At 41.3% G+C, this 72,089-nt stretch overlaps 1 pseudogene; it reads left to right on the top strand.

Annotated features, from left to right (window-relative positions):
- Positions 1-49,981: 49,981 nt before the first annotated feature.
- On the top strand, positions 49,982-60,917 carry LOC134390157 (serine/threonine-protein kinase STK11-like; annotated as a pseudogene).
- Positions 60,918-72,089: the final 11,172 nt, after the last annotated feature.

Below are 72,089 nucleotides of genomic sequence, written 5' to 3'. Positions count from 1 at the left end.
ACCTGAGAAAGAATGCCACTGATGGGCAGATGTACCCTTGATGTCTTGCTGGGTGCCGCATGCAGATTGGCAGAAAACCCATGAGAGAGTGCCCCTGACATGGTGGCAGGTGGATCTTGTGGGACCACTGCCAAAGTCAGAAAACTACAGATATATCTTCACAACCATTGATATGGCTACTGGTCTTCTGCTTGTATGGTCTAGTAAGGCCCCAGACCAGGTAAGCACTATTAAGATGTTGAATACCCTTACGGCCGTGTATGGTCCACCCCTGGTTATAGAGAGTGATAATGGAACCCACTTTACTGGGCATGCAGTACAGAAGCGGGCTTCCTAGTTGTCCATTCAGTGGAAGTTACATGTGCCGTATCATCACCAGGCAGTGGGAATGATTGAACAATACAATGGTCTGAAAAAGGGACTAAGGCTATCTGCCTGACCCCCATCCCTGAAGGGGTGGACATGGTGGTTATGGCCGACAGTCAGGATCTTAAATCAGAGACCGCACAAGGGTGGGCCTTCTCCAGGGGAGGCTCTGTTGCATACAGTGGCTGCACCTGTTCCTGCAACCATTCTTTCCAGGAAGGTAAGCTAGCATGTATTCTGCCAAAGGGACTTGAACTCCGTCTATTGTTACCAATAACCTTTTTGTCTTTTTGCCCATAATATTGTGGCTGCAGACAACACAGTTGACTGGGTACATATGTACTTTCATGTGCCAATTTCAGCTTGCTGAATATGCACTGAGGTTCCTCCCAGTGTGGCTGCAGGATTCCTGTGGAAAATCACCCCAGTGACAACTACTAACCAGACATGTGCGTGGGTGGGGTTTTCGTGGCTAATAGTTGAAAGGATAGAGCTATGGGGACAAGCCTCAAGGTGTATTAAATGTACAATAAGTACAGAGATTATATGGATACAAGGGTCAGCCATCCTCGCTAAGGGAACATCATGGAAGATTCTGAATGCATAGATTGTATAGCAAGGGACCCTGAAGGGGTGGAGTATGAGGGAAATGGAGTAGCTTAGTTAGGCCCCTTCACCTCAGGTAGAGCTGGGTATGATTCAGCACATCCATTGTAAATAAGTTGCATGGGAGTAGAGTTAGTGTGCATGCACTCCCGTGTACCTTTTGGCTTGTTGCCATTTTTGTGTACTCTTCAGTATGGAAGGCAGTGGCTCTGAACCACTGGCTGGCAGAGCTCACATCTAAAAATAAAGCATATCCACTTTGCTGCTGGCTGCTCCATTTTTCTTTCGACTCTCTGGCTCAGGACCTGCACAGGATGGGGTTCTGCAGAAGCACTACCAAGAGAGAAATTTAACACATTAAATGCTTACTTCAGAAACGGAAAGATGGCAAGTAAACAACCTAACACTTCACCTTAAAGAACTAGAAAAACAAGAACAATCCAAACCCAAAGTTAGTAGATGGAAAGAAATAATTAAGATCAGAACAGAACTAAATGAAATAGACACCCCAAAATGATACAAAAGATCAATAAAACAAAAAGTTGGCATTTTGAATAGATAAATAAAATTGACAAACCATTAGCAAGGCTAACCAGTAAAAGAAGAGAGAAGATCCAAATAACAAAAATTAGAAATGAAAAAGGTGATATTACAACCAATGCCTCAGAAATACAGGGAATCATTAGAGACTATTATAAACAACTATACACCAGCAAATTTGAAAATCTGGAGGAAATGGATAAATTTCTGGATACACACAAACTACCAAGACTGAGCCAAGAAGACATAGAAAATCTGAACAGACCAATAACAATCAAAGAGATTGAAGCTGTTATCAGCAATCTCCCAACAAGGTAAAGCCCAGGACCAGATGGCTTCACTGCAGAATTCTACCAAATTTTAAAGAAGATTTAATACCAATTCTTTATAAACTATTCAAAAAAATGGAAACAGAGGCATTCTCCCAAACTCATTCTATGAGGCAAACATCACTCATACCAAAACCAGAGAAAGATACATGAAAAAAGGAAACTGCAGGCCAATATCTTTGATGAATATAGATGCAAAAATCCTCAATAAAATACTAGCAAACAGAATACAGCAACACTTACATAAAATTATACACCACGTTCAAGTGGGATTCTTCCCAGGGATGCAAGGTTGGTTCAACATATGCAAATCAATAAATGTGATACACCACATAAACAAAATCAAAGACCAAAACCATATGGTCATCTCTATAGACGCTGAAAAAGCATTTGACAAAATTCAACATTCTTTCATGATAAAGACTCTCTATAAATTGGGTATAGAAGGAAAGTACCTCAACACAAAGACATATATAACAAACCCACTGCCAGTGTCATCCTGAATGGGGAAAAGTTGAAAGCTTTTCCCTTAAGAACAGGAAAAAGAAAAGGATGCTTACTCTCACCACTCCTATTCAACATAGTGTTGGAAGTACTAGCCAGAGCAGTCAGGAAAGAGAAGAAAATAAATGGCATCTATATTGGAAAAGATGAAGTCAAACTGTCCCTGTTTGCAGATGATATGATCCTATATATAGAACAGGCTATAGCCTCTAAAAGAAAGCTCTTAGAGTTGAAAAATGATTTCAGCAAAGTTACAGGATACAAAGTCAACACGCAGAAATACTCCAACAATGAACTAGCAGAAATAGATATCCAGAAAGCTAGCCCATTTACAATAGTCACCAAAAGAATAAAATACTTAGGAATCAATTTAAAAAAAGATGTGAAAAATTTCTATGATGAGAACTACAAACCACTCTTGAGAGAAATTAAAGAGGACATAAGAAGATGGAAAGATATCCCATGCTCTTGGATTGGAAGAATTAACATTGCGAAAATGTCCATACTACCCAAAGTGATCTACAGATTCAATGCAATCCCCATCAAAATTCCAATGACATTTTTCTCAGAAATGGAAAGACTATCCAGACATTTATATGGAAGAACAAAAGACCATGCACAGCCAAAGCAACTCTGAGCAAAAATAAATAAATCTGGAGACATAACACTACCTGACTTTATATTACAAAGCTATAATAACAAAAACAGCATGGTACTGGCATTAAAAACAGACACACGGATCAATGGAACAGAATAGAGAACCCAGAAATCAACCCATACACCTACAGCCATCTGATCTTTGACAAAGGCACCAAGTCTACACACTGGGGAAGAGACTGCCTCTTCAGTAAGTGGTGCTGGGAAAACTGAATATTCATATGTAGGAGAATTAAACTAGATCCATACCTCTCACCATATACCAAAATCAACTCAACATGGATTAAAGAATTAAATATACATCCTGAAACAATAAAACTCCTTAAAGAAGACATAGGGGAAACACTCCAGGAAGTAGGAATAGGTTCAGACTTCGTGAATATGGCCGCCAAAGCACAGACAACTTAGGAAAAATAAGCAAATGGAATTATATCAAACCACAGCGAAAGAAACAATCAACAGAGTGAAAAGACAACCAACAGAATGGGATAAAGTATTTGCAAAATATACATCTGACAAAGGATTAATATCCAGAATATACAAGGAACTCAAACAACTTTATAGCAAAAACAACAAGTAACCCAATTAAATAATGGGCAAAGGAGTTGAATAGGCATTTCTTAAAGGAAGATATATGAATGGCCAACAGACACATGAAAAAGTGCTCAACATCACTCAGCATTCGGGAAATGCAAATAAAAACCACTCTGAGATATCATCTCACTCCAGTCAGGATAGCTAATATCCAAAAGACTGAGAATGATAAATGCTGGCGAGGTTGTGGAGAAAAAGAACTCTCCTACACTGTTGGTGGGACTGTAAAATGGTGCAGCCTTAATGGAAAATTGTATGGAGGTTCCTCAAGCAATTAGAGATAGATCTACCATATGAGCCAGCTATTCCACTGCTGGGAATATACCCAGAGGAATGGAAATCATCATGCCTAAGGGATACCTGTACTCCATTGTTCACTGAACTACTATTTACGATAGCTAAGAGTTGGAACCTGTCCAAATGTCTATCATGAGATGAGTGGATAAGGAAACTGTGGTATATCTACACAGTGGAATTCTACTCTGCTATAAAAAAGAATGAAATACTACCATTCGCAGCAACGTGAATGGACTTAGGGAAAATTATATTAAGTGAAATGAGTCAGGCACAGAAAGAGAAATACCACATGTTCTCACTTATTGGTGGGAGCTAAAAATAAATAAATAAATAAACACACAAATAAGGTTGTGGGGGAGGAGAAACAACAATCACAATTCCTTGAACCTGTTAAGACAAGTGAACAGATACGATGTAGGGGAGAGAGTAGGGTAGAGAGGGAGGGGGAAAGGGAAATGGGAAAATGGTCATGAAAATCAACTACAATGAATATTGAGAAGGTAAAATTCAAAAAATAAATAAATAAGTAAATATTAACAGATGTTGTTTGGTTGCCAAACACTCAATGTGAAACATTGCATATTATTAATTTGCAAAGTGTGAGGATTTAGTTTTTCTTTAATTATTATGTGTTTACTTTTAAAAATTCATATCAGTCTTTGTAGATTAACTAAGGTACATTTTTATTACTTCGCCGTTGTTTAAATGTCTTCCGTTTTCATTATATAAGGAAAGTTGATATTCCTCTACCTTTCTTTGTATGTATGTCTTTAGCGATATGTTTACCTGTTTGAGCACTTATATAAGATTAATATTATTGTGCTACATCAGTTTTTGGAAGGTTTTACGTATAAAAATTTTTAACAGAATTTTCATTCTAAAATATTTAACTTATGCAACATGATTCCTGAGTCAGAAATTTATGGCTCAACTTTATTTTATTTCTTAAAAATCAACAGATATTGCTGTTTTATTTATTAAAAAAGATAATCCTTTCATTGATGCTAAATCTATAATTCTTTATAGAGTCTATTCTCCCCAACAAAATTGACTTTTTAATAATGTATTACTGAACATAAAATTTATTTATTTACTTATAAAATTTAGACACACTGGAATATATTCCCTATGTCCGAGTTGTGTTGATTTGAGTTTCCAGTTATTTGTATGATTAAGTATTATATTCAGTCTCTGCCTAATCCAAAATCAATGCCCCATTTTTATTCTGAGTCTTGTTTATATGCATGTTTCTTCTTTTCAACAAATTTGTCCAACATAGATTCCAGGTTATAAATATCTTTTAAAATCCAGTCTTTTTGTTTTGTTCTCTGTCTCTCTCTCTTCTTCACATATAATCAATTCAGCATAGTTATAACTTGCTTTTTTGTTGTTTCTTTATGTATTTGGTTGCTATTTATTAAATATTTGAGTTAAAGGCTTTCCTATTACTTCAAATACTCCTCTTTTTCTAACAGATATATTTTTACTACGTAAGTGTCTCATTAGAGAAATCATTGGCTAGACTATGGATAATTTAAAATATGGTAACATTGTGATTTTTCAAATATAAATGCTTAAGAGCTTTCAATAGCACAAGCTGTTCACAAAATTTACTTTGTAATTAATGACTTTTTAATAATGTATTACTTAACATAAAATTTACCACCTCAAGTTTTATGGATATGGTTAAGAAGTGTTAAATACACTCATCATGTTGTGTAACCATTACCACCATCCATCTCCATAACTCTTTTCATCTTTTAAAACTGAAACTCTGCATCCACTAAACAATAAATAGCCCTGTGGGGGAAAATAGGATAATTTAGTCAGGCTCCCTAGGCTCTGGTCTGGTTGGGGGTGGAGCAGCACATTTCTTGTAAACAGGTTGTGTGTGGGTGGAGTTAGTGCACATGTGCACCAATATGTCTTTTTAGTTTTGTTGCTATTGTTTGTTCTTGAGTTTGTGGAGCAGCGCTGGCTGGCAGAGCTCAAGTCTAAAAATAGAGCATGTTTACTCTGCTGGCAGCTGCTCAGTTTTTCTTTGGACTTTGCCAGTAGCAGTTGAGTTTCTGAGTTTCTCCTTTGGACTGTTTAACTCTCAGACGTGTGTGTGCTGAATAAAGACTATTCCTACTCCAAGGCTCCAAGAATCTTTTTGCCAGTTACCTAGCTCATAGACCTGCATGTGAAGGGTTTGTGAATGGGCTCAAGGGGTCTGTGAGCTCCAGACCCAGCCCTAGTTCTACAAGCCCCAACCCTCGTAATCACCATAGAGACACTCTCTCTTTATAATTTTGCTATTGTAACTACCTTATATAAGTGGAATTCTACAGTATTTGTCTTTTTGTGACTGGTTTATTTCACTTAGTGTAATGTCCTGAAAGTTTATTCATGGAGCAAGTATCAGAATTTTCTTCCCTTTTAAGGCTGTGTACTATTCTATCACACACACACACACACACACACACACACACACACACACACACACACACACACACACACACCCCTCACATGTTGCATGTCTACTTTACCTATAATGGTCACTAAGGTTTCTTTCACATTTTAGCTCTGGTGAATAATGATCCTATGAACATGGGTTTATAAATATAGTAATTAGTTGGCTTTTAAGGCAATTCTTAATATAACTTTTTATTTTATGGATGAAAGGTGGAAATCAGAGTATGTAGTACCCTGTTCATTTTTCCATATATCACACTTTACTGTTCACACATTTGCTATTTATAATTAAATTTAAATTTTTAAGAGTTTTTTTTGTGTGTGTACATGCAGAGATCTCTACTTATTTAAGAAAAGGTGACAAGTATCACTTTTATAAAAAAATTCATAAACTTTTTAGGTTATGAATATTATGCAGCTGAAAGCACAGGAACAGATTTTGTGTAGAAGGACTAACATGTCTTTATGAAAGACTTCATCAATTATAGAGAATTCCAAACCTCCAATCTTCAAATCAACTGTTTGCTGCACTCTCCACAAGGCCAAAAGCATATATGATTGCAAATACTTCTCACAAAGTGAAGACACACATTCTCTTCTCTAATCAGGAACCCCTCTCCAAATACTAAAGCATATGTCAGACAAATGCAAGTAGATATACACAAAATCACCTATTTTCTCAACATATCTCATCCATCTGGATAGTAGGAGGTGGTCCCACCTGTACTTGGATGAGAAAAAGACACCATAGAACTGCCAGATGGGTTTGAAAGCTATTGGCCTGTCTATGACTCTGTGCTTAGACAAGAATCAATATCCTAGTCAAGTGCTGTTTCAGATGCAGCCACAAACAAGGCAGGTACTTGGGTTCATTCATGTTGAGTCTTCATTGGCAAATCAACTTTTGCTCACAGGGACATGAAAATTTTTCTCTTAGTAAATATATGTTTAAAGTTATAAGTATGTGTTAAAGTAAGCAGTAGAAATTTTTAAAAAGGTAGGAATTAATGTTTAAGAAGTGCAGTCAATACACTAAAGGTTTCTGTGGGGTAGGAGAACCTGGGCATGGGGAGAAATCATGTAAGTAACCTGGAAAAGAAAAGGATATTGTAATGAGGAGAGGGTCCCTGATCATTGATCTGAGAGGGGGCACATCCAGGTGAAGCCTAACTCTGGTGTGTACACTCAAAATGAGCATCTTTAAAAATTTGGTTTGTGAGACAGGCAGAGCTAAGTTTAAATTCAAACCTAATCTTTTTCTGGTCATATACATTTGTCATATCACTAAACTTTTCTGAATTTTAGGTTACACCATTTGGTAAATTGGTAAATAAACCATGAATGGCACAGTTATTGTTCTGATAAAATAAGTGAATATATATAACTACAAGTTCAGGGGCATATTTACACAACCTTTATTTGGTTTCTATTTCTGTACTTCAGGTTCAAAGGGATGAGTTAATCCTCCTCGTATTATCATATGGCCATCAAAACAGTTAATCATGACTTCAAACATATAAATCATGAAGTCTTGTGATGCTGCTGAATAATGCTGGACAAATATTTCCACCTGCTACTTCACTAAAATATTGGATGGATCAACTAGTTTTCTCCCCAAAGCCCTTCCCTCTGTATTTATAAGTTTGAGGGTTTATGAGAATTTGAGGACAATGGGGTCTCTGTGTAGGTGTGTTCTGTTGATGTCTGTATACTTAGAGGGAATTGTGTCACTATGGGCTCTGAGAGAGTCTGTGCTCTGTGTGGGCATGTATGTGATCAGAATACCCATAATCACTTGCAAACTGTGTCTATGTGAGTGTGAGTGTGTGTTGTCAGTGTGTTACATGTTCAAAGGATATTTATGATTGCTGAAAATGTGTGTGAAACAATTTTGTATTTAATGTAAGCAACATTGTTGTTTGCCTGTTACTAGTTCAATATTCAACACTCCTTAAGATACATTGAGTCCAGAAAGACACAAGCCCTGCCAAGGCACATAGAGCTTCCCCTCAGCTGATTCTCACTACCACATAAATTTGGATGGGCAGCCAAGATCACCTGATACTTGAGGGATTCCTCTAGCAAGAAAGATGGAGAAGGAAACACAGACGTTAAAGCTAGAGACCGTAGGAACAGAGAAGTAATGCAGAGGTCATAGGGAAACCTCAAATAAATATCTAGTCATACCGTCAAAATAATTAGATAAGACAAAGCATTTATTAAGACAAAGCATTTATGTATATACACATATACAGGTACATTATACACATATATATGTATGTGTACATATGCGAATATGAATATGTGTATGAATATGTGTTAACTGCCAAAGATAAACAAATATGGATACTAAAGTGGTAAAAACAGATTTAAATCAGTAATATTCCATCCCAATAGAAGAGAGGATTGGAATAAACTGAACTCAACTGTAATTTATGCAGAGGTGATGAGTTGTTTCAAAGGGAGAATACGGGAGCAGGCAGCGGGTGAGCAAAAACTCAGTAGAGGCAGGGAAGTGACAACTTACAAAGGTTTGGTCAGTGTCAGTGAGAGGAGGCACTGTGTCTGCCGGCTGGTAATTATGGAGGAAAGATTCTCTCCACCCACGGAGACCAGTAGACAGGGTCTCTGTCCTTTCCAATGAAAACATTTCAAAGGAATGGCTTTCAGGTTTTTGAAACAGACACTCCTGAGATGTAGGGAACACATCTCAAAGCAACTGAGGAAGGATTTACGACCTTAACCCCTTTTTATTAAATGCTCTAAGAAAGGAAGGTCAGAAGCCTATTATCAGGTGGTGCCAAAACCAAACTGAATTATTTTGGCAGTCTTGAGCTTTCTAGGAAGGCACTTTAACGGGGGGCTGGGGTCATCCTAGAAATCTATTTTTTATCTGTTAGAATCTCTGGGAATGTTGATTTAAGTATTTCAGTGGTGAAAGGGTGGACACAATCATTTGTGCTGAGTTTGTAGATTTCATAGCATAAGACAGAGGCTTAATTGAGAATAAGACACAAGGGGTCTGGCTGGAGCTTGGTCAAAAAGATAATCTTTGCCAATATGTATATATCTATATCTATCTGTTTATCTATCTACCTATCTATATCTTTCTATGTATCTATCTATAGCATGTGACTCTGTATATCTATATACAGATATATCTATATCTATGTAGTCGAGGCTGAGTTATGGGAATTCTGCACAACTTAAGCCCCAATGTGTGTTGGAAACTTTTTGTGATTTTGTTGAACTAGATGACCTAAGGAGAATTCTGGCCACTAATAGGACCATTGAATTTACTCTGTGAAATCTTCCCAGCTTTTGGACATCTTCTCTGCTCTAGTAACTTTATTTCCTGATGACCCACTGCATTTATATATGCAGCTATGATTGCTCCCCTAAGCCACAGTCTCTTATATCCTCCTGAGCACTTGATATTTCTACTCTGGCATCAAATGTCCCTATCTAAAGTCTTCTCCCAAACAAATTCATTTCACTTTCCAATCCAAATGTGCCACTCTGCCATTCCTCCCTGTTCCAGTAAAGGATGCCACACCTCACAAAGATGCTGACAGAGGATGCTTGCCCTCTTCTCTACACCCACAGGCATCAGAGAGCCTCACAGTCTCTTCTTGCAGAGCAGGTCCTGGACCTAATCCCATCTGTGCCTTTCCACCTGCACTGCTCACCCTGGTTCAGCCATCACCCATTTTTAGCCTCAAGTCATTCTTGCAGTCTCACTTGGTCTCTCTGATTAACTCTTTCCCTACATCATAGCTTCTAACCTTTTAAGCTGTAATTAAACTCTACTATGATGACAGCTTTCTCTATCATCTGACCCTGGTGGCCTTTACCCTCTTCTCTCTGATCATCATTCATTGTGTATTGATCACTCTGGCCTCTGGTTGATCACCACACTCAAGCTCACTTCAGGTTTATGTTATGTCCTCTGTCTAAGTCTGTTTTGTGTTGCTATATCAGAATACCTGAGACTGGGTAATTTATAAAGAACAGAGGTTTATTTGGCTTATGATTCTGGGACAGCTGCACTTGGTGTGGGCCTCAGGCTGCTTCTACTCATGGCAGAAAGTGGTGGGCAGCTGGCATTGGGTACAAGCAGATCCCATGGCAAGAAGAAGCAAGAGAGAGAGAGGTGCCAGGGTCCTATAAACAACCAGCTCTCGTGGGAACTAATAGAGCGAGATCTCACTCAGGCTCCCCTCCCCCAGGGAGAGCACTAATCCATTCATGAGGGATCCGCCCCTGTGACCCACACAGCTCCCAACACGGCCACATTGGGGATCAGATTTCCACATGAGTTTTGGTGGGGACAACACATCCAAACTGTATCATCCCCTTATCCTGCAAAGATTTTCCCAGGTGTCTTTACTGCACAGATGTCTCCTCCTCAGAGACGCCTTCCCTGACTACTCCTACTGGGATTGTTCCCATCACCTATGCATCACTCTCTGCTTACACTTTTTAAAAAAATTATCACCTCCTGACATGCTGCCTCTTTTACTTAATTTTATTATTTAGTATCTGCTTTTCCTTTCTAAAATGTGAGCAGCATGAAGACAGAGACTTTCTTTCTAGTCTTCATTGCTTTGTCTTCAACCACAATTTTATTCTTGATAGTAGCCACTCACCTTCTTGTGATGCTGTCTCTGCCACATATTTTATGTGATTTCCAGTTACTCAGTGTCACCTGCAACTTCCCATTCATCATATTACCAATCACTTTACGCTCATTGTATAATGAAGGAACATCATTGGTAACTAAAGATACTAATTGTAGAAATCCTGTCTAAATTTTGTGGGAGAGAAACCCCCAGCTTCCTTGGAGTTCCCTCAACTTTCTTCTGAGGGGCATTAGATGGGCTATTAGAGAAAAAATGAGTGGCAGCTATGCAGAGCTTTTCCCAAATTGTCTAAGGGGGAATTTATGATAAGAAAACTCTCACTGCAGCATTTTTACACTGAAAGTAAAGTCTAAATAATTCATTAAATTTGTTTTTAAAGTACTACTTACAAAATTGCATATTAAATAATACAAATTGCTCTTTAAGCATATCGTTTTACTTCATTGCAAGAGATGTATCTTATTTTTCAAAAATACATCTTCTAGGAAAAATATGACTATTGAGCACTAAAATTCTTTATTGATAAACTTTATATATTTTCAAAATTATAACAAGATTTATATGGAAAATCAAATATAAATTGTTCTCATAATGTTAACATAAAAATAATATTTACAAACATTGTCTTGAGCATAGTTGATGAGATTTTAATTGGAATAAAAGATTAGTCTAAGTGTAGCATTTTTTCATTGTAATGAGTGTGAATTCAAACTTTCTATCAAAGAAAAATATTCCATATTATATGGTGTATCCAGGAAATCAAATATTCTGTAGACTGTTAACAATCTTTCATAAAAGAGCTCATTGCTGTGTTTGGAATGTGAAGGTGAAGGAACACCAGCCCAGGGAGGGGCTTTCCTGGATTCACAGGCCTCAGTGACCCTCAGTTGGAGTCAAGGTGGGTGAATGCAGCCTTGCAGAATGGAAGGTTAAAGTGGAGTGAGAGGACTACACGATAACACCCACCCCTCCTACGTGGTAGACACTATCAGGACTTGGCTCCTGGCAGTTTTGGGAAAGTTTCTTGTGGTGGTGATTCCCACGACTTCTTCTGGGGACTACACCATTTTTATTATCTTCACTATTGCCTCTTTTTGTTTGGAGAGTTTGGATCTATCTTCTTGCAGTTCTTGAACCAAGCAAGTCAATTCTTCCACCAGTATTGAGTCAATGCTCTTCACCTTTCTGCAAGCATTTGTAAGGCTGGGTATATTTAAAGAATCTTTCTCTTGCCTGGAATTCTATAAAGATGACTCAATCCCTGAATACTTCTTTTCAGCAATGTTAAGCTTATCAATGTGTTGGCATATCTCCTCAACCCATGCAGCTAGGGTTTCTGCAACTTGCCTCTTATTAAGTCTTACAAGTCAACTTTCAACAGACTGAACAAGTCAATCAAAATAAGAGACCCACTAATAAGGTGATAACAGACATACCAGTGTCTCTCCGTGGAATTTATGGAATGTGAGTTGTGAACTCAAGTCACTTGGCAGCAACTTTACCACATCACCCAGCTTCCCAAGGATCAGCTCAAAGCCAAACTCTGCAGAGGATTGCAGCTCCTCCATGGCACTGCAGCTACCACAGGGTTCTGCTGAGTAACTGTGGATCCAGAATGTAGAGTATGCATAAAACAAATGTACTTCACAGGGCCTGGTTTTCCAAAGCCTTGCAGTTTCAAATGTTGACCTTGCAAAGAACAGGAAATTTTCCCCAGGCTATATAGTCTCTGTTGTAAGATAAAGAATTGTAACACAGCAAGGTTGCTGGCTCAAAGACAGACAGGTTACTGATTGATATGTAAAGATACTGGGAAATTGCTGTAAGAAGAGAATGTTTGCTAAAATCAAGCTTTTGTTAGTGGATCGACTTAATTGCGTGTTACCAGCTTCTATGGTTAAACTTGTTAAACTGTACTTAGCAAAACCCCCACCTATGTTCTCTTCCTGTAACTTCCTGGTCTGGAGAATAAAGGCAGGAAGAGAACCCCAATTTGTGGTTAGTTTCCCACATGGAAGGAATGTCTTGCTCTTGAGGGTTTGGGGAGATTAACCCCTTTTTGTGGCTTCTCACTGCTCAGAAGAGATGGGCTTTGAATAATCTTTGGTGGCTCTGTCACCCAGGGGAAAAAGGGTGACAAATACGTGGGAGGCAAAGCAACACCAGAAGTCACAACAAAGCCTAGGAAACACCGCAATATTTCACCTGGAACCCAAAAAGCACCTGGCATTCTGCATTGATCATTTATATGCTTGGTAGTGAGGAGAGACTTGGAAAATTAAATTTGCTTGTCTCCATTTCTAGTGATCATTCTTATTTATCCCTTTCCTACTGCTTTTATGTCAGTGTAAAATAATTATATAGTGAAATGAGCCAACTCAGGTGTATGACTTGAAAAATTTTAAGCTTCTACTCTCTATAGTACTTAGCACCTTTATGAATATATAAATTGTGTCCACTAAAACAGAAAATATCCCCTGTAACTTTTCAATCAGTACACCCTTTTCCCCACCGTATGCAGCCTCTGCTTTGATTTCTATAGCATACAACATTTTCACCACTTTCTGAATGTGATAGCTATGGAATAAACCACAATGTGTGCTTTGATGTCTGCCTCTTTTGCTCAAAATAGTGTTTTTGGTGTGCATTTTTGTTGTTGTTATTGATCTGCAGTTCACTCTGCTTATGACTGAACAATCTGACATTGTTTTAGAATATCACAATATATTTGATGGACTTTTGGGTTGTTTCAAGTAGATTCTATAAAAAAGATATTGCTGATATTTATACACATTGTTTTTATAAGCATGTGTTTTCACTTTTTTCTGGTACTAGAAATGCTGGATTGGTATGTGTTAAATGCCTTTTTGAAGCAAGTTTATTGGTCTATAATTTACATATCTTGACATTCACCCTCTTAAATATACAACTTATTGATATTTTGTCAATGCACACAGGCATGCAAACATCATAATCCAATTTTTAGAGATGTCAATGACTCAAAAAAGATTTCTCTCACCACTTTGCTGCATTTTTAATACTGTGGTAACATTTAATATGAGATCTACTCTCTTATCAAACTTAAACTATACAAAAGTATACAGAAGTGTATAATATGGTATTGTTACTATAGGCACAATGCTGTATGGCAAATCTCTGGAACTTAATCATCTTTCAGAGCTGGAAATTTGTACCCACTGATAGACATCCCCTATTTTCCCCACCTCCCAGCCCCTGGCAATTATAATTCTACCCTCTTTTTCTATGTTTTTGACATAGAAAGTTCCTCATACAAGTGGAATTATGCAGTATTTGTCTTTCTATGACTGTCTCATCTCACCTACCATAATGTCCTCAGGTTCATTCATGTTGTTAAATATTGCAGATTAAAAAAAATTAAGCTGAATAATATTCCATCATATTAATTTTTCATTTTCTTTATTGATCCAACCACTGATGCATATTTAGGTTGTTTCCTCAACTTTGCTATTGTGAATAATGCTGTTATAAATATGAGAGTACAAATGTCCCTTCAAGAGCTCTAATTCATTTCTTTGGATGAGTACCCAGAAGTGAGACTGCTGGATTATACAGTATTTTTACTTTTAATTTTTATTAAGGGACCCCTATACTACTTTCTATACTAGTTTACCATTTTACTTTCCCACCAGCAACGAGCAATGATTTCAGTTTATCACATCCCTGCCAACATTTTCTTTTTATATGTTTTAAATTTATTTTTATCATAGCCATACTAACAGGTGTGACATGATTATCTCCTTGTGGTTTTGATTTGCCTTTCCCTGATGATTAGTGATGTTGAGCATCTTTTCATACCTGGCCATTTGTATGTCTTCTTTGGAAAAATGTCTATTCTACTCATTTGACCGTTTTTTACCTGTGTTATTATTTTGTTTACTTTATTTTGTTTCATTTTGCTATTGAGTTGAGGGCATTTCTTACATATTTTGAATATTAACCCCTTATCAGATATGTGATTTGCAAATATTATCTCCCATTCTGTATGTTGCATTTTCCCTCTGTTCATTGTTTTCTTTACAGTGCTGAAGCATTTTAGTTTTGATGTGATTTCTCTTGCCTACTTTTCCTTCTGTTGCTTGCACTTTTGGTGTCGCACCTAAGAAATTATTGCCAACACCATGTCATTAAGTTTTCCACAATGTTTTTTCCTAAAAGTTTTACATTTTGAAGTCTTATATTAACATTTAGGATGCATTTTTAGGGTGTGTGTGTGTGTGTGTGTGTGTGTGTGTGTGTGTGTGTGTGTGTGTGTGTGTGTATAAGAGCCTAATTCTATTCTTTTATATGTGGCTATCTAATTTTCTGAACACCAATTGTTGAAGAGATTATTCTCTCTATTGTGTGTTCTTGGCACCCTTGTCTAAGATCAGTTGGCCATCTATGCTTGGGTACAGTTCTGGTCTCTCTATTCTATTCTATTGGTTTATGTGTATGTATTTATGCCAGGACCATACTCTTTTAGTTACTATAGATTTGTGATAGATTTTGAAATAGGATGCCTCCATCTTTGTTCTTTTTTTTAATGATTGTCTTGGCTCTTCAGGGTCCCTTGTAGTTTCATGTAAATTTTAGAGTTGTTTTTTCTATTTGTGTAAAAAAAATCTCATTGGGATTTTGATAGGGATTTTATTGAATCTGTAAATTGCTTTGTGTAGTGTAGACATTTTAAAAATAGTACGGTTTTCAATTCATGAGCATGCTGTCATTCCACTTATGTGTGTCTTCTTTAACCTCTTTCATAAATTTTTTTTAGTTTTCAGTGAACAAGGCTTTCATCTCCCTAGTTAACTTTTATTCTAAGCACTTTTTTCTTCTTAATGATATTGTAAATGAGATTATTTTTTAAATTTCCTTTTCAGACAGTTCATTGTTGGGTTATATAAACACAACTGATATATATGTTGATTTTGTATCCTGAAATATTACTAAATTTGTTGATTAGCGTTTTTTTTTTTTTTTTTTTTGTGTGTGTGTGTGTGTGTGTGTGTGTGTGTGTGTGTGTGTGCGCGCGCGCATACGTGTGTGTAGGCTTTAGGGTTTCTACAAAAAAGATCATGTCATCTGCAAAGATAAATTCAATTCTGCCTTCCAATTTGTATGCCTTTTATTTTTTTCTCTTCACTCATTGCTCTGGGTAGGACTTCCAGTACTCTGTGGAACAGCAGAGAGTGGGCACGCTAACACCATTCTTAATCTTAGAGGAAAAGATTTTAGTTTTTGACTGTTAAGTATGATGTTTACTTTGGGCTTTTTATATATACCATTCATTATATTGAGGAAATTTCCCCCTATTTCTAGTTTAGAGAGCTATTATCACGAACAAGAAGGTGAATTTTGTCAAACCTTTACCTGTTGAGATGATCATATCTTTTTTATCTTACATTCTGTTAATGTAATGTATTCCATTAAGTAACTTTCACATATTGAACAACCTTGCCTTGATCATGGTGTGTAATTCTTCTAATGTGCTGTTGAATTTGTCTGCTAATGTTTTGTAGAAAATTTTTGCATTTATGTTCATGAGGGATATTGACCAGTAGTTGTGGTCTTTTTTTCCCCCCTTTTTTTGAAGAGTTCTGACATTTTCAGGTTTTTGGAAAATATTGAGAAGTATTGGTGTTAATTTTTCTTTAAAGGTTTTGTAGAATTCACCAGTAAAACTATCTGGACCTCAGTTTGTTTTTTTTTTAAAGGTTTTTATAACTGATTAAATTTACTTAGTAGTTACATGGGTGTCTAGATTTTCTGCTCTTTCATAATCAGTCTTCATAGGCTGTATACTTCTAGGATATTATTTCTTCTAGATTATTCAATTTATTGCCTTACAATTGTTCATAGTAGTCTGCTATGTTTTTTTTCCGTGACATCAGTTGTAATGCTTTCTTTTTAATTTCTGATTGTATTTGTGTGTCTATTTGTGCTCTTTGTCTAGCTAAAGACTTGTTAATTTTGTGCTTATTTTTCAAAAACTAAATCTTACTTTTATTAAATTTTCTACTATTTTTCCATTGTTTAATACATTTATTTCTGATTTTTTTGTTATTTCTTCTCTTCTGCTAAATTTGGATTTAGTTTGTTTTTCTTTTTCTAGTTCCTTGAGGTGTAAAGTTAGGTTGTATTGTTTTGCTTGAGATCTATTATTTTTAGGTGACAAAATGTACATTTGTTGTAAATGAGAAAATAAATAAGAACAAAGTACATTTTTTATTATTTATTTTTATTTTTTTATTTTATTTTTTTTGTCGTTTTTTCGTGACCGGCACTCAGCCAGTGAGTGCACCGGTCAGTCCTATATAGGATCCGAACCCGCGGCGGGAGGGTCACCGCTCTCCCAGCGCAGCACCCTAACCAAGTGCGCCACGGGCTCGGCCCCAAAGTACATTTTTTAAAGCTGAAATGTATCACAGACTCCACATAACTGAGAAAATGTAATATTTTGATTAACTGCCTGAACTGCCCGTAAAATAATTTTACCCTGTATTTTTGTTTTGAAAACCCCATCAAAACTCTTCCATACGTCAGCTATAAGTGATGTATTTTCTGTTCATCAGTTTTTTTATAGGTTTGTGCCTATAAACACAGACATCTGTGAAATTTTATTTCACAACAGTGCTATACAAAAATGTTTCTGTCTTCATGGTCTCTCCATAGTTCATCTTACAACACAGCCCTGGCTTCATTAAATTGAAAAAGAGAGAATGTTCTTACAAGACAAATCTATAATCACTTTGGTAACCTAATCTCAGAAATGAAATCCCATCACTATGCAGTAGAAAGATCCCCTAAGCTGCATAAACAGTAAAGAGGAGAGAAATACACACAGTGTGAATACCGGGAGGTGGGATCCTTGGGAGCATATAAGAACTACCTGTCACAGCACCATAGGACACATTTATATGGTGCTGTAAACTCTGGCCTTGTACCATTCTGTCATGCTGATATTTGGGCAAACACAGTGAGTCACAGGAGCATTACTGGAGCATCTCAGACACCATTCAGACATCTAACAGTGTAAACTTTTAAAAAACAGACATGTATACACTATAGAATTAATCTTGTTTTCCCATTGTAGCTAGCCCTTAATGATTAACTAAGATAGTATTGCAAGTAGAATCACTTGACACACCAGGAAATAAAATATCTTGACACCATAATGTAAAAAAGCAGCTGACCACCACACTTGAAGACCCCACATACTGCCTCCCCTAATACATCTAACTATATAAACCCAGTCCTCAGGGAGGACTGGAAGGCAGTTGGAACTTTATTCTTGTCTCTTGGTCAATATCTATCAAAATAAAAAAGGCTTTCCTTTAAGTTCTATCTGGCAGGTGTGATTGGCAATCCTACTGTGGTGGGCACTCTGAGCCACATTGGTCAGGGATTCCCCCAACTAAGCGAGCCTCTCAAAGGTTGGCTGATGGTAAAGGAGAATCCCACAGGATTAGTTCTTTACCAACAGTACCTTAGATATGCACATAAGTAAATGCAAACCATCTAGTTATACCCCATTAAACTCAAAGTAAATGTGCTCCCAACTAACCTGCCCTTCTTATGCATCCCAAAAGTGCCGATGGTCGCTCCAACCTTACCTCACACACGTGGCTTTAAGTGACTGCAGTTAAAATATTTTACTCTTGTAAATTTTACAAAAGCACAACCATGTGAATCCATCAAAAGAGATCAAAAAATGCTTTAGTTTCACTATAAATCTGCCTGTAAACAGAAGTCATCATTACTGACTAGGTCAATCCACAAAAATGCCACAAAGGATGTAAAATTTAGAAATTACCTTGTATACCAGTTTCCACTGCTGCATTTAAGCTCCTGAAACATAACTGGAACTTTAACTGAAGCAGCCAATCTATTTCACAAAGCTAAAGAAGAGATAGGAAAAATGTTTCTAAGATGCTTTTGCTCTTTTGATACAATGTCATATTACATATAGTGTCTTGTTATGTTAATAATATCTATACGAGACAGTTTAACTATCACAAAATAAATTCAATAGTAATAAAAATAGTATTATCTGTAGGGAAAATATAGAAAAATGGTCAGGGCCCCTCAGATGTTCAGAATCTTGCTGAGCATTTGATGTAAATATGTAAGTGTGCCCACCTGTTCCTTGGCTATTGTCTGATGTAGATACCTGTGCGCACCTAGGTGTTCCTGCATTGTCTGACTCTCACCCAGGTGTCCTGGGTTATTGGACTTAAGTATAAAGGATGGATGGCTCTGATTCATAGGGCCTCCCTGGGATGCCACAGGGAGGACACTACTGCTGCTGGAGGCTGTTGCTGCCAGGGCCCCCTGACCCTCTGGGAGGCCATTGCCGCTGCTGCTGGAGGCTGCTGCAAGCTGCTGCTGAGGAAGCTGAGGGCTGACCTTGTATCACCTGCCAATGGCTCCTAGGATCTTTCCCAATTACCTAGCTCATGGACCTGCATGTGAGGGGTCTGTGACCCAGCCTGTACAATGTGGGCCCTAGCCTTAACCTGACAATAGAACTGGCTACATTAGTAGGATTCTGACAATTGCCCTAGGAAGACATTATCTTAAAAACATACGTCTTAATTCTGTCAGACTTAGAGTGAAGGAATTATTTTTGTTCTAGCTCAATTCTTGCCTTGAATGAAAAGTTTGAGGAAACTCATTTGTCTTCTTTGAGCCTCAGCTTCAACATCAAAACAAGTTGAGCTTTAAACTGACTGAACTGTCCTTGGTTTATTCAAATTTCTCATGTTCTATCATAGTGTGGTGGTGGCTTTAAAACACCACTGCAATTTCTTTGACACTCTTCCATCTAGATGTGGATCTGATTCCTCTATGTTTGAATATGTTGCCCTTTGTGACTGACTTTTAAAGAATAGAAAGTAGCAGAAGAGACACAGTGAGACTTCTGAGTATAGGTCATAACAAGTAATAGAGCTTTCCTATTTCTCCCTCCCTGAGTTGACAGGTAACAAGTCTGAATTCACTGAAGCCACATGCTGGAGACCACACAAGAGATGCCTAAAGAACCCTAGAGGTTTCAGCACCAGCTGTTTGAGTATTCCCAAGCCAGGCATGAGAGCTGGTGACAGGATGATTCCAACCACAGCCTTCAAGCCACCAAAAATGGAAAAGAGAAAAGCTGTCCCCAAGCGAGAAGTGCCCAACTTGCATGCTCATGAACAAAATAAATGCTGTTGTTATTTTGCTAAGCAGCTACAATCGAGGCTGTTTGTTATGCATCAATAGGTAATCAGAACTGATGGTAAAGCTAGCAGCCTCTGAATGCCTCTAGTAAGTACTTCAGCAGCTGAGGCACATGATGTTTAAAGTAAAATTAAACTCATTTCAGAGAGGGAAATACACGGTCTAAATTTCAAAGTTGCTTTGCATGTTGTTATCATTTAACTATTAACTTCAGTGATCCAGATCCCAGAGTAGAGATGGCCTGGGCCCTGTCTTAGGGTGGAAGCTCAGGAAACAGCAAGCCTGAAAGAGAAGTTTTCTGTACCACCTGATGTGCCAGAGCAGAGATGTGGAGTCTGGGTCAGAGAACACCCATGATTTCCACATCTCACAGAAGGCAAGGATGAAAACCCCAACGGCCCTGTGGATCCCAAGTAGGGGCACACATTTCTGTTTCTGATATCTTTTCTTGGCTTCTGTAGAACAACCCTATCCTGCTGTCTTCACCTCTTATCGTGCTCATTCTCTTCAGAGGCTCATCTTTCTCTTTTCAGCCTTTACAGTCAGAGTTGCTCAAAGCTCAATCTGCGACCCTCTTCTGCTTTTCTGTTTTGAGCTCTAGGACCATAGCTCTAGATCAAACTAAGATCCACCAGTTCAAAATGCAATTTACAGTTATTTCCTCCCTTAGTTCCTCCTCAGGTGCTGCCCGCCTCTGTGCCTGCTGTTGCCTCTACCCAGCTGCTCACATCTGAATCCTAAGTAACCATTGGCACCTCCCTCTTCTCCCCCTTATCTACACCCATATAAGCCCATAAGTTTGTCATGTTAATTTTGGCTCCAAAATATTTTCAAATGTGTTTCACTGCTCAAGGCCCCGGAGCACCTGGCCCCTCCTTACCCTCTAACCTCAGCTATGCCAGCTACTCTTTGCTCTTTGCCCTAAGGCTACACAGGTCTTATTTAAGTTTCTCCACCACCAACATCAGCTGCAGGGCCTTCACATGTGCTAAAAGTTCATTTCTGCAGTCCTGTTAATTCCCACCCACCTTTTTCACAGAGGTTTTGTAACCTCCTTGGTCACGATAGAGTCCACCCTCTTGGCATCTGTCAGAGTGTCTGGGTTTGTATTTTGTTGTGTGACTTTGGTTGACATTGGTCTACTCTAATACACTGAAAGTGTACAAGGGTGGGCTCCTCTAACATTTCCAGCAGGGCCTGAAACCAGGGTACTTGCAGATCCTAAGAGTGATGTTTTCTTAAATTCCGCACCCCAGGCACCTCAATTACTTTCCTCTTGTCCCTACAGAAGAGTACATACATCCCCAGTTAGGGATGTAGACAGAGGGTCACCACACCTTAATAACTCTTTGAAGTTCTATTTTGTCTTTTAAGTATTTTGTAAATTTTGTATTAAACTTTATATCAATGTTTACTTAAATGTAAAAGCAGTATCTTCTTTCCCAAATCTTAAGAGTCACTCCAGGAAGACAAACCAGGTGTGTTACCAGACTCAGGTCTGGCTGCCCGCCCCTTTGAAAAGGAAAGAAAAAAACCTCAAAAGTCAAATGGTTGATCTTAGAAAAACAGATGTATTCAGCCGAAGGAGATGGTAGGCTACCCCATCTCAAAGATTTACATTTACTGAGGGGTTTTTAAAGGAAGGATTGAGGGAATGGAATGTGGGAGGTGAAAAGCAGGAGAGCAGGAGATGTGAGGTACGAGGGGTCTTTGTCTGTGAGCCTGGTACAAGGTCTTGCCAAGGCTTCATCTGGCTTCTGTTCTCATCTTTGCTGTTATCTCAGAACCCTGCAAGATTTTGATTTGTGCCAGTGTACTTGGCTAGTGCCCAAGGTCAGCTTCCAGTCATCTGACCTTGATCATTTCTCAAAACTCTACAAATCTCAAAGAAAGAACTGTTAGCTTTGCAAAGTACTAATTAGCTTCTCGGCGTTGTTTTCCTACTTAGCAAGTGAGATAAGAAAGTCAGGGGATGGGAAGCAAGAGTGCAGAGAAAAAAACTGTCCTTTTAAAAATCTTCCCCCCTCTGCAGCCCAGGCAGCTTTAGGTCCCAACATGGCTTCAGTCCTGCTCACTCCAACAGGTGCATCTGGTGCCTCCTGTAAACTCCATACTCAAGTCGAGACAAAATCCTGCTGTTAACATTCAAAAGAAGAACATCAACAGGTCAGGGAAAAATAATGCTTTTACTTAAAAATAGAAGTTGGAACTTAGGTAGTAGTTAGAGACTGCACCATCGGAGGGTCAAGGGGACTTATAATTATTAAAAGTCTATTTAAATTACATACATTGTCAGATTGTTTCATAGGTTAAACAAAGATATCATTTATCATTAATAAAAGAGGAATTTGCATCAGTGTACAAGTAAAAGGTATATACATAGTATCCTGTAGGTTAGGTAAGTTTCCAAGTATTGTGTATTGTTGAGTTTATAGATGTTTATAAAAGAAAAACTTGCTTCTCACAATTCTTTTGTAGATTTAAAAATTCATCAACAGTACAATACGGAGTCAGCAGTCCAAAATGAAGTCAGTGACGTCTAGCCTGAAATATTGCTGAGCTCACATTTTCCAATTTTGAACAAGATATTTCTCCCAGGATAGAAAACCTGTGATTGTATTAGGTTTCTTCAGTGTGGTTCCATCTGGCCCCTCAATGCAATGGTGACAGATTACATCTGCCCTTGGTCCACCATGGCCCTTGAATGGGGCATCTTGAGAGCTAATTTTTGGGCTCATAGTCATGCTTATTGTCCCAGGAGCCACAAGTCTCTTCCAAATATTCAGAACAAGTCACAGTAATCTGGGGCAACAGCAGATAGGTAGGTGGAGCTAGCACTCTTTCTAATCACTGATACGAACATTAAAGTTTACACAGGATTATTGAGAACAATAATACAATAATGATGCCAACTTGTAATAAAAATCTGACCTCAAAACTTATTCCTTCTGGTAACCAAATAAATACATCAAAAGATGGCTTATTTACCAATGACATTTGTTATAGTCAATTTGCTTGAACTTTAATTTTATTGGACTCAGATTTAACTACTCCAATGGCATTTATCCAAGTACAACTTGAGGTGTTAGCCATTGGAGAAACATTTCCTTGTTCTGCCAACACATGATCTATAGAAATTCTGTTATCTAATATGACTTTTGGTAAAGAGGTTAGAGATTGTTGCTAAGTGGCAATCACTTTGGCAGGTGAATCAATTAGGATACCTACAGCTTTAGAGAGATTAGTGACTATTGTCATATTTCTTATTCATAAAAGAATTTATTTTGTATTTTGTAATTGAACCATATTGATTGTACATATTTATGAGGTACAGAGTTATATTTCAATATGTATATACAATGTTTAATAGTCAAATCAAGGTCGTTTTGCATACATTGCTCTAGGTTGATGAGGATTTGGACATAAATGCAGACAGAATTTCTGCCTTGACCTAGTAAGATGTTGGCATAGGAGAAAACAAGTGGGCAGATCTCTGAAAGATGAAGTGTTTACTCAAACAGCTCTGATTAGAAAGTTGAGCCTTGGATTTTAAAAAGATTTTTAAAAGACTGTTTATCCTGAAAAATAAATATTCCTGTGGCATTTTATAAAATGGCCACAAAACCGTTTGACACTTCATCTACCAAGAGGTTAGAAGTCTATTTTCCCTTTCCTTGAATTTGAGTGGACTTGTGACTCCTCCAACCAATGAAGTATGGCTATGTGCTTCTAAGAAAAGGTTACTAAAAAGGGACATGAATTTTTTTCTCTTGGGCACTAAGATACACTTTTGGAATCCCTGAGCCACAATGTAAGAGGTCTGATTATTTAGAGACTGCCATGTTGTGAGGAAGACCAGGCTGCTCATAGAAGCCACTGGTAGTTGCTCTACTCAACAGCCGCAGCTGAGCCTCTAAATCATCTCAGCCCTGGTGACAGGTATGTGACTAAAAACACTTTCAGACAATTCCAGTTCCTAGCAGTTGAGTCACCCTGTGCCATTCCAGCCTTCCCACCTGAGGCACCAGACACTGGGAAGCAAATCAAACAAAAAAAGTTCCGCCATGTCCTGTCTAAATTCCTGACCCACTGAATCTGTGAACAAAGAAAATGGTGGTCTTATGCCACTCAGTTTGGGGCATGATTGACCATGCCCAATATAAAGATATTGAGGCCAGTATAACTGGAACAATAGATGGGAACTTATAGAAAAGAAGCAGACTGGATACAGAAAAATATAGAATTGTTCACTTGGTTGTCTAAGCCTAGTTTGAAAGGAATCATTATCCCCTAACAAGGGAATAATACATCATAACACACTCTTGATTTTTAGGAATATCTATCTTATCAACAGAGGCTTTGATAGACAATGTTTCAGTTTTTAGAAAAAATCAGGGCAGTCCAAAAGAATTTGAGTATGATATGAGTATCTTGCCAACTTTTAAATTGGGAGTAACATTCCTATGATGTCATTTAGATTTGTCAATGAAAACATTTTTGCCTCTTTCTCTTGGGGCATGATACATACATTTCCAGGAACATTGTGGGATGATGGATAGGGTCCAATGGGTCAGGGAGAGAGAAGATATTCCAGACACAGCAAAAGGACCACGGTGAGCCAGAGTAATGAAGATGGGGTCCTGGAGAGGACAGAGGGGGTCACCTAAACCTTAGTCTTCATCCCTCTCCATCCATGCACCTCTCCTAAATACTGATGTGCCCACATTTTTAGGCCTTTAGTTAAGCTGTTTTTATTCTTTGAAATGTCCTTTAGCCACTCTGTTGATAAACTCCAACTCATTCTTCAAAAACCAACTTGATGCTTTTTTTCTGTAGCTTTCTCTGATGCTGTCTCACTCCAAGTGGAATTAATCACCTTCTTCCACATTTTTGCAACACTTTCCACATCCTGCTTGAGTGCCTGTTTTCCAAATACTAGGTCAGCGAAATAATAAATAAATAAAAATGCTGCCCTTGAGGAGTCCGTGAAATTAAGGGAATGACATTTAAAAACACAGCCACATTGGAATATCATAAGAGCTGTTCTCAGGTACAGCAGGAAATTATAGGGAGACAAATCTCCTTGAGGAGGGAATCAGGAAGTTTTATAGACTTGGTAAGCTGTGAGGTAGACCTTGAAACCAAATTAAGATCAAAAGGCTGCAAAGGGGAAGTCTATGAAATTTCAAAAGAAAAGGTCTCAAAAGGGAACCACTAAATTAAAGTGAACTTCTGGTCGGGTCTTTTCCCTTCCTACTGTGGGAAATTCCTTGCTCAAATTATTCCTTGTTCCCTTTCTATAATACCTGCAGCCACTCAGCCTTCCAAATTTCATTTAATTACTTATGTCAAAAAGCACCTAACATTTGAACAAACAATTTTTAAAAACATGAGCTATACATAAAAATGTATTCACATTCAGTGGCAATCAAAAAATCCAAATCAAAACAAAATACTATTTTTTACCTATAAAATTGTCAAATATTCTTAAAAATTATAATATCTAGTATCAAAGAAAAACCCAGAACTCTATTGTTTTGAGAGTGGATTTGATATGATGTATTAAAATCCTTGCCAGTAACTGTATCCTTTGAATTAAAACTTTCATTTATAGGAATTCACTTGAAGAATAAAGTATTTGCTCTAATGATCATCACAACATTATTTCAAATAATGAAAAATAGTGACTACCTAAATGCCCAAGGACAGAAGAGTCAAATAAATGTGGCACTGCAATAACTGTAACAGTTTTCATTTACAGATTGCTTACAATGTGCCTGGCATTATCCTATTTATTACTGCAGTGACCTATAAAGTCGTTGTGAAAGGGAATGTTGAGTGACACTTCCTCATGTGCCCACAATTGGTAAACGGAACCCTCAGCTGAAATTAGGGAGAAGCTGTGTTTCCCACAAGGAAAAGAGAGTGGTCAATAACGGGCTGGGCTAATTTAAGGTCTTATTAAAAAGCTAACGTATGAGATTGCCTATCCCAATCATCACTGTCCCTCCTCACCACTAGAGATGGGAGACAAAAAGTCTTGGACTTCTTGACCAAGTGGAAAGTGCTGTATATTGGGATGTTACTCTTCCTACCCAAACAGTAGGCTCCTAGATAATCAGTTACAGAGGTTAGGGGTGCCAAAGAAAAGAAAAGCTTGGGGCAAGAACTTTTAAAAATTATAATGCCTGAAGAATATCTACTCAGGCAGTCAACTTAGAGATCTGCACTGTACCAATCTGGACAGAGGAAGAAGAAATGAAGCAAGAATGGGCAGCAATGCTGTTACCTTGCTGTATGGCATGGATGCAAGTGCTCTAGGTCAAGAAGTTCCTTGGAAATTGCTGACCTTAAACCCTCTTGCTAGTTTCCCACCCAAGAGAGATGAGCAAGTGCACCCCAGATGGAGGTACAAGAAGGGAGGGTTGGCCTGTAAGAGAATGAAAGAACTTAATACCAATTTCTTCCCCAGGCCTGGAGACCATGCAGTAAGGAAGCCCACCCTCCAAAGCATTCACAAGTGTGGGGCGTGCACACACAGGCAGTGTTGGTCAGACAACAGTAAACACCATCAAGGAGAACTCAACAACAGCCAGTTCAGAGATACTTACCCCTTCCTTCAGCTTCTTGCTCCTCCCTTTCAGATTTGGTGAGACAGAGAAAAGGGAGATTTGAGCCAGGTGCTATTTCAGCCAAGAAGCTTTATTCCATTAATAGATCTGCAACATAACCAGAGCCATCTTAGACAAGCCCAAGTACAAAATGGCACTGTCCACATCCTCCCCTCCCCTCCTGTTTTCTTTTACAAGAAGTCTCATGGTTTCGGAGAAAATGAAACTTTCAGCATTTCCACATGCGCAGAACTCTCCATCCCCTTGACCTAACTCAATCCCCACCCTGAAATTACATCACCCAGCTCTTGGAGCCGACATACCAATATAAGCTCCACCACCCCCACACCTGGTGCTGTCCCCCATTTTCAGGGCAGCCCTGGGCTGTCCTCCATTTTGAGCACAGCCCGGCAGATTTCTTTCTTTAATAAAGCTTGAATGGTACCCAGCATCTCGGGAAGGGTTTTGGCTGACATTGTGGACGATCCCCTCTCGCTTGGGGTGATTGGCCCTCGGCTGCCCTTTCTAGACCTGCCAAAACTGGGTGCCTCCGGGACTCTCTACTTTTGCCATTTCAGACCAACGCATCCAACAACAGCCTCAATTCAGGGTGAGTCAGTGGGTCTGTCCTGTCTCATCTCGGGTTCTCCTGACTCGCTCTTGCTCTCACTCTCATTCTTGAAGCCCAGATACCTGGCTGAGGGAACTCTTCTCATGCCCCCCAGCTGTTGGAGGATGCTCCTCTAGCAGGTCATGGCTTTTCTCTCAAAAAGAAGGTGGGCACCAAAGGGGACACACTTTGCTGGCACTCTTCTTCTACCAAGACTGATTGCCCTTTTTCACCCTCTACACGGGATCCTCACGATCCAAATCTGCATGCTCTATGTCCTTGGGCCGTCTCCTGGCCAATTTCTCGGCCTCCAGGGAGACATTAAAACTCAAACGCCTCGTTACAATGGATCCGAGTGGCCACCAGATGGGACCCAATTTAGACACTCACTGAAATGGTAGCCACCCTTTTAGCATAAGAAAGCTCTAAACTAACTTTTAGACAACAAACAGTCAAGAGCTTCTCAGCCATAAGGCCAAGTCAATTCTCTCCCTTATCTGCCTACAACTTATTCACCTTACTTTCATTGAAAACTCCTAGTTCTCCTTAAACCTCACTGTCCTTTAAATCCAGCCACTCTCATCCCCAAACACTCAAGACCCTTAGAACACAATTGCATGGAGGCTTTAGACCTCTTTCTCAATCCCTTTCCACTCATCTCCCCACATCCTATTACGTGGTTCGTAGATGGAAGCCCCACCTCCATGCCCGCGCCCCGGGCAGGTTATGCCACAGTAAATCTAACACAAGCTATTGAGGCTGCACAACTCCCAAATGAGGTTGGGGTTATACACTGCAGAGGACACCAAACCTCCAATGACCCCACAGCCCCGGGAAACAAACCAGCGGATCTAACTGCAAAACAGGCTGCTCAGTCACCAGGCTCCCACTCTTCCTCTCCTGCTCAGGTCCTTCTCATGGCCCCTATGCTTATCCCAATATGCACCCCAAGAAATACAACACCTCCAACAGTTGGGGGCACAGAGGAAGGACAACTGGTATACTCTCTCCGGTCGCTATGTCCTCACTACTACACAAGCTGAACAAATCCTTTTAGATCTCCATAATTCAGTGCATATAGGCCCTACTACGCCTTCTTAAGCTCTTATATTACTCTCTCCACAAAAGGACACGCTATCTTCTAACCTTAGTAGATACCTTTCCAGGTTGGATTGAGGCTTTTCCCTGCACTTCAGAGGATGCTACAGCAGTAATGCATGCTCTCACCTCAGAAATCATTGTTCGTTTTGGCCTCCCCACCAGTCACTCACTCACCTACAGGCTGCCCCCACGAGCCCACAGGCCTCAGCCCCTCAAACTTATGTACGGTAGGCCCTTCACTCTCACACCTCTCCCTTCCAGCTCATCTCCTTCAGGTCAGTATCTCCCTACTCTTTCGCTCATTAGGGATCTTAGGGAACAGGCCACCCTTCTATTACCTCATCCTCCCCCCCCCGCACCCTCTCAGACATAAAACCGAGCCCGGGACAGCAAGTGTATACTAAAACCTGAATCGCAAAGCCTCTCTCACCATGCTGGGAAGGGCCTTATACAGTACTTCTCGCCACCCCCATGGCAGTAAAGGTACTAGGAAAGGCCCCTTGGTATCACTTATCCTTGGTAAAACTAGCACCCGACACTTTACTCAGAAAATCTGTTAACACCAAGCCAGAGGGGTCCCTCTGCTCAACCCCCAACCCAACATCTCCTCACACTTCATCCATGTTGGGACCCACAAAACTGAAAATCTCCAGGGCCTTTGCTCTTCCCCAATCCCAGAAAAAGGGTGATCTTTGCCCTGGCGATTATGTTCTCACTCTCTCAGGCCCGCTCCACGTCTTTCGCACAAGAGCTACTAAAAAACTGGTCCCGACCTGCTATCGCAGGTTCGCCATCGTGGAACATAAGTATATGCCACCCCGTGCCCCTAACCTTTACTTGCTAGAGGATTGGTAGCAGTTGCCCCAGGGCAGTGTAACATTATAGGAAGATTTCTCCTGGCCTCCTTTACCTCCTATCAGTAGGATGCTTCTTAGCAGTTTCACTGTGGCAATGTGCCCTTGAAATTCTTTTGGCTCCCTAACCCTTTGCATCCTTCCCATGTTTTTCCTCCTATCTCAATGCTCCCCCTTACCTGGAACATGGTGGTTCCAGGTCTACAGAGATGATGCAGTCCTCAGAGAATCAAACTGGTCCCCGAGTGACTCATCTGTCTCCCACTTTGCGAGAAACTTTTCGTGGTCACCCCCTCCCTGTTGATGCAGCCCACAACGTTTCCACAAACGTCTCTTCACTTTCCTCTAATCTCACCTCAGTGGGGACTGTCAGCGTTATGCGGGGCCTGCCCACACTCTGCCTCACTAGCACCAAATGCTGCCACTCACTTACGCCCTCCTCATCCGTGCCCTAAAACTGGAATATATTTCCTTTGTAAAACTACGTTATCCTGTTGCCTGCCCCCCTAACGTGATTTCTTGCATATTCTTTTGGCTCATCCCTGACATCACCCTCCAGACAGATGGAGAGATGGAGACAGGACAGGGACTAACTTTGGTCCCCCCTATCAGACAGTTCCCCCCACTCCCGTAGGGCACTAATTGTACCTTTTAACTGGGGCAGGGATCCTTCCTGAATCTGGGACTGACATAGTGGGCCCTGCTACTGCCTCTCAAGTCTATCAAAAACTCCCGAAGAACTAAGCATAGATAGCATCTCCTCCCTCCAGTGACAGGTCACGTCAGGTCACGACAGTCAACAGTCACTTTACAGAACCATTGGTCCCTTTACTTCCTTACAGCCGAGAAGGAAGGCACCCGCCTCTTCTTGGGGGAGGGATGCTGTTATTATGTAAATGAGTCCAGGGTGATCCAAAACAACTTAAACCATTTCACTGAACTCTTGGATACCCTGGCTCATGCCCCTACTAGGACCCCTAACTGTGCCTTATCCTACTTTTTGTGCTTGTCTCTTTTGGTGTTTCTCTAATTTCTCACAGGAACATATACAGGCTTTCACCAACCAAAAGGTCACCGAATTGTTCCTGCCAGGAGGATATCAGCTCCTCTGAATCAGCGACCCTTCCCTGGAGGAATACAGCCTCCCTGCACGAAACCAGTACCCCGCCACCTAATTGTTTTGCCCACCAACATAAATCTTTTATTTTTTCCATATCTTCACCCACCTCCAGCAGGAAGTAGCTTCAGAAGAATGAGACCTCTGCCCTTTCTCCCTTTTTCCTATACTTAAAAGACAGGAATAATAGATCTGCAACATAACCAGTGCCATTTTAGACAAGCCCAAGTACAAAATGGCACCGTCCACCTCCTCCCCTCCCCTCCCCCATTCTCTTTTACAAGAAGACTCATGTTTTCAGAGAAAATGAAACTTTCGGTGTTTCCGCATGTGCAGAACTCTCCATCCCCATGATCTAACTCAATTCCTGCCCCAGAATTACATCACCCAGCTCTTGGCGCCAACATACCTATATAAGCTCTACCACCCCCACACCTGGTGCTGTCCCCATTTTCAGGGCAGCCTGGGGCTGTCCTCCATTTTAACTACAGCCCGGCAGATTTCTTTCTTTAATAAAGCTTGAACAGTACCTGTCATCTTGGTTCACTTTCTTTCATCCACCAGTGTGGAGGAGAGACTGAATCAGATCAGCTCCCCCCGCTAAAGAATAAAAAGGTTTTATAAGTTTTGAATTGGAGGAAGGGCATTGGGTGGTCATTTATATGTAAGAATCTGTTTTGCACAAAGTCTGGTTTTTCTTGGAAAGCAAGGGGGTAGAGGGTGGAAAGTTGATTAACATGGCTGCACTGTTGTTAAGCTGGTCATGAAGCCTTATATTCCTTCGTGTGTGAGTGTGTGTGTGTGTGTGTGTGTGTGTGTGTGTGTGTGTGTCTATGAAAAAGGGATTGGGGAGTTAAGGGGTGCAGGCCAGCATTACTGGAGGTAGTCCAATCTGTTCTCCCTGGTTGCTTCATGGGTGCAAGCTTGGTAGATTCAAGATGGCAGTGGTGTTCATCATTGTCACCCCAGGAGGGTCATTGCAGTGGTCACCTTGAAGATTTGTGTGCGGTGCAGGAATTCCTAAAAGTGTCTTAAGGTTAATCTGTAACTTAATTTTTACAATTATGGTAAACAAGCCTTGGGGAGGGGTTTTGCAACTCAGTAAATACCTGTTTCCTCTCTTATCTCAGTTTATTTTATCAGGCCAGGAGGTAATTATTTGCCCTGGGGGTCTAATGATTGAGGAGTGGGAAAGTAACAAAGTGTCCTCTGTGGGGGAAAATGGAGTCCATTTGGCTCACAGGCCTAGCCTTACTCTGTTTCAATGCCCCTGAGAGCTTTTATCCTCCTTAAGGAGAAAGGGGCCGGTGATCTGTTTCTTCTGAAACTACTTCCTGCTGGCCATAGGCATAGTCCCTGCCTACATTTTGGAGGTATAAAAATCTCTCACTGACTGATCTAGTGATTTACATGGACTCAGTTCCTCTTAAGAGGGATGGGTTGGAATCCCTGTGTTATCACCATCTTGATGTGGAACTGTGGTAGCCTGGAAGATACAAGCTTTACTAACAGATTAAAAGACAGGGCTAGAATCTGATAACAGGTGTGCCAGTGTTTCCTTCTGAAAAATAGTTTCCTCTCTCCAAGTTTCCCAATTTTATCAAAGATATTTATGACAAGACTAATTTGTTTGCAAAATAAGATTAGTTTTTGGCCAGATTATTTGCATAAAGTGCAGCAAGAATAATGGCTTATAATATAAGCTCTTTTCGAGTTGGCTTTGCTGGGACTTTTATAAGGAACCTCAGATTAGACCTTCAAAAGCCTCTTGGGTCTTAGGAAGCCAAGACAAGGATTTGACTTACTCTCTGAATACTTGTGTGAGGGGGGTGAATTCCTCCCTGCCAGTCTTTCCAAGGGGCTTTTTATTGGCTCCATAAAAGAGTCAACCTCAATTCCTTAAGCCAATCTGGTCATATCTGAAAACATGATCTTCCAGTCAAAGCCTTGGTAAAATAACCAGTGTCCTGTTACAAGAAGAACCGATTCTTATTGAAGTTATGCAAATAACTATATTGCCATAAAATAACAACACTCATGAATAGTTTTAAAATCCTGGAGGGATCAAGTAGAGAGAAAAGTAAATGCTTTAATTGTTGCTCATAAGCATATACTTTTAGCAAGCTGTTATACCTTAAAAGATCTTCTTAAATCTGAAAAACAAAATATTAAAAGAACAAGTAATGTTTCAAAATAAAAACCCATTATCAGTTAATTCAGTTTTATGTAATTAACTTTTGCTCTTTTGACCTTGGTCAGTAATTTCATAAACCCATCAGTTTCTTAATTAGAATTTTGGAAATTCAGTCCAATGGTATGAAATTAAAGTTCTCAGGAACCTATACATGTTAGTTTTTCTCTGAATTTTTTCTTTGAAGACATAACATCTTTTACAATTAAGCCAGGATTATGACTGATAGCATTTAGATCAAGACACAGATTTTTAAGAACCTTACATCCCAGTATAACACAAAGAAGGTCAATCATTATTTCTTGTTTGACAATGCTTCCCATATACTCTAATTTATCTAATAAGCTAGTTGGTTTTGACACATCTCTTATGTATTTCCTTTGAGAAGCTCCAGGGCTCTTGAAACCTTTCAAAGTTAGTTGAAGTCAAAAGCTTGAATTTTCAGAATTTTGTTTTGAAAAGCTTGTCAAATAACAAAGGCTTAAAACCCTTAGTTAAATAAGATCACAAATCACTATAAAATAAAACCAAAGTGACAAAAGATTTCAAAGGCAGAGAGTGTAAAACTTGTGCACTGTGCACAAATCCCACACGTCGGGATGACTCACCTCACAAACACCATGAGACAGAGACTGCTGTAATCAAGCAAGAGGAGTTTATTCCAGCATGCTGGGGTCACTCACTCTCCTGGACAGGTGCGACCCTGAGCTCTTAACACAAGCACTTTTTATACAGTTTCTTAGATGGATTTTGGCAACAGGATGAGTTGTATACTGCTTACAGGTTATCAGAGGTGACCTTTGGATTTATTGGTGGGCTTTAGTGGGCTGGCACACCACTAAGGAATAGTGTATTTCCCAATCGTTTATCTTCCCTGTGGCCAGGTGGCCTCTAGATAAGGAACTGGTCAGTTCCTGGAACTGGTGATGATTACTCCCTTCCTGGAATTTAGCATGCCTGGGCCTGCCTTGACTTGCCTGGCCTCTGCATATCCCCTTAGAAGCTGCCTTACTTAAAATGGCATTAGCATGTTAAAGTTATATTTTTCTTTACAAGAGCACAAGAAATTGTCTTGATAAAACATGGAATGTTTCCTAGGCCAGTTATCTAAAAGATAAAAAAAAAAAAAAAAAAAAAACCTCTTACAATTTTCTATTAAGAGCAGTTAAGTGCTTTCAGGAAATCTGGTTGTTCCAATGTAAGAGTGCAAACTCTAACCCTGAATCATAGTACGCTGCATATTAATGTTTCATTTTTAGAAAAACATAATTTGTTTTTAATTTTAGCCAATTTTTCAAATTTCTATCATAAATTTACCCTTTACAAACTGTTATCATGACTTACCCAGACATTCTGTTTTTGTCCTGTACTTCCTACTTCCTAAACATCCAGTCATTTTACTCTAGGACAAAAGTACACTGTACCAGATGCTTTTTCACATCAAAATTATCCTTTTTTTTCTTTTTACCCTTCTTAACCAGAACTGCATCTTCATATCCACAGCTTTCTTTACATTACCTCTTCTCCTACATACTTATTCTTTTCTATCAATGTTAAATGGGCCTCATTTTCCTAAAAATTATATACAGAATGATCTTTCTGTTTTTGGCTAGGTTCACAACTTAAAAGCCTCCAGCAGTAACAAATGTAATCCTGTATGACCAGTAAACCCAGGCAAAGATGTATGCTGATAATTTTAAAACATTTTTTAAACATTCAGGAATCTTAGGATCTAGTAAACAGGGGTCCATTTGTCAGGGCATATTATACAAAGCCCAGTTAGAGCCTCAGCAATTTCTACCAAATAGATATTTATGTTTTCTCACCCAGAAACTTAGTGTATTAGCTCAGTCAATATTTGACCACAGTGAAGAGGAAATCTGCACAGCTTCCTAAGTTTTATACATATGATCCCTTGATGGTTATTATTGCATCAGTCCATCCCCTGCAATAAAAGGGGAATTGACCCTCTTGGTTTGGGGTGGCAGGTGGACCAGAATTTGGGTGTGGATGGATAGGTAGAAGTTCAACACCTGGTTTTAGGGGGTAAAAGTGTGTCAGGTGGGTGAATAGTATGAGTAAGGCTTGGAGAAATTTGAATAAGTATGACATTTGCAGATTAACAAGAAGCTTACTGTGACAGGAGGATACAACTAGTTTTCCTGTTCATTCCACAGATCACTGTTGAGTGCATACCACCTGGCAGGGACTGTTCTTATACTGGCAACACAGCAGAGCAAGTAAACGGAGATTGGTAGCAGGTGAGGGTAGAGAAGAAAGCTGTCCTCAAAGAGAGCAGACCTTGTTCTGTGATGCACTAAAGACCTGAACTCTCAGTGGTGGACTTAGGAACATTTTTTTACTTTATATTGCACAAGTATTTATGTGAATACATCTGGAGTATTTTAAAGCAACCCGAGACATATCATTCCACAGGTGGTACACTGTAGAGAGATTTTGGCTCAGTACGCAGTTGAGATTTGTCATGATTAGAGAAGCTTAGTAAGGAAAAAGCTGCCTGGCAATGATGTGAATGGACATCACTGGAAACACCCAGACCCTGGACAGATGTCTTTCATGGCCTTCTGGAGGAGGACTGGAGATGAGAGGAGGCTGCAAGTGAATGACCTGGCAGTCTCTCTAGATCTGAAATTCTACTTATTTCCACCTGTACACAGGAAATGCTAGTATAAGTTAAGGGGAGAACCCATAGGAAAAAAAAAGAGAAAACAGATTTTGCTTGCATTTATGTTAAGAATACAGTTTATGTGAATGAGACAAGGACATTTAAAACTTAAGTGAAAATGAAAATTAATTTAAAATATATAATATAAAAAAATCTGAGGGCAAATTATTATAGCATGCATTTTCTTCTTACTTGCTGAATGTTGTTTAAAAGTTACTTAGTAAAGCTGAAAACCCAGAGAAATCTTAGCAACTTTCAGAAGACTTTGTCACAGCCTGTGATCTAACTCTGCTTTTCTAACTAACAAAATCCTCCTTTAAGGTACCAGACCCATTACATGATTCTGCCAGTCCCTAGTGTCACGGTGTTCATAGAGCATCCAAGACTTCAAGACACTGTATAGCATCATGAGAAAAAAATACTTAATACTTACACTCAGGCTTTTAAGTTTTGAAAAGCAGAGCAGGTGAGAGACTGTACTTTTTCCCATGCTAGCCTATGCTATCAGAGTTGGGCCGATTGGTATTTCACTTTTCTCACTGGGATTGAAACATGGTTATTAAAGACTGTGTGGTATAGCAGACACCAGCTCCCTGAGGACAGAGGTTGGCCAATTCTGGTCACACAGTAGCCAGAGCACCCAGAGCAGTGATTTCAACCAGCAGGGGGTCAATCAATATCTATGCCCTGCACGAGTGATTTATTGGCAATTAGAAACTGCTCAAAGACCTCTGGAAGCATCTCTTCAACTGTTTTTTTTTTTTTTTTTTTTTTTTTTTTTACCAGAAATCATTCGCCAAAGTAATAAGAAGGGCTGGTAAATCTCAACGTCAATCCCTTGAAGTGATTACAACTTGTATCACTTAAGTGAGACTCCTTCTATTCGGGATCCTAATGTATACTATTTTAGAAAACCCTGGAAGTTATGACATAATTATGTCCTTATTATACACCTGGACACATTAAAAATGCACAGTTTCTGGCTACCTGGGCTGTCATAAATGGCATGGCCCTTAAGAAGCTGAGGGCAGGTGTCTCCTCATCTGACCTGTTCCTTTCAGCAACTAGTTTCTGAATAGTCCCAGTGGTAAAGTGCTCCCCACCTCACCAGGCAGGTCACTTTCCTGAAGGAGTTCCCTGGGCATTTGCCATCCCCATTACATTGAGCTGTCATCTCTCTCTGACTTTTGCTCCTTCAGCTTCCTCCTTCCATGGAATCAACAGAGGAAGTATATACCCACTCATTCATGGGATCACACTTCAGCTCTTGGAAAGCAGCTACTGCATTTCATAGACTTCTTAGACTTTCTTAATCTTCTCTAGGCTGAACTCCATCTGGATTATAAAAACAATAGCAGCAATAACTAGTATTTTTTGTGTGCCTACTTATCTATCCCAAGTTCAGTATCAGGCATTTTATATACATTTTGGTTAAACATCACACCAATGTTAGAGATTTTTTTAAAAATTCACTGTCAGATGTTGCAACCAAGATCTGAAGAGGTTAGGTAATTAACCCCAAATCACAGGCACGTTCAGCGGATGAGTGAGCTGGAATTTGAATCCCATCAGCTGGATTCCAAAACCTAGACAGAGTGTATTTCCACATTAGTAGCCATTTATCCAGCCTGTAGCCCATCCAACAATTATTTGTTGCCTGTGTCAGGCACTCAACATGCAAATGGAAATGAGCCAGATTTCCTCTCAGGTAGCTCAGTGTAATGCAGCAGAGTAGCCACAGTTACAAATAAATTTCATATGGTGTGGCAGTTGATATCAAATCCCACCTCCTCAACTTATGAACTCATTAATGTGGGCAGTCTCTTTGTACTTAATTTTTCTCTAATGTAAAACAAGCATATGAATAATCTGCTTCAAAGGGTTTTATGAGAATTGAATGGGGCAACACTCAGAACCAGCCCCTGTGTATAGGAAGTACTCACTAAATGACAGCTTTAACTCTGCACAGGATAGAGTGGGATCACAAAGGAGGGACTCCCAGTCCTGCCTGGAGACAGTCGGCAAGGCTGGAGGAAAACAGGGGATGTAGGGAGGTCAGGGAATGCTTTTCTGGGGCCGTTACATCTGAGCTAAGTCCTAAATTTATAGTAGGAATTGGTGATTTAGGGATTGAGGGAAAGGAGAGAGCATTTTAAACAGAGGAGACAGCATGACCAAGGATGTGGAGATGAGAATTTGCATTGAGTGCAGAAAATATTGGGAGCAGAAGTAGATAGTGTGATCATTTGTCAAGGCCTACCTGGCAGAAGTGCTGTACTTCATATGATAGACCTTGAAATGGTCCCTCTACTCAGGGTGTGGCTGTGAGGGCAGAGGTCATTGAACAGTCTTAGGTAACTGGTCAGGTCCTTCTGGGTGGCTTTTATAGCTATGAGGAGCAGCATGGATTTGTGGCAGATTAGAGATAGGAAGCCCAAGTAAAAGATTTTTACAGTAGCCCAGGTAGGAACAGTGGGAGGCTTTGCACCATAATAGAGCAGTAATGGACAGGATAGGCCCAACCTAAGAAATATTTAGGAGGTAAAAAGAACAGCATGATGGAATAAAGAGAGCAAGTGGAGAAGAGCTCTCCTGTTTTGGCTTGAGACATTTAGGTTAGTGGTGGTGCCACCAAAAGAGGGAGAACAGGGAGTAGCATGTTTAGAGAAGGTCGTGATGAGTTCTGTATTCAACATACTGACCGTTTGATGTCAGTGGCAGTTTAATATGTGAGTCTGGAGCTATGAGATACCTGGGCAAGGGGTGTGGATTGGACAGTCAGCTGGCTGCATCCGGCATGAACGAGGTTGCCCAGGCAGCAGGTGGGGAGTGAGGGGTGGATGGGCAGAGAAACCCCTAGATGTGCCTGGACCGGTCTTAGGTTTCACTGTGCCCATTTGTCTCGTGCATTGGCTGGGAGGATGTGTGCTGACAGTACAGCCCTCCTGTGTTCCCTGCTTAGACAAGCTAATGAGCAGGGAGGGTGTAAGAGGAAAGTACAGCTTTATAAGAGAAAAAAATATGTTGGAGGCAATTACAAAGTTGCCTTGGAGAATTGGTAACCTGATCTTAACAACTGCAGTGAGAGTATGTTTTTCTGCATCAGACCTAAATCAGTCCAAAGTTTTGTCTTTCAAATATACATTTTTCAACTTTGAATCACTTCCTTTCTGACTTAGATCACTTGCTATCACCATAATGGCAGACATTTCTTTGGAAATTTTCTTAGAGACACTTCTTAATTATTCCAAATTGGCTCAGTAGACATTTGTGATGTCACAGACAGAAAGAGTACAAACTTTGGAGTCAGATCAGGATTTCAGTTGTGAATCTGCTACTTAGTTTCTGTGACCTTTTGAATATGTTAGTACTTTAACTTAGTAGCCTTAACTTTCTCAACTGTAAAAGGAGCTGATAATATCTATGTTACTGGCTTTGTTCTAAGAATTGAGTTAAATAACAGCTAAAAAGCATCTGGATGTTATAGATGCTCCATAATTATTGGTGGTTATGTTAACATTACCACTACTGTTATTTGTCATTTTTCAGAAATTTGGATTTTTATTAGTGGTAAACTTGTATGAGAAGTCAGTTGTTAATAATAACGATGATGATAGAAAATAACTACATATTGCTTTACTATGTGCGAGGCACTGTTGTACCACTTTACGTCTATTAATGGATTTGATCCTCTTAACTGATCTGTGATGTTGGCTCTAGTATCATGCCCATTTTACAGATGGAGAGACTGCGGTTTACAGATTAAGTAACTTGCCCAAATGATTGGTGAAGAAGTGGTCAAATTGGGAATCGAGATTTTAAAGAATTTCTTTTTACAGTCTCCTATTTTTTCTTAATGTTTTATTTTGTTTTTATTGGTTATGAATATTCATGGAGTACAAAGCAAATTGTCACCACTCGTGCCTAAGATGTGATGGCAGATCCATACTGGCAGCATGTCCATTACCACAAATTGTGATTATACCCTGTGTCCCCCACCCAATTATCCCCCAAATTATCCCTGACCTCCCTCCCATCCCCTTTTCCTCATCCACTTTGTATCCGTAGGTGAGTTCTCTCCCTCTGCAAGTCCAATGCACCACTGTGGTCTTTCTTTCCTTCTTTATCTCTTAGCTCCCACTTATGAGAGAGTGCATATGGTATTTATCCCTCTGTGCTTTGCTTATTTCACTCAACATAAGTTTCTCCAAGCTCATCCATGTTGTTGCAAATGGGAGAATTTCATTCTTATTTTTGGCAGAGTAGTATTCCATGGTGTATATATACCACAGTTTCCTTATCCAATCATCCATTGATGGTGTTGGGAAAATGGAATAATTTAATCAGGCCCCCTCGCCTTGGGTCTGGTTGGGGGTGGTGCAGTGTATTCTTTGTAAATAAGTTGTGTGTGGGTGGAGTTAGTGCCCATGTGCGGTGCTGCCACGTGGCTGGCATTTACTGCCTCGGGCATTCACCCATGCAGCCATGCTCTCCAACCTGTGGCTTCCAAGGACCTGTTTGCCAGTTACCTAGCTTGTAGAACTGCATGTGAGGGGTCTGGTGACCGAGTCTGGCATGTTAGGGCTCTGGGGACCCAGCGTGGCATGTGATGAGTTTGTCACTCAGTCTGTGAATGGGCTTGAGGGGTCTGTGAGCACCAGACCCAGCCCTAGCTTGACAATTGGCCCAGTTGGCAGGATTATGAGCAAGTTAAAAAGCCCGAGAATGACAGAAGAACATTTAGGTTGGTTCCATGTCTTGGTGGTTGTCAACAGAGCTGCGATGAACATGGATGAACATGGGAGCGCAGGTATCCCCTCGACATGGTGATTTCCATTCCCTTGGGTAGACACCCAGAAGTAGGATTGCTGGATCTTATGGAGGATCTATCTGTAGATGTTTGAGAAACCACCACGCTGTTTTCCATAGCGGTTGTACTAATTTACAGTCCCACCAACAGTGCGGGAGCGTTCCCTTCTGTCCACATCCTCACCAGCTTTTGTTATTCTCATTCTTTTTGGTCATAGTCTAACTGGGGTGAGATGGTATCTCAATGTGGTTTTAATTTGCATTTCCCTGATGACTGGTGGTGTTGAGCATTTTTTCATGTATCTGTTGGCTATTTGTATGTCTTCCTTTGAAAAATGTCTATTCAGTTCCCTTGCCCAATTGGGCAAAGTTTTTTTACTGTATAATTGCTTGAGTTCCTTGTATATTATGGGTATTAATCCCTTGTTGGATACATAGTTAGCAACAATTTTCTTCCATTCTGTAGGTTGTCATTTCACTCTCTTGATTGTTTCCTTTGCTGTGCAGAAGCTTTTTGGTTTGATATAGTCCCATTTGTTTATCTTTTCTTTTGTTTCCTGTACTTTTGGGCTAATGTTCATAAAGTCTGTACACAGACCTAGTTCCTGAAGTGTTTCACCTATATTTTCCCTTAGTAATTTTACAGTTTCAGGTCTTATAAGGGAGGCTGGATCATAGGATTCTCGTGTCAGTATTCGGATGTTCCTAAATATGTGTTTTCAACATATGTCCATTATTGTGGTTAATAGGATTTTCTAACATTACCTAATATGTTTTTAAATTTGTGTTAATGGTCCATTAACAGTGTGATGCTCTAAACCAGGTCTCTCTCTCATTTCAGCCTGTAGGGTTGAAGTGGGAAAAGTGTACCAGGTCTCCTCAAAAGAGCACGTGCAGCCTTTCACAGAAAATATGAGCAATTTGTTATTCAAGGTAAATTCCTAAGAGGTGTGCTATGTTTCCTTCCCTTTTCAGAAGAAAGGTGGAGGGCATTTTTTTTACAAGTACACACTGGTTTAAAAGGGATTATTTTGATGTTACACAGAGTTGTGAGAGGCTAGCAATTTGCTAAAGAAGCTATTTGGTGGATAATACTCATTATTATTATTGTTTTTTTTGTACATGCCAGTAAATATAGTGGATATTAGTTAAAATAGCTCATATTTATAGACAGTAAAAATTCCATGCTTTTTATTATAGTAAATTAGTTACTTCATTTCAATCTGGTATTTATTTGGTTTGTCAAAACATTGTGCCCAAAGAACAAAGTGTATTGATTTTTTCAGATTGTCAAAACATTATTTACTGTTTTTTATAGGCTACATTAATACCTCTGGATATTTAACATCTTTCTTCCAGGAGCTTAAAAACTTTATAAATATTATCTCATTGACTCTTCCTCCATTTCTATGAGATAAGCATGGATGAAAAATTTCAGAAGACACAAAAGAAATTTCTTCTTTATGAGGAAAACATCTATTGAAAGTCTTGCTGTTTGAAATCATTGAAATTTACAATTAAATCAAAGCATTTACTACTCAAAACATTTCATCTTTGGAATGTTGCATCTCTTCCAAACATCAGGTTTGTGTCATGGCACACTCTGGGAAAGTTCTTGCTCCTTCAGGAATTCTCCTATAGGCTGACATGGCATGAGGCTGAGTCCAAGGAGTGCTCTGAAGATTGGCTCCATTCTGCACTTACTATATTAGGCTGTGGTTTTTATAGGCTGTTCAAGTGTCATTAGTGATGATTTATGATAAATGAGTCATACTACAATTCGATTAAATGTTAAGCACAACCTTTTAAAAGATGAGACAAATACTAACCATTTAAAGTAATCAGAGGGATTGAAACAACGCTGGTCAGACTGAAAAATCAAAGTGATTGTCATTTTTAAATTCTGACATCCTCAGTGACTCAGAGGGGAAATCTATTTATTGATTTCTAGAATCCTTTGACTGAAATCATTAGTCCTGTAGTTAAATACTAGAGAACCCTGTAAGCTGACTTCACTCTTAGGGGTGAATAAAATTGAGCCATGCTTTTTCCATCCAGGGAGATTTAGGGTTGAGGATATGTAACTTTCAAAAATTACATAGATATTAGCATGGGATATTTATTTTTGTCATGTGGGAAGAAAGGAGTCGTTAATCCTAGGACATATTGAAAAAAGAAGTCAAGCTATTTGCTGGATTTCACACCTAAAAGTAAACAAGTGTCATTCACATTGTTGCTCACATTGTATGTGATTTATTATGTAATATTCTGAATCTGTACTTTGTAGACCAGGTTGTTTTGTTTGTTTGTTTGTTTAATGACTGGATCTTAGTCACTTTTCAAATGAATGGTGGAATTATATTTTACAAGCCATTTGGAATTTAGGAACCACACTTCCAAGCTACAGATAATCAGCCACATGTGGTAAGTTTGGTAATCATTTATGATGGTTCAGAGGGTGGGTAAAGGACTTTGAGACTTGCCTACTAGTTCACTCATAGAGAAGACAGGATTGCCCAGTAATGCTAAATGGATATGTATCTCTTCAGATCTTAATGATATTCCAGGAAGATCTTCTAACCTCCTTATTATAAAATTCACATATGAAAAATTTTTATACTTCATGATTTTAAATGAAAACATCAGTGTTGTAAGAACAATAACCTATGTGTTCTTATAAGTACGAAATGCTTCACTTCAGTCATTAGGTTAAGCAAGATGAGTCTTTCTTCCTGGCTCTTTTTCTACCACTTTCAATTGCCTTTTTATTTCATCTCTGGTCCTCTTCAAGTGTTCCATGATTATTTCTTCATTAAAATATTTTTAAATGTCTTCTGTATGTTCAGGCATTCTTTTGGGTATAAGTTATAGCAGTGAATAAGAAAATGTATGTGTCTTAATGGCTTTTACATTCTGCATTATCTGGAAGACAGGTGATAACATAAACAAAAGAAAATTCTTTGGAACATGTACTTATGTATATCAAATGTGTTTAGATAAAATGTGTCACAATGTTAAGGAATAAAAGTTCAGCCTTAAAAATAGTTGGCCTCAAACCTATATTCAATGATATGTAGTGAAAAGAAAGGATATCAAAAAATGTTTCCGTTAATATAAATTTTTAAGAATACAGCCAGTTTTTTTTTTTTTTTTTTTTTTGCCCCATATTTCTTATAGTTGTCAGGACAAAATTCTAAAACTAAATTTATAAACTAAAGAGAAGACCACATTAATACAAATAATACATGCTAAATCTTTTCTTATAATTAGGCTGTTAACAATAATCAAACAGTAATCTTACATCAACCTCTGTGCTCAGATTAACTTCCATAGATATATTCATGTTTTTATATACCCAATCGAATGTGCCTCATTCTCCAAATCTAAAATCTCTCAAACTTAGAAGAGGGAGAGAGGGGTTAGGGAGAAATTGGGTAAGGGGCACACAAATGATTATGATTCATAATAATGAATATGCTAATAATAATGATTTGATCATCACATATTGTGCACAAATAATGATACTCAACAGAGTACCCCCAAAATATGTATAAACGATTATGCTTCAATAAAAAATAAATAAATAAAAATAAAAGCTCTCACCCTGTTGGTATTAAAAAAAGTAAAATAAGATAAAATCTCTTGAACAATTCAGGAGACTATGCCCAGTGTTGGCCATATATTTTTATTGTATTAGCTCCCACAGTATAGTAGAAACATCTCTTCTCCTTGTAAATCACCTACTGTGTGGTCTGTGGGTCACACTCTAACAGTCTTTGTGGATTTCATCTAGCCCCATAACCCATCAATCTATCCAATTTTTCCTTCTCTGTGTTCATAGCTCTACTCAAGCCAAGATTTCATGGTCTCCACTTAAACACTTCCTCCTTGGGAATGCTCCTCACCCCTGGTCTAAAATAGGTATGGTTAGAGAATTAAATCCTAGTGCTGTAAGACATTCATCATAAAGTTGCCAGGTGTGTGCAAACTTTGGGAGAATCAAGAATATACTCACTCAAGTAGCTTTCTGCCTCCACCCAGCCTTATGTTTTTTTTTTTTTATTTTTTATTTTTATAACATTTAGCACTGTTTGCAGTTGTGTTACTTATTTGTCCCTCAGCAGTGTAAGCACTATTAGGAGAGCAGCTTCACTTTGCTGCATGCCGTGTCTCTGTACCTAGAACAATAAGCAGCTTGTGGTCCACACTGTCTCACTCACGAGGCAAGGGCCCAGCATCCCTCCTTAAGCTCATCACTTTGCTTTTTCCATATTTGCTCCAGAGCATTGAGCCACTGAAATTTTTTTCTGGCAATGAGGGGGGAGGGAAGAGGAGGAGGTCCTTACAAGGATACTGATGTGTCACTTTAAATTCATGACCATGAACCTATTGTTGGAACTCATTTCTTCTCAGCAGTGTTATGACTTCCCATCCAAATTTAGCTCTCTCAGTTTCTGAGATTTGTACACATCTTCTTCTCTCAAACTTCCATAAACATCCTGTTCCACTTACCCATGACTCTAATGATAAACCCACTTCACACTTCAGTGAGAACGATACTAGTACACAGCAGCTCCCACACCTACCCTCCACCTCACCTATAAACCAACAGCATCTGAACCCCCATATTTTTTTCATATCTCCCACCACAAGAGAAGGAAATCCCTGCTTCCATCAATGGCAGGTCCTTCCATGCATGCTGTGTACCTGATACTTCTATCTTTATCCCAAAATCTACTCTGGTCATTTTTATATAGAAGCAGGTTTTCCCCTGTCAAGGACAGATATATTGATTTTTCTTTGACTGAATGAATTAATTTTCTTCTGGGAATTTCTGCCTAGTTTTATTACATTAGGTAGAACTTTGATTTTCTTAGAAATAATACAGGATTTATGAAGCCTCTTTAGGGATCTGATTTACCTAAGTTTTCTCTGATGTTCCAAGGTGGAATTTAAATATATGTGGCCTAAGGGTATAAAGATACATCATACCAAAACTTATGGGATACTGCAAAAGCAGTACTAAGAGGGGAATTTATTGCAGTAAATGCTTATATCAAAAAAAATGGAAAGACTCCAAATAAATGACCTAATGCTATGCCTCAAAGAACTTGAAAAAAAAAAAAACAATACAAACCTAAAGGCAGTAGATGGAAAGAAATAATTAAGATCAGAACAGAACTAAATGAAATAGAGACCCAAAAAACAATAGAAAAGATTAACAAAACTAAAAGTTGGTTTTTCAAGAAGATAAACAAAATAGACACACCATTAGTAAGATTAACAAAAAAAAAAAAAAAAAAAAAAAGGAGAAGACCCAAATAACAAAAATCAGAAATGAAAGGGGAGACATTACAACTGACATCATAGAAATACAAAGAATCATTGAGACTATTGTAAACAACTGTATGACAACAAATTTGAAAATCTGGAAGATATGGATAAGTTTCTAGACACATATAAATTACCAAGACTGAACCAAGAAGAGATAGAAAACCTGAACAGACCAATAACAAGCAAGGAGATTGAGGCAGTAATTAGCAATCTTCCAACAAAAAAAGGCCTAGGTCCGGAGGGCTTTACAGCTGAATTCTATCAAACTTTTAAAGAGGAGTTAATACCACTTCTCATGAAACTGTTCCAAACAATTGAAACAGGCTCTACTCTCCCAAACTCATTCTACAAGGCCAGCCTAACTCTGATACCAAAACCAGATAAAGATACAACAAAAAAAGAAAATTACAGGCCAATATCATTGATGAACCCAGATGCTAAAATCCTCAACAAAATATTAGTAATTAGAATACAGCAACATATTAAAAAAATTATACACTATGATCAAGTGGGATTCATCCCAGGGATGCAAGGATGGTTCAACATACGAAAGTCAATAAATGTGATACATCACATCAACAAGCTCAAGGACAAAGACCGTATGATTATCTCAATAGATGCTGAAAAAGCATTTGACAAAATTCAACATTCCTTCATGATAAAGACTCTCAACAAATTAGGTATAGAAGGAAAATATCTTAACACAATAAAAGCCATTTATGACAAGCCCATTGCCAGTATTACTCTGAATGGGGAAAAATAGAAGGCCTTCCCCTTAAGGACAGGAACAAGACAAGGATGTCCACTCTCACCACTTCTATTCAACATAGTGTTGGAGGTACTAGCTAGAGCAATCAGGCAAGAGAAAAAAATAAAGGGAATCCAGATTGGAGAAGAGAAATCAAACTTTCCCTATTTGCAGATGACATAATACTATATATAGAAAAACCTAAAGACACTATCAAAAAACTCCTAGAGCTGGTTAATGACTTCAGTAATGTTGCAGGATACAAAATAAATGCCCAGAAGTCAGTAGCATTTATATACTCAAATAATTAATTAACAGAAAGAGAAATAAAGAAAGTAAGCCCATTTACAATAGTCACCAAAAAAATAAGATACGTAGGGATCAATTTAACCAAGGAGGTTAAAGACCTCTACAATGATAGTGACAAACCACTTCTGAAAGAAATTAAAGAAGACACAAAAAAATGGAAAGATATTCCATGCTTTTGGATTGGAAGAATTAACATTGTGAAAATGTCTATACTACCCAAAGTGATCTACAGATTCAATGCAATCCCCATCAAAATACCAATGACATTCTTCACAGAAATGGAAAAAAACACTCTTGCCTTTCATGTGGAAAAAAATCAAAGACCCCAAATAGCCAAAGCAATCCTGAGCAAAAAAAACTGCAAAAAAACCCCCCCAAAAAACAAAGCTGGAGGCATAACTCTGCCTGACTTCAAATTATAGTACAAAGCTGTTGTAACCAAAACAGCATGGTACTGGTATAAAAATAGACATTCAGACCAGTGGAGTAGAGTAGAGAACCCAGAAATCACTCCTCAGGCTATAGCCATCTGATATTAGACAAAGGCAACAAAAATCTACATTAGGAAAAGATTGCCTCTTCACAAGTGGTGCTGGGAAAACCGGATATCCATATGCAGAATAATGAAACTTGATATGCATCTCTCACCATACACTAAAATCAACTCAAAATGGATTAAAGATCTAGGTATAAGACCTGAAACTGTAAAATTACTAAGGGAAAATACAGGTGAAACACTTTAGCAGTTAGGTCAGGGCACAGGCTTTATGAACATGAGCCCAAAAGCACAAGCAGCAAAAATAAATAAATAAATAAATAAATAAATAAACAAATGGGACTATATCAAACTAAAAAGTTTCTGCACAGCAAAAGAAACAATCAACACAGTGAAAAGACAACCTACAGAGTGGGAGAAAATTTTTGCCAACTATGAATCCAACAAAGGACTAATATCCGGAATATACATAGAACTTAAGCAATTACACAGTAAAAAAATAAATGACCCAACTAAAAATGGGCAAAGGAGCTGAATAGACATTTTTCAAAGGAAGACATACAAATGGCCAACAGATACATGAAAAAATGCTCAACATCACTAGTCATCAGGGAAATGCAAATTAAAACCACACTGAGATACCAACTCACTCCAGTTAGACTGGCTATGATCAAAAAGATGGTGAATAACAAATGCTGGCGAGAGTGTGGAGAGAAGGGAACACTACTGCACTTTTGGTGGGAATGTAAATTAGTACAACCACTTTGGAAAAGAATTTTGAGTTTTCTCAAACAACTACAGATAGATCTTCCATATGATCCAGCAATCCCTCTTCTGGGTATATTTCCAGAGGAATGGAAATCATCATGTCAAAGGGATACCTGCACTCCCATGTTTATTGCAGCTCAGTTTACAATAGCCATGATATGGAACCAACCTAAATGTCTATTAATAGATGAGCAGATAAGGAAACTGTGGTATATATAAACTATGGAAGACTACTCTGCCATAAAAAAGAATGAAATACTCCCATTTGCAACAACATGGATGAACCTGGAGAAACTTACGTTGAGTGAAACAAGCAAAGCACAGAGGGATAAATACCTCATGTGCTCACTCATTTGTGGGAGATAAGAGAGAAAGGAAGGCAGGAAAGAAAGACCATGGTAGTCCCATGATCCAGCAGAGGGAGGGAACATTCCTAGGGCTACAAATTGAAGTTTAGGGGAGAGGGAGACGGGAAGGGAGGTTGGGGGATAATTGGAAGGGGACAAAGGGTACAAAAGCAACTTCTGGTAATGGGTATGTCCCCAATATGAATCTGGCCCCTACATCATGGGCAGGAGAGGGGACAATCAGCTTTGTATCTTATGAATATTCGAAATAAATAAATAAATAAAAAGAAAACATGGTATCTTTATCATTGTTAATATTTACAATCTATTGCTTATATGTTAATTATTAATTGATATCAACCACATACTTTGTTTTAAATGTGTAGGATAATATAGTGAGACAGACTTTTATTTTTTCAGAATCCTAAACACATCAAGGAATTTTCAGATTTTGGATGTTCTATATCGGTCTAGGCCCTTGGCGTAACTGGTGTTCTCTACTTGATGTTCCCATTTATATTAAAGGTAGTATATGTTGCATTCATTAAAACTAACTTGTGAACAGGATATTTTGAATGAATATGGGAATGGATAGAGTTTATATCCACTTGGGGTCTTTGTTTTATGCAGAATTCATCTTCCTAACCCATATACCTTCTTGATCCCCTTGCAAAATATCCAACCCTTAACACTTAAATATAAAGCAGTGCTAAATTACAAACTCAACTCATCATTAATTTAATTCTAGAATTGCTAATTAAATAGCTTAAAAATACCTATCACCCTATCAGAGGCTATGGAAGTCACAGCACAAACCCTACTTCTGAATCACTCTTTATGCAGTTGGCAAAGCATGACATACCTGTGTCAGAGAATGAGAAAAAAATTCAAATCAAAATGAGAGCCATAGGGATCCAGAGTTTAAGATTTGGTCAACGGGATGAATGCTGATGACATATTATTAAGAAAAAAAATATATAAAATATTTGTAGTAATTATGAAATATTTACAGTATAATTTCATTTTAATTCTGTGTATATGACATATTCTATAGACAGTACTACAAATATTATGTAGACACAGCATGTATGTATATATGATATGCAGATGTATACCAGCATACTTCAAAAAGTTGGTGGAGGGGTTGGGGAGTGCTGGCAGCTACCTGCCTGGAGCAGGGCTGTTGGCTGGGGCAGGAGGGCACCTAGAAGCCCCCAGGTACCACTTCCCAGGTCCAGGTGGCAGCCATGCTGTCTGCTTATGCTGAAGACAGTGGTGGGACCACAGGGTCATCGCTGGAGGAGGGCCCAGCAAAGCTTGTCTCCCCAAGCTTGGGTTTCCCTTGCTGGCTAGCTGCTGTGGGTCCCTCATCATGCACCCCAGCCCAGGAGCATGTACCCCTGAGGAGGCTTCGCTTGCCTGCCTGAGTGCTTGTCTGTGGGATTGAAGTCCCCGATGATGACCCAGCACCGAGCAGCCCCAGAAGGCCACCTGAGGGCCCCCTTCAACACACTGGCCCTGCACAGGCCATCCCCCAGCCCTGAGGCCAGGCATCCCCCAAACTCTGGTCCAAGCTGTGCGCCCTGCACCCTGCACCTGGCTTGCAGCCTGAACTGACAATCATTTCTGTTGAAGGAAAGGTTTTCTTTTGGGAGGTTTCATTGCCTTTTTTCTTTTCCTTTGTTCTTTTTTTTCTTTTTAAACATTTGGAGAAGGAAAGTTGGGAGAAAAGGAAGAACCTCTCACCTGGGGAAAAAGGGCTCACTGATGGAACTCCCGGGTGGCACTGGGGCCAGCCTGAACGTGGTGAAGCTGCAGCAGCTGGGCATGTTCACGGAGGGTGAGCTGATGGCAGTGGGGATGGATACCCTCATTCACCTCATCGGGTCCACCTGCCAAGCTCTGCGGCAAGCAGGCCAAGTTCCTCAGCAAGTACCTGATGGGGGATCTGCTGAGGGAAGGGTCCTAGACAAGATGAAGGAGGTGCTGGACTCAGAGACACTGTGCAGGAGAGCAGTTAAGATCCTCAAGAAGAAGAAGTTGTGCAGAAACCCCATCAGGGAGGCCAGTGTGAAGAAGTGAACAGCAGGTGCTGGAGAATGGTTTCTCAGAAGAGCTGATGCTGCACCTATACGTGGAGCACCTCGGAGGAACTGGCTCTGCATCCACACCTGGAAAACCTGGAAATTCAACTACTGAGGTTATGGCACAAAAACATCATCCAGCTGGTGGATGTTCTGCACGATGAAAGCAAGAAAAAATGTATATAGTGATGGAGTACTGCATGGGCAGCATGCAGGAGGTGCTGGACAGCATGCCTGAGATGCACTTCCTGTGTGCCAGGCCTGTGGGTACTTCTGCCAGCTCATCAACAGCCTCAAGTGACTGCACAGGTGGGGCATTATCCACAAGAACATCAAACAGAGCAACCTGCTGCTCACCACCAGGGACATGTTCAAGATCTCTGACCTGGACATCACTGAGGCCCTGCAACCATTCGCTGCCAGACAAGCTAGGGCTCACAAGCCTTACAGCTGCCCAAGATAACCAACAGACTGGACACCTTCTCTGGCTTCAAGATGGTCATTGGTCAGCTGGGGTCATGCTCTACAACATCACGACAAACCTGTACCACTTCAAGGGGGACAAAATCTATAAGCCATTTGAGAACATCAGAAAGAGGGACATGATCCTCAAAGACTGTGGCTTCCAGCTGTCCAACCTGCTGAAAGGCATGCTGGAGTACAAGCCTGCCAATTGGTTCTCCATAAGGCAGATCTGGAATCACAGCTGGTTCCAGAAAAGACATCCGCTGGCTGAGGCACTGGTGCCCATCCTGCCGAAACCAAACACCAAGGACCTGCATAGCAGCACCAGCAAGGATGAGGACCTCTTCAACATTGAAGACAACATCTTCTACACTCAGGACTTTGTAGTGCCCAGATAGGTCCCAGAAGGGGAGGCATGTCAGAACAGACCTGTAATGGCCATGTGCGAGAACAGCATGGACTCTGCCCAGCTGTGCACCAAATATTCCCTCTCCCCCCACAAGGCCACAAGGCCTGCTCCACCAGCAGCAAGATCACTGGCTGTTGGCCTGCAAGCAGCAGTGAGGGCAGCACCTGCAGCCTGTCTCTGGGAGCCCCGGCAGGTGCTACAGTCCAGGCCCATCTCTGTCTTCCTGCCAAATCCCTGCCTGCAGGCCACCCAGGAAAGCCATTGCCGCTGTGCTGGTGGCTGCTCAGGCCATCAGGAACTCCTGAAGGGCTGGGCATGGGGATGGTAGGGACCAGGGCCCAGCCATCCCCAGCAGTGGACATGCTTGTTGACTTTGGGATCCCTTGAGGAGCATTCCCCAGGCAGGGAGGAGTAAGAGGCCCTGGTCTTCTGATACACTTTATGTTTTGTGTTTAGACTGCTGCCTCCCCACCCTGCCCCAGACCTTCATGGTTTGTTCTCAGTCTGCTAAGAGTTAGGGCCTCCCACACCTAGTGATGTGCTGAAACAGATCACATTCACAGATGAAGCCAGTATGAGCACCGGACCTCCTGTTCACAGCCACGCACGCAGAACCACCCAGAGGGAGCCACGTGGCTGCCTTACTTTTGCTATTTAATTGGTTCCTTTTTCTTTCTTTCCTTCTCTTTCTCTCTCTTTCTCTCTTTTCTAAAGTAAAAATAAAACAGCTGGATTTGGGGGGGAAAGTCTGGTGGAAAAATATTATTAGAAGATAATATGAATCTTTTCATAAACTTTTGGAAGTACCCTCCTATAATATATGTAAAAGGTTAACTGGCATATGGCATGTTTGGGGGAGAGCATATGATCACCACTATTTCCTAAAGTTATAAGAATGACATGCTCAAGCTTGTTTTGCCAATGTCTAACAGTGCTGGTTATGGAAAGTGGTGAAAGTAAGAAAACTGCATCCACAAGCAGCTGTGAAGTGTGTGCTCTCGTACATGACGCTGCCATGCAATGCTGGTGCTGCACATCGCAGAGCATGGCAGTGCCGCCCTTCACAGTGTTCTTGTTAGTGAGCATGGAATGAGGACACAAGAGGACAGGACAGAATCAGGGGGAGCGATTACCCAATTTTCAGTGTTTAGCCGGAAAAGGACCTGGAAGAATCTAAAATAGTGGGATACAGAATTTTCTGTAATGAGTTTACATGTTATATTGTTTTGTAATCATGATCAGGGTTTTATTGTTTTAGAGATTCTCTGCTGAGATCTTTTTTTTAAAGCCAGACCTCAGTGGGATTCACAGCTGTATGTTGGTGACTGCTGCCACCTACAGACCAGATGTGTAGAGTGGTTTGGTTCTTTCACTGTGGAGTCCCTTAGAGACTCTGCCTGCAAATATTCCACAAAAACAATTCTTTACGAACAGTTAAAAAATTTTCTCATGAAATAGTGAAGCTTCCAGAAGAATATAAAAAGGGCTAATTACATTTTCTGTGGGCATCATTCTTTGATAGGATATAGCATGTACATTTGAAGATTAGTGACTGTTAATGACACACACATCTGACCATCATGACTGGCCCAGCAAATCTTTCCTTTATTCACAACTCCACTGCCAACTCATTTCCTGTGTCCACAATGGAGCTCTAGGGGAGAATTCATTCTGAAATGGAAAATCTCATCCACATTGAAATGCACACAGACACACATGATTGTGAAGGAGATAAGCAGATAGGTAGACACAGATAGAAACAGATAGGAAGTACACAGAGACAGATAGAGATATGCAGGTACTTCAAGAAGTTTGTGGAAAAATAGAATTAAAAGATAACATGAGTATTTCCATAAACTTTTGGAAGTGCCCTCATATGAGAGGGAGGGAAATGGATACAGACCAGAATATTTATATTGATACTCTCTGGTTGTTAGGGGTATGAATAATTTCTAGCACGTTGATTCCTCTTGCTTTATTTTCTTCATAAAAAATTCTACAATGGACATATATTACTTCTATAGGGATTCCTTGTAACGTGAAAGCAGAACTTTGGAAATTATTTGTTGCCATAACATAAACTTTTGGAATTTTGCTCCACTAAAAAAGAAAATCTCTATTTCTTCAAATATTCCTTGAATACATTATTTTTAATATGGATATGTTTTTAAATTACCTGATTATATTCTTCTAAAAGATTTTAGAAAATAATACATAGCACTGCCTCATTCCATTGATCATAAGAGTTTCAGTTCCCGTGGTAACAATACATACTAAAATTTTATCGGTAACAGATCATCTATTCAATCATGGTATAAAGTGTCACATCTGTGAAGGTGAATAAACAGATTGTGAATTTTGGCTAGTCATCATTTATTCATTTGTAAATGTTTATTGAGCAACTACCATGACAATGCTATCAGCACAGAGGACATTGGGGACACAAAGGTGAGCTAGATGAATCTCTGGCCTCATGGAGTTAGAGTCTAGAGGGGACCTGGCCAATGACAGAAGCAGCTGTAATTCTGAGTCCTTAGGTCGATGCTAGGGAAGGTTCTCAGTACTCCAGGCTGAGGTAGAGAAAGAGAGTCTGGGAAGACACAAATATCAACTAACTAGGTTCAATTATGTTCTTGAAGTCCTGAAGACTCCACGCTTCATAGGTTCAAATTCAATGATGGGTCAAGATATGTAATAACTATTTCTCATGTCATTTCAGCACCTGGCCACAAAATTTTATTCAACAATGTACAGTATTATCATGATAAAACAGAGCTCGTTTTATTATAGCAGAGGAATTGTTTAAAGAGTAAGCTTATGATGATAACTTACATCATAAAATAAAATATAATCTTACTAATACTGCAGTGTTTTGTTAGGTGCTTTATGGCAGCGTTACTTATGGCAGCGTTAGTTAGTGCTTTATGGCAGCATTACTTATGGCAGCGTTAGTTAGTGTTACAATGGTTGAACACTCCCTGGGAAAATGAGCTGCATTTCTGCAGTCCACAGACACATACTGGATGCTCACTTAGTGCCAAGCAGCGTGCTGCACTCAGGGACAAAGCGGACATCTCTAGCGTCTCCTGGCTACTTCGTCAGCCCACACTAAGTGGGAGTCACGGAGGCATTTAATGATGGGGAATGGACTCAGTCTCAGATAGCTGAGAACTCTTAACAGGAACCACTCATTTTCAAACTCATCTCTCCTTTTAAAACTTTTTATTCATGCTGATTTTCTGGGCTCCTGTTTTTTCTGGGTTTGGTAATAAGTCTTTTTAGAATCAGACCTCCCCTAACTTGGATTCAGGTCCCTACTAGTCAGGGAAGATACTCCCAGTATTCCCATCTGTAACAAATCCCTCCATTTGATCTACAATCTGAGAAAAATGAATGTCTTAGGCAAGGTCACAGAACGTGAAGTGGACAGTTCTAGTCCAGGTGAGTGGGAATCCAATGCCATTGCTTTTAAGGACTAGGGTCTACTGTCTTTCCGTGGCCCGGGGCTGCATCTCTGCCACAGTCCATGCCCCCTTCCTCCCAGTGACACACACTTACTCATTGTCCTAAAATCCATTATCTTGTCCCAAACCAAACAAGAGAAAGGTAAAGGCTGACAACTGCTTAATCTTTCTACAAGACTCAATACACCTGCTTCTAATTCTAGCTCAACTACATACTAGCTTTATGATCCACATAAACCTACTTAGCCTCTAAGCCTCACCCATAAAATGGAGATAGATATCTACCTACTCAGTAAAATGCCTGACACATAGCAGGCTCTCACACATAGTAGGGCTGCTTTATTAAATTATTCAGAAGTATTTTTATTGAAACAAAGCATCTTGGAGACAAGATGTGTTACAAAAACAAAAGGAGAATTTCTGTTAAGGAAGCAGATGTGGGGTGGTTTGAACTACATATTCTTCTAACCATAAAGTGGCTCTGCCTTAACTGGTGATCTTGCCACTCAAAACCCTAAGCACAAACAAAAATCAGTACAGTAATTAACATAATAAATGCAGAAACAAAGAAACAATGAAAAAAATAAACTAAAAGATTTCTGAGCAGATTTTCTGATCATTGTGGATATTTTCAGTGCTTTATTGAATATGCAATTATCATTAGTTGTCTCTGAGCAGAGCTGGGTAGGGCTCAGCCCCTTGTTTTATCTGTGAAATACAAGATCTGATGAGTTGATTTATAAGGTTTCTATAGGGTCAAAAGCATTTTTAGAAGCAAGCAAACAAATAACAGAACATTCTCATTTGATCCATGCTTGGAAAGCAGAGGAAGATTTTACCTTAAATTCTACATTTTTAAGTGATAGTCCTAAGCATAAAAGAAAAGCATCTATATGGTCATATTGTTTGGATCATTTTCTTTTTGTCATTGGTATCAGAATTTTTCACATTATATTTTTTATCATCAAGTTCTTTTATTGCATGCCAGGATAAATAAGCCATAATTTTGTACTAATTTATCAGGAATTTGTAATCATCTTCTAGCTAAGATGTCATGAGACCCCCTTTCCTTCCCACACGTGTGTACACATCTGCATCCCCTACCTGTAGGGAGATTCTGAAGGAGATGAGGTGGAGGGGGTTACCTCACTAGTGTGGGCCTCCGGGGTCAGCATGCTGGGGTGTCACTTCCCTGGGATTGCTTGTGATACTGCTGTCAAAGCTGCACAAAGAACCAAGAACAAGGTGTCAGCTGGTTGGCCAGAGAAGGGAGACCCAATGGGATACTTCAGGGATTCAGAAGTGTCCCCTGAGACTGAGAGTGAAGAAACACACAGTAGGACAATCAGCAGTAGAAGTCAAAGCAGGACAGTGATTCTGGGAAACTGGTTTCAGACAGGTCCTGGCTGGAGGATGCTATGGGCAGTCAGAATTAAAGGGCTGGCAGGTTATCAGGCAGTATGTTCACAGTGACCTCCCTCCCATCTGGGCTGTTCTAGAAGAATCCTAAGCTTAAACACAGTAGTGATTTACCTGTCAGATCACATATTTCAAGATCATTCATTCTTCAGTACTTGGCACCTATTCTTTGCCAGATGCAGGGCTTAGGGCCTGGGATATGGGCAGACCAAGGTGTAGACTCTGCTCCAGGGTTGCTGACTATCAGGTGAGGGAGACTAAGGATGATGACATAATGCAGAGTGATGACGTGTTTGGGCAGAGCACCAGGTAATAAAGTCACAACGTCTTCTCAAGTGCAGCATTTCAGGGAGTATTTATTGAGTCCCTGAGTCAGGCCCTGGATTCTGGGCACAAGATGGGGCCACGGTTGCTGTCTCCCAGGACCAGCAGGTTGTGGGCTGGGAAAGTGTTGAGAACAATGGATCTACATCACAGCTGTGTGTGTCCAGTGTAAAGAAAATGGGGTATCAAGCCAGAGCATGTGGTTAGGATCCTTGTGATTGTGTCAACAATGGACACTTTATGATGTGAAAAGAATTGCTGAGTATAACTGCATACCTTCATCCAATAAAATTATAAAGTTATTCCCAAAATGGAATCTTCCTCAATTCTGGTTATGTTTGCATTCAACACGAGCACTTATCCCTGCCATTCGATGATTTTGAAAATAGGATTTAAATTTGACATAGTATTCCTTTATTCTGCTATTAATAAAAAATGAAATACTACTGTTTGCTGCAACATGGATGGACTTAGAGAGAGTTATATTAAGTAAAATAAGTCAGGCACAAAAAGGAAAATACCACATGTTCTCACTTATTTGTGGGAGCTAATAAAAATAAATAAGTAAATAAACAAATGAACAGGTTGGGGTGGGGAAAGAAGACACAACAATCACAACAATTCCTTGATTTTGTTAAGACATGTGAGCAGATATAATATTGATGGGGAGAGGCGGAGAGGGAGGTAGGAAAAGGAAGAATTGATAAAGGGACACAAAAATCAACTATATCATATATTGATAAATTAAAATAAAATAAGAATTGAAATAAATGAATAAATACATTTGACATAGTATTCCTTACTATATCTTATACATGAATTACATGCTGCTGTCATCTTAATTGACCAACACTTCTTGTTTATCTCTGCACATGGTGTTCATTTCCTACCGTCTTCAGGTAGCTTCCTAATCTAGAATGATCCAGTGGCTTTCCAATCACTTTTCCTTTACCCTTTCCTCTCTTAGAATGGCAGGCACTTGATGGTACATCTTCTCTCCTTCCTTATACGTGATCATTTCCCAAGCCAGGGCACAGGTGAATCAGCTAGTTGCCCAGCTCTTGGCTCCATGCTTGGCATACAGTAGACACTCAGAGCAGAGGAGAAAGAGCACAAGACTTTAGTAACAGGCATCTTACAATGACATCTTGAAAGTGACACCTCCTCACTTTTGATATGCTTGGTCAGAATTGAGTCACTAAGTCCAGTCCGCACTCCAGAGCAGGGATTCCATGAGGATGTGTGCAGCAGACGGTGGGGGCCACTGTGAGCAACTGAGGAGCCTCCCACCACACAGGCAGAGATGTGGCACTTGAGTCTGCCTCTGAATAAACATGAAGCCATTGTGAGGTTTTATGGAGTAAAATAGTATGCGAACGTGTAAAATTTCAATCCTTGAATGGTGCAGACAGGGAAAAGAGGCCAAGAGCAAGAGCGACATTTTCAAGATTTTATGGCAGGAGCCCAAGCCTGTCATTAGTTGTTTTCCATCCTACCTTCCACAGCTTCCTGGGTTTTACCTCCAGTTTTGTTCATTAGCTACATGTGACACCAGCCATAGGTTTTAGATGTGTTTTCTCACACATGCCTGATGACATCCCTAGGAAGGAGATGCTAGAATGATCCCCATTGTGCAGAATGGGAGACTGGGGAGGTCCTGAGAGTCACAACTTGACCAGGGTCACATTAGTGATAAGAAGGAGCTGGGGCTGATCCTACATGTATCTCCTTCAAGCTGTGACACTGGCTGCACTCAGGCCTTTCACAGGGGCTGTAGGCAGGCAGTGCTGGTGGAAGTGTGTACCACAGAGAGAGTTCATGGGGAAGGAGGCTGAGCAATCAGATACCCAGAGGGGCATTTGCAGTCTTGTACACAGAGGAGTGGCTCAGGAAATGAGGTACTAGGAAGTGACCTCAATTTTTTGATGACAGACCCCAACATAACTCAGAACTCAGTAACCAGGCACCCACATTCTATAGACAGCTCTTTCCCCAGCTCACTTGGCTGGAGACACTAGGCAGAGTGAGATGTTCTGCCTGTCCTGCGTTCCCAGGGCTGTAGCCTCAGGAAGCCTTGAAGTGAGAGGCTTGTCCGATGCTTCCAGCACTGGTTCAGCCCTCGCCCTCAACACCTGTAGCCGTTTGGAAGGAGGTCCCCAAAGGTAACATAAGGTGGCCCAGGGAAGGGCGGTCCAGGCCAGGCCAGCACTGTGAGGCTCCCTGGGAAACCACACACCCTCCTCCCAAATGTGGGGGGAGTGGGGACGTGAGGGGGGCCCTCCCTGGGCAGGAGCAGAGGGTGGGGGGTTGTAAACCTGGTGGTCATGCTCACACCTCAGGTCATGGCTGGAGTGTGAAAGGGGACTGCTGGGGTGGCAGCCACCACCCTGTATGTTAATCCTGGGCTCTCAGGTTGTCATCCTATGTCCTCCCTGGGGTGAAACCTGGGTTCCAGCCCCTGCCCCTCCTGGGCGTCCATGGTGCTGCCACTGTGTGTCTCTCCTCTGTCCCACCCTAGAGTGAAGACAAGTCTTCCCTGAGCACAGATGAGATGCACATGGTGTGGCCCACCCCGGCAGGCACCCTGTGGAAGCGGGTGGAGCAGCTGGTGCCCGCCTTCCGGGGCAGTGACCGCTCCTACGTCCACACATTTCTGTTGAGCTACTGAGCCTTTGCCGCTTCCCAGCAGGTGCTGGACGTGCTTTTCCTCAGGTGAATACTCTGCCCCTCGACTGCACAGCGTGACTTGGCTGCTTCCCAGCTGTGAGTCTTAGGACTGTCACCACACCCCTCTGAGCCTCAGCACGCTCCTCTGATCAGCGGGTGGTAACAGGAACAAACTCCAGTGGGGTCCCCCATGGAAAGTGCTGCTCCTGCGTTGGGCCCTGTGGAGAGATCTGCTGGAGGGGCCGCGGTTGTCCCCATTCAGGATTCCCCCCCACGAGGAAGTTTCGGCCACACCCTCACTGACCTCATTGACTTGGGCTTTGCTGTTTTCTAAGCTTTACAGGAAATCTGAGATTCCATCTGCAGGGTTCTGGGTGTATTCAGGGCAGAGAGACTCAGGGGCTGGCAGAGGGGCTTCAGGTGTACTCAGATATCTGGGGAGGAGTTGGCTGGGGTTCATTTTTCAACAAACAAATATGAAGCCACACTATGTGCAGTCACTGTTCTGGGCACTGACTATAATCCAAAGAACTGAGGAGACTACAGTCTCTGCCCTCCTGGGCTTCCATTCTAGTCAGAAGTCAGACAGTCACAATAGACATGAGGAGCAGGTAGTGCCACCATATGGTAGATGTGACACCCTCCTGGCCTCATCTAGGTATGGAAGCATCCTTTCTGATTGTCACAGGGATGGCAGACCCCTGGAGCACCCAAAATGGTAAGTGGCATTTGGGTTCAGATGGAGGGGCTCCCATCTCCACAGAACTGTGTGTGGTCTATGAGGTCCTGTGGAAATGGAGGGGCTGGCAGAACTCTGGCTCCCACACATATTGTGATTCCTGCTATTGGGCTGAGGGCTGGGGGCTTTCCCTGCAGGAGAAGAGAAGACAAGAAGAGCTGAAGATGAGGCCACAGGCACTGTAGGGCATGTGAGAGAGGCTGGAGAACAGAGTGAGCCCAGAGAAAATGCATCTCCAACACCACTCACCCAACCCTGCTCACACCCCCAGAGCCCATGCTGAGCCAGAGCAGGAGGTGTGGAGAGCATCCTGTTCCCAGATGTAGCTGGAACCTCCACGGGGATGCTCAGCTGGTGCTGGGGATGGAGTGAGCAGTCAGGCTCAAGAGATCAGTGTCACTGGCAAGAGAAGATCCACATTTTAATGCAAACATTTGGGCAGCACATCAGTGTGTGAGCTCAAGTTTGGGGTTTTCCAAGGGCCCTCGGGAGGCCAGGTGAGAAGAGCCTCCCTCTGTTCCCTCATTCATCAGACATTCCTGGACACCTCCTGTGTGCCAGCAAGTAATGCCCAGAGCAGACAGCACCCTCCCTGCCCTCATGGACACATCATTCCCGCAGGGATGGGGCAGAGACATGGACAGAGGAGTGCGTCAGGTTTCCCTGAAGAAGAGAAAGGTGGTCACACCAGTGATAGAAGGCTGCTCCCATGGAGGCTTTTGCCAGCCCCTCCTTGGTCACCAGGCCCATCCCTGCCAGGACTGGCAGACTGGGGGTGGACATGGGAGCATCTGGCCTATGGACAGGCAGGGGCAGAGGGGACAGGAGTGCAGCCACCTCAGCAATCCCTGGAAGGGCAGTGTGGAGAGAAGGGCCAGGCCTCTGACTCTGCTGCCCACCTGTCTCCCCCAGTGCTATGTCCAGTATTCTGAACACCTGGCTGGAATTTTATTCCAATGATTTCCAGGAGCCTCCTGATTTTCCCTGTCTGAAGGTGCTGGTGGCCTATGTGCACCTGAATATGCCAAGTTTGAATCTGGAGCACTGCACTGATCTCCTGGCCCAGCTGGCACACCTGGAGCCCACTGATCCAGAGCCTGAGGGTGAGGAGGAAGGGGGTGTGTATGTGTGAGGGTTTGGGAGGGGAATGGCTGGGCCACACAGAGCAGAGTTTCCAGAAGCAGGCTGGGGACAGGGGCACTGAGAACTCAGACCAATCAGGCAGTGTTCTGCAGTGTGGGGAGACTTCTTGAGGCTGCATCACTGGACTTCAGCTTCTCAGTAAGACAGTGGTTATTCTTTTGTCATTGGAAGGAACATAAAAAAGTCATGTTGATGATATTTTCAATTGTTGTTGCTCCAATTCCAGCCTTCTTCCCAGGCTCAAAAACATTCCCAAGAGCTAATGCCATCTTCAGCTCCATCACCAGCTCCAGTTCCAGCTCCAGAGCCAGAGCCAGAGCCAGAGCAAGCTGACCTAACCACTCTCAAAATATCCAAAGACCTAGAAGAAGCACCAGCACCCAGGACAGCACTGGCTCCAGAGCTTCCGAAAACACCCTCACCAGCCCCAGCTCCAGAACTGGAGGCAACCCCAGTGAGAGCACCTGCACCAGTGGTGGAGCCAGCTCAAGCTATGCCACCAGCTCCAGGGCCTGGGTGAGAGCCAGCACCAGCTCTCAATTGGGAGGCAACAAGGAAAGCCATTGTGGCAAGTCCAGTGCCAGAAAACTTTTCAGCAGCTGCAGAGCCTGAGCTCCCAGTGGCCCCACAGCTGGCACCAGCTCCTGCCCTGCCTTCCCTGCCACCTGCTGCATCACAGCTGTCCTTCCCCTTCCCTGCCATTGTGCTTGTCCTCATTTTTGTCTTTGTCCTGCTTCTCCTCAAGTTTTACCATCTTTTATCTTCTCTAATCTCCCTCATTTAAAATAAGATGTTTTAATATTTTCAAAATGTACAATTCAGTGGCATTAAGTACATTTCTAATGTTGTACAACCATCACCACTGTCTAGTGACAGAACAGCTTCATCAGTTCTGTAGCCATTAAGCTGTCACTCCCCATCCTGCCTCTCCCAGTCCTTGGCAACCACTAAATTTTCTGTCTCTCTGAATTTACCTATTTTGGATTGTTCTTATCAGTAGTTATATATTATGTGGACTTTTGTGTCTGGCCATATAATATGAGAAGGAACTGATTAATTTTCATTTTATGTTTTTAGTAACAGGAAAATTACAGAAAGATCAAAGACTATATGTAGAAACACGGAGCCCTGATAGTTAGTATTGCCATAATCTTGAAATAGGAACTACTTTCGAATGACTGGAGAGCCAGGGTCCACAGAGGAAAAGACTGACTTTTCCTGTGGTCAAAACAAAAATAAGAACAATGTCAAAATCTACAAAGACAAACCCCAAACTGGAAAATTTTTCATGGTCAGAGAAAGGGGAATATCCATCATAGTGGTACAAAGGATTCTCATTTATCCATGTTTTTATTTATTTTTTATTTTATTTATTTTTGTTGTTTAATTTTTATTGAATCAGAATTGATTATACCTATTCTTGGGGTTCAACACTGAGATATGTTGATCAAGTTAATATTACTATCATACATATTGTTACAAATCGTAATTATTCCTTATGCCTCTTGTCCAATCCCTCCCCATCCCCTTTCCCTCCCTTCTCCCCCCTCTAATTACCCTAGATTTCTTCTCTCCCTCTGAAAGAATAATGGTTACTCTGTTGATTTGCTGCCCAAATGATCTGTCCAATGCTGAGAGGCATGATCAGGTCCCCCAGTACTATCACAGAGCAGATGCCTCTTCTGTCACTCTGAAATGGGCTCTGTGGGGAGAGACATTCTCCTCCTTTCTTTATCTCTGCTGGTGACTCTTTCTGTGTCAATGCACCCCAGTTTCTGGTGGACCATCTGCATGGTGGTTGTGGTGTCTAGCCACCTTTGTGGCAGCCATGGATATCGCGGTGTCTGTGGTGGGCCACCCACATGGAGGAGATGATTTTGGTATGCTCCTTGGTGCTGGCAGTGTGCCTGGTTGTGGAGAGTGTCTGATCCCCAGCTACATACCCTGAGTCCCCAGGCAGGCCCTGAGGCACTGGTGAGGTGTTTCTGGTTGTGAGAGGGGGGTCCGGTCCCCTTCTCCATACCCTGAATCCCCAGGCAGGCCCTGAGGCACTGGCATGGTGTGCCTGGTTGTGGGAGTGGGGGTCTGGTCCCCTTCTCCATGTCTTCGGTCCCTAGGTGGGGCTCTGAGGTGCTGTCACAGTGTGTCTGGGTCTGGGAAGGGGGTGCGGTCACCAGCTGCTAGCTCTGGGTCCCTGGGTGGGGTCCGAGGGATTGGTGGTGTGCCTGGATGTGGGAGTGGGGTCTGGTCCCGACTCTAATCCTCGGGTTCCTGGGCAGGGCCCCAAGGTCCTGGTCATGTGAGTGGTTGTGGGTGGGGGTCCTGCCCCTGGCTCCATGCCTCATGTCCTGTGGAGGGCCCCAAGGCATTGCTGGCATGCCTAGGCTGGAACCAACTTTTTGTCTTATGCTTACTTCTAACATGGAGGAACTTCCTGTGGGAACCAGTACTTGAGCTGTGTGGTTGAGTAAATTGCTGCTTTGCTACTTTTTCCCTAGGGAAGGCTTTTTGTGCAGCTCAGGGTTTAATGGCTGACCTTATAGGTACTTTCGGCTCTCCAGGTACTCAGTGCACCTGGTTTGTGTAGAAACTCCGATCTGGGCCTGAGTTTTTTCATCAAACTGCACCCCATGCAATTCTGCACTTCTGGCCAGTCTCCTCTGAGTGCTCCTGCGCTGATTGGGGGGCAGATCAGCTGTCCTTGCTGTGTCCCAGTGTTCTCCCAATGGACCTGTCTCCCCCACCGCCCATGCTCCAAACACTTCCCATTGGATGGGCCCTGTGCTGGTCCCTTGTGGTGACTCACCAGCTTCTGAACAGCTCCCCTTTTTCAGCTGTTCTGGCTCTTCGCTCCTGCATGGATCCACAGGAACCCTATTAGTGGTCTTGCTGTCCTGGGGGCCACCAAAGTTCTCTTCTTCCCTTCTGCCTCCAAGTAACTCCATCAAAAGGGCACAGATGCAGCTTCTGCCAAGCTCCTGCTCCATGCGCTCCAGTATTAAAGCCGCTGCAGCCCAAAATGCTGAGAGCAGTTTTTTCTTTCTCTCATTGTGGTTTCTCCTGCCTTCACGAACTCTGTAGGTCTCTCCTCCTCATCCCCTGAGCTCCAGTGGCCCCAGCTTGGCTGATGTTACATTTTTACAGTTGTAAATTCATTGATTTGTGGGAGAGAGTGATGCTGGGGATGGTCTATTCTGCCATCTTGACCAGAAGTCCTCTATCCATGTATTTAAAGGGACAAAGGACAAATCCTACAATTCCAAAGTGAAGTAATTCATATGGCCAGTAAATGTCAGACATTCAAGACCTCCCTGATGATGACACATAGAAAGGTACACATTATTGAGATGTCATTTGCCCCATCAGATGGGCAGATTTGTATGTCTGGTGATGACTAGCTGTGGTGAGAATGAGGGAAGAAGAGGTCCCAGCAGATGACCCAGGAGGCATGTTCATAGATACTCCTGTCTTGGGAACTGCTCAGCAGCTCCTATCAAAGTGCTCATGTGTGTCCATGTGCCAAGTGGCAGTGATCCTAGGAAGTTATGCCACAACCACAGCTGCCCAGGTTTTCAAGAGTATTCATCACAGCAATGGTTGAAGTAGCAAGGGGTTGGCTGTAAGAAAATAATCTAAGTGATTCATTTTCAGAAACGACTTTTCTGAGGGTGTTTTATTGAGACAGTAATTAGTTACCAGCCCCTATTGTTTTCTTTGAACAGATAAGGCTCTCCTTGAGATGGTAATTAGTTACTAGCCCCCATTGTTTTCTGCATTCCCTGGTGTTTTTCCCTTCACAGGGCTTAAGTGGACCTTCCTCGTGGGCTTTTCCAGAGCCCCAGACAAAAGAATTCCTTGCATTGCAAGGGGGTAATAAATTTTAGCCATCAGGAAGATTGTGCACCCCACAGTACTCAGCCAATGAGGAAGTGGAGGGAGGGACTTGTGCACTAGCGAATAAATTGCTTGCTACAGCCCTTTTCTGTGTGCCTGCCCTCCAGACACCCAAACCTTATAAGGCCATAATTAAAGTCATGCTTTTCTGTACCTCATGTGTCCATGTCCATCCTTTGACATTGGATGGGTGAGAGTGGAGTATACTAACACTTGTAAAGCAAATGTATTTCACAAGGCCTAGTTTCCAAAGCCCTGTAATTTCAGGTATAACCTAAATATTAAAAATTACATATAGAAATGTTAACCTTGCAAAAGACAGGAAACTTTCCTCAGGATAAAGTCTCTGTTATAAAGAGTTGTAACACAGCAAAATTGCTGGCTCAAGGACAGATGTCCTTGGTTAACCTACTGATTGATATGTAAAAATACTGGAGAAATTGCTGTAGGGAAAAACAATGTTTGCTAAGAGCAAGCTTTTGTTGGTGGATTGACTTAACCTTTTGCAAATTGCATTATGGAATGTCACCTTGTTATTTCAGCTGATGTTACCAGCTTCTACTGTTAAACTATACTTAGCCATAACTCCACCTATGTTCCTTTTCTGTAACCTTCTGGCCTGGAGAATAAATACTGAGACAAAACCACAGTTCAGGGTTAATTTCCAAAGGAGGAATGCCTCTCTCTTGAGGGTTCCAAGAAATTAACCTCGTTGGTGTGTCACACTGCTCAGAAGAAATGGGCTTTGAGTAATCCTTTTTGCATCTCTGTCATCCCATGTGAGGCAAAGCAACAGGTGAGGGCATTTCTCACAATTTGGGGCTCATCCAGGATCTCTATGATCATTGGTCTAGGACCCCAATAGAGGGGGAGATGTGTCCTACCTGATTTTGGGTGGCCTTCTCCATTTGGGTGCCCCAGCTCCTCACAGAACCACAGATATACCCGAGACTGTTATTCTGAGGATGGCAGAAGTGATGCTTGGGGAGAAAAGCTGGCACTGTGGCAACCAGGCAACCTTGTGCATGAACCAAGGTAGGAAAATGGACTTTAAGTACTACCTTGGTGGTTGGGCATTTTTGGAGGTCTAGTGTGTGGCTGAGACATGTCCTAGTACAAAACAAGTGTGGAGTCTTGATCCACAGTTTATTTCTCCCTTGAGGGAAATGGCCAGAGATGGGCGAAGTGGGTCCTGAAGTGTACAAGAAACCTCCAGTAAGGTGGGGGGGGGGGGGTTGAGTACCTCAGGGCGAACTCAGACTCAGGGAACACTGACCTAAAATGAAAATGGGAAATAAGAATTCTAGGCCTAGGGAAATGAGGAAGGGAGGAATTAGGGAGATTCTTCCCAACATTCCCTCAGATAGTCCCTTGGGGTGAATGTTAGAGGACTGCGAGAAGAATTCCCAGACAAGGAGCAAGAAGAAACAGAAAATGATTAAGTACTGTTGTTTTATTTGGACCAAGGAGCCAATTCATAAACCTTCAGTCTTCTGGCCACAATTTGGCTCAGAGAAGGACTGGGTCTGTCAGGCCCTCGTCCTCTGTGTTAATGACATATCCTCATCCTGCCAGGAGGAAAAGGATTATATTCTATGCTGGTTACCAGGAGCAACTCCCATGTTTCCTCTTAAAATTGAGGGAGATGACCCCCAAAAACAATCCTGAGATCCTTTGTCCTGTCTTTTTCCTCCTTATGCCTCACAGAATGGGAGACAAGAGGGCCCTAGGCAGACTGAATGTTCAGATCCCCAAGTGGAGTCTGAACCCTTGGCCACCGTGAATCCACATCCTAGCCTAAGGAAGGAATTAAAACAATGTAAGAAAGACCTTAAATTTTCCCCTCCCTTCAGGGGCCTCTAAGGAAACATCCAAAATATTTCCTCTTTTTGAAGTCCCCATGGGGCAAGGAGAGATCAGATTTGTGAATGTCTCCCTCATGAGCACCAAAGTTAGAAATTTTAAAAAGGAAATGAAATCGTTGTTAGAAGACCCCCTCGATCTGGCAGATGATCTTGAACAATTCTTAGGGCCCAGCTAATACACTTGGGTAGAATTGATGTCTATAATGAGCATCCTCTTTATAGGGGACAAAGAGGAAGGATTAGGAGAGTGGCTATGTCCATCTGGGAGAGACAGCACCCTCCCAGACAGGGGGTCTGGACAGAGGGTCCTGTCCACAGAACAAAATTTCCCAAATTTGGATCCCAAATGGGCTAATAAGGATCCCAGAGATAGGGCCCAAATGCAAGACCTCAGAGAGTTAATCATCAAAGAAATTAAAGAATCCACCCCAAGGTTACAAAATGTTTCCAAGACCTTTGATATTCAACAAGAGAAAGAGGAAACTCCCTCTGCCTTTTTCCAGAGGCTCAGAGACCAAATGAGGAAATACTGTGGGTCAGATCTGGAAGATCCAATAGGACAGGGTCTCTCGAAAGTTAATTTTGAAACTAAAAGCTGCCCTGATATTACTAAAAAGTTACAGAAATTAGATGGGTGGAATGAAAAACCAACTGAGGAACTACTCAGGGAGGCCCAAAAGGTGTTTGTAAGGAGGGAAGATGAGAAACAGAAATGAAAAGGGAAAATCGTGGTACAATCTAGAACCAAATCCTCCTCACTGGGGATGAAAGAACCCTAGATTCCAGTGAAGAGATGAAAGGGCCCTCATGGAGAAAAACCTCAAGCTAGCAATGGGTGCTAAAATGTGGGAAACCCGGTCATTTAAAGAGATTGCCCCAAATGGGAAAAGGAAGAACAGGTGATACCTCTCATGACTTTTGATGAGGATTAGGGGCACCAGGGGTTCCCTTTGGTAAGGTCCCACCAGGAACTCTTGATAAACTCAAGGGTGGAGTCTAAGGAAGAAGAGGCAACATTTTGACACAGGAAAAATCAAAGATCAATTTCTTAAAAACCGTGTACTGGCCATATCTACTTTGTCTTCCCTCAGGTTAAAAGGGTTTCTTGCTCAGACCTCACCTCTTGAATTGACCATACCTGGTGTTAATCAAGACCTGGAAGGAAGAGGAAGCTTCAGCCGAGCTGGGAAGATTCTCACCAGGTGCTCCTCACAACCAAGACTGCTATACAAACTGCTAAAAAGGAGGTAGACTCATTCTACAAAAACAAAAGGGGGGTTGGAGGCTGGGACTACCTCTGGAAATTGATATGGATAGGATGGACTGTTACACCAGGGATTAAAGGACAGACTGGTTATGGGGACACAAATGCCTGGGAAGAATGGGTTAAATTTCCGGTGCACACATTGAGCAAGAGCGATGGCTACACATGTGCTACAGGATAGCCACAGGCACAGATAATTCTCTCTTCTCTTGGTTGGGATACAGACCCAACTGGAATGCTCTGTATGACGGCTCTACACCAAGACAAGGATGGACAGGGAAATGAAACTTGCAGGGGCCTGTTGTTGCTTTTCCCTGCACTACAAAGGTCATATCCAAGGGCGATCCCTTCCTTATCCGTAGGGGTGATAAGTCACTCCTCTTGCCTCTCCAGGCAGGGGAAAAATTCAATAAACCTATAGTGTAGAAGGCTAAAAATCTTGATTCTCATTTGACTTTTAGACAGGGCTCTTTAGCTAAAAAACTTATGGAACAGAAGCCCATAGCTAGCAGGGCAAAAGGACTATCTAATCAATTCTAATCAAGTATATGTTGATTCTCAGTTGACTTTTAGATAGGGTTTTTGGGTAATGCATGTGTAAACTAGGGCTTACAGACCCCTCGAGTCTGTTGCACAGATTGGGTTACAAACTCTCCACATGCAAGTCTGTGAGCTAGGTGAAAAAAAAAAAAAATAAGAAGGTTCTGGGAGCCATAGGTATAGAAAAATGAATGGGTTTTATTCTGATCTAGGAGCAGCTATCCTAGTGGTTTCTCTGAGAGTTCTGAGAAGCACTGTGGATCAGAGCTGTTAGTCTTTTACACTTAAGTCCACAACCCTGGACACCTGGGTGCCCATACACAACTTACATTAAGTAGTAACAAAGAGCACCTGAGGATATTTACAGCAAATGCTCAGCAAGGTTCTGAACAACTGAGGGGTCCTGACATTTTCCTATTTTTCCCAACAATCCACCCTTTCAGGGTCCCTCGCCATACAATCTACATGTTCAGAATCTTCCGCAATGTTCTCTTAGCAAGGATAAGTGACCCTTACATTCATACAACTTATCGTCTGTCTAATATGCCTTAAGGCTTGTCCTTAGGTTTGTCCTGTAGTTTTGTTCTTTCAATTATTAACCTCACATGTCCGGTTAGTAGTCATCATTGGTATGAAGTTCAGTGTATATTCAATAAGCCAACACATCGGTCACACGAACATATGTCTGTATCCAGTTGACTCTGGTGCCCGCAGCCAGAACACTATGGGCGAAAAGACAGAAGGGGTATTGGTACCAATAGGGGGAGTTCTCACCCCTCTGGTAAGACACATGCTAGTTTGCCATCCTGGAAACGATGGTTGCAGGAATAGGTATCTTACCTGGCTTATGATACCGTACATTATCTGCTAGTACTGTTGGATCTGTAGGTTCTATATGTAACAGTATGGGCAAACTCATAATTGGCCATAATGATAATACAATTGTGCCCTTTGGAATAGAGCACTTATCTGTTCCAGGACATGTTAGCTTTACTCGAGGAGGCCAGGTACTTGTCACCCAAGGTGAAATTTGCAAGTCTTCTTCTAATCCTTTCCCCCAAGGCCCTATTAGGTCTACCCAGCGTATATGGGGGCTTCTATCTTTCAAGCCCATTCCCATTGTACTGTCTGTTCCTGTTGTAAACAGGTTGGGGATGGTAAGAGAATATTTCCATTCTTGCCATATCCTGGCTTCAAAAGCTCATCTCTAGTAGTGATTTGCAGCTGTATAGGTGCTGCAGCCCTATGCAACAGAGCTTCCACTGGAGAGGGCCCACCCTTGAGGGGTCTCTCATTTAGAATCCTGACTGTCAGCCATAACCGCTGTGTCCACCCCTTCAGGGATGGGGGTTGGGCAGATAGCCTTAGCCCCCTTTTTAAAAAGACCATTGTATCACTCAATCATCCCTGCTGCCTGGGGATGATATGGCCTATGTAACTTCCACTGAATAGACAACTGGGAAGTCCACTTCTGAACCTCATGTCTAGTAAAGTGGGTTACATTGTCACTCTCTATGACTATAGGCTGGCTACACATGGCCGTAAGGCTATTCAATACCTTCACAGTGTTTACCTGGTCTAGGGTCTTACAAGGCCATACAAATAGAAGACCAGTAGCTGTATCAACAGCAGTGAAGATGTATCTGAAATTCTCTGACCTTGGCAGTGGTCTGACAAAGTCCACTTGCCATTGAGTCAGGGGCACCCTTCCTTGAGTTATTTGCCCATCTATATGGGGTACCTGCCAGGAATGTGCACTCTCTTGAGCACATACTGGGCAAGCATGACAGGCATTTACTACATCTTCCCATTTTATAGACAAGGCGCATCTTTGAGCCGCCATCCACATGGTTTTGCTGCCAGCGTGCTGCATTCATCGATGTAACCACTGGGCTACCTCAGTAGCTGGGGCTCTCTCCAGCCATCTTACTTTAGCCAAAGCATCGGCTTTGTCATTGCCTGGACTGGCTAAGGGGAAGTGTCCTGTGACATGGAAAAGAGTTACTTCTTTCTCATGCCCCAATTCCCATAACTCTTTCCACAGGGCTTGTTCCCACAGGGGTCAGTGGCCTACCATCCACCATTGATATTTCCAAGTAGAAATCCAAAGGGTTAAACCTTTGTACACAGCCCAGCTGTCAGTACAGATGGCTAATGGCCCAGGCTCATTTTTTATTACCATCCAAACAGCTCCCAATTCTGCCCATTGACTGCTTTGCCCTGTGCCATTTTCATACCATATAGTATCTGTTAAGGACTGGACAGCAACAGCTGTCCATGATGCTGAGGGTCCCATGCTAGAGCCATCTGTATACCAAGCTTGTTCTGTGATAGGCCCCTGTCCCTCATGGAAAGGTGTAGCCTCCACCTCCACGGGTAAGGATTGTGTCAAAGTTTCCTCCACAACCTCCACTGGTCCCAGCACAGCTTGCAACTCTTTGGACAGAGGACTCATTGACACAGTGCTCCTTTGTTCTATATATGCTCCCCATTTAGACAGAGTGGGAGTCTGAGCTACACCTGTTTTAGGGTTGGTTGCCCACATGCACAGCCAACCTAGTATGGATATGTTGTCCTTTCTAGGACTTTGGCAGTTCCTGTGATAGCTTCAGTGGCCATCAAGGCAGAATACACAGCTGCCAGCTGTTTTTCTGTTAGAGAATAATGCACTTCAGCACCCTTCCAGAGCTGAGACCAGAATCCTACAGGTGTTCAGAATCGGTCTTGTCTCTGCCACAAACCCCATCCTAACCCCTCTTGGGTGATACTTACATCTAATTCAAAAGGTTTAGTGGGATCAGCCACTTGTAAAGCCTGTACTTGTGGCATTGCCCTTTTTGTAGCCCAGTAAGTCTGTTCTACATCCTCAGTCCAATCCCAGGAGGCTCCTTTCTTTCTTTTTTTTTTTTTTTTGACCGGTAAGGGGATCGCAACCCTCAGCTTGGTGCCGTCCACACCACGCTCAGCCAGTGAGCGTACCAGCCATCCCTGTATAGGATCCGAAGCCAGGGCCTCCGTGCTACCAGTGCCACACTCTCCCGAGCCATGGGGCCAGCCCCCAGGAGGTTCCTTTCTTTGTTAATGCATACAGTGGGTGTGCCATTTGAGCCATATGGGGTACAAAATCTCTCCAATACATCAGAAGTCCCAAATGTGTCTGTAGCTAAGCTATAGTTGTTGGTTGAGGGTATGCCTGTATCTTGTCTACAATAGCTTCTGGGATGACTCTTGTCTTACCCAACCAGACCACTCCTAAGAATTTGACTGACAGCCTAGGTCCTTGTACTTTGGCTGTGTTCATGGCCCACCCACATTGTTCCAAATGGCTTAGCAGCATTGGAGCTGCCTGGGTTAAATCTGTAAGAGAATCAGAGGTTAACAACACATCATCAATGTAGTGAAACATTGTAACTGTGCTGGGCTTTGTCCACTTGGCTAGGTCCTCAGCCACTAAATCATGACAGATGGTTGGGCTATGCAGATAACCTTGGCGCAATACTTGAAAGGTCCACTGCTTCTCTTCCTAGGTGAAGGCAAACTGATCTTGGCTATCGGCTGAGATTGGAATAGAGAAGAAAGCATTTTCAATGTCCAATAC

The sequence above is a fragment of the Cynocephalus volans genome, chromosome 11, assembly GCF_027409185.1.
Source record: "Cynocephalus volans isolate mCynVol1 chromosome 11, mCynVol1.pri, whole genome shotgun sequence".
NCBI classification, from domain to species: Eukaryota; Metazoa; Chordata; class Mammalia; order Dermoptera; family Cynocephalidae; genus Cynocephalus; species Cynocephalus volans.
The sequence above is the reverse complement of the archived record's forward strand: the minus strand, read 5'-3'. Positions and strand labels throughout refer to the sequence as shown.